This window comes from Trachypithecus francoisi, unplaced genomic scaffold (assembly GCF_009764315.1).
Source record: "Trachypithecus francoisi isolate TF-2019V2 unplaced genomic scaffold, Tfra_2.0 Lachesis_group9, whole genome shotgun sequence".
Lineage (NCBI taxonomy): Eukaryota > Metazoa > Chordata > Mammalia > Primates > Cercopithecidae > Trachypithecus > Trachypithecus francoisi.
Genome location: NW_022681474.1, coordinates 59,217,126 through 59,278,457, shown reverse-complemented (window position 1 = coordinate 59,278,457; position 61,332 = coordinate 59,217,126). Strand labels below are relative to the sequence as shown.

At 40.5% G+C, this 61,332-nt stretch overlaps 1 protein-coding gene and 1 long non-coding RNA gene across 4 annotated transcripts; both read left to right on the top strand.

Annotated features, from left to right (window-relative positions):
* Positions 1–1,453: 1,453 nt before the first annotated feature.
* Positions 1,454–30,393, top strand: LOC117082387. Of its 3 annotated transcripts, none has more exons than XR_004436589.1 (3): positions 1,454–1,881; positions 4,068–4,126; positions 30,071–30,393. It is a non-coding gene; the product is annotated as an uncharacterized LOC117082387 (long non-coding RNA). The 3 variants fall into 3 exon arrangements; XR_004436590.1 differs by lacking the exon at positions 30,071–30,393 and adding an exon at positions 23,364–24,505; XR_004436588.1 differs by lacking the exon at positions 30,071–30,393 and adding an exon at positions 12,289–12,344.
* Positions 30,394–32,625: 2,232 nt separating this feature from the next.
* Positions 32,626–35,710, top strand: LOC117082456 (zinc finger protein 2 homolog; the record flags this gene model as incomplete). The annotated part of the gene is given in 2 exon segments (XM_033209163.1): positions 32,626–32,911; positions 32,967–35,710. Coding segments are annotated over 2 exon segments (870 nt in total), but the record flags the coding sequence as incomplete, so codon positions are not given.
* Between the last annotated feature and the right edge of the window lie 25,622 nt (positions 35,711–61,332).

Genomic DNA, 61,332 nt, shown 5'->3' with positions numbered 1-61,332 from the left:
AGTTTGGATCTGTGTCCCCACCAAAGCTGCTGTTGAATTGTAACCCCGAATGTTGGAAGTGGGGCCTTTGGGAGTTGATTGGATCATGAGGTGAGTTTTTCATAAATGGTTTAGCAATCTACCCCCATACTGTTCTTGTGATAGTGAGTTCTTGTGAGATCTGATCATTTAAAAGTGTGTGGCACCTGCCCTTCTCTCTCTTGCTCCTATTCCAGCCATGTAAAGTGCTTGCTCCCTGTTTGCCTTCTGCCATGATTGGAAGTTTCCTGAGGTCTCTCCAGAGGCTGAGCCAGATGCCAGCATCATGCTTCCTGTACAGCCTGTGGAATCATGAGCTAGTTAAACCTCTTTTCTTTAAAATTACCCAGTCTCAGGGATTTCTTTTTTTTTTTTTGAGATGGAGTCTCGCTCTGTGGCCCAGGGCCCAGGCTGGAGTGCAGTGGCGAGATCTCAGCTCCCTGCAAGCTCCGCCTCCCGGGTTTATGCCATTCTCCTGCCTCAGCCTCCTGAGTAGCTGGGACTGCAGGCGCCCGCCAGCGCGCCCGGCTAGTTTTTTTTTTTTTTTTTTGTATTTTTTAGTAGAGAGGGAGTTTCACCGGGTTAGCCAGGATGGTCTCGATCTCCTGACCTCGTGATCTGCCCCTCTCGGCCTCCCAAAGTGCTGGGATTACAGGCTTGAGCCACCGCGCCCGGCCTAGGGATTTCTTTATAGCAATGTGAGAACAGACTAATACAATTGGGTTGTTTCCTAATTGTTGAGTTTTTAAAATTTTTTCTGTGGTAAGGACATTTAACATGAAATCTACTCTTAGCAATTTATCTGTGTACAATACATTGTTGTTGAATGCAGGTATTATGTTGTATAGCAAATCTTTAGGGCTTATTAATCTTGCTTCACTGACACTTTATGCTTGTTGATTAGTAACTCCCCATGTTTCCCACTCCCTTGACCCTGGCAACCACCATTTAGCTCTTTGTTTCTATGAATTTGACTACTTTAGATACATCATAGATACATCATATAAATGAAATCATGCAATATTTGCCTTTCTATGATTAGCTTATTTCACTTATAATACATCATAATGGCCTTATAATTCATCCATTTGTCACATATTGCAGAATTTCCTTTTTTCTTTTTCTTTTTGAAACAGGGTCTCACTCTCTCCCAGACTAACGTGCAGTGACGTGATCATAGCTCACTGCAGTCTCCAGCTCCTGAGCTCAAGAGATTCTCCCCTCTCTGCCTTCCAAAGTGCTGGGGTTACAAGCATGAGCCACCGCAACAAGGGGCAATAGACTTTTCAAAGAGTTTCTTCTTACCTACCTCTGGATTTATTTTTATTTGATATTTGAAGCGCCAACTTGCTTACATTTTTCACTACTGAGAGACACGCTATGATTTTTCCTTTTATGTTGTTTTTGTTTTTCAATATTTATTTTTCTATTCAGGGGTACATGTGCAAGTTTGTTACACAAATATGTTGCGAACTGGTGGGGTTTGGGCTTCTAGTGTACCCATTACCCAAATAATTTCTCTTTTATTGTTTACTTTTTAACACTTTTTATTTTATTACTAGTATTTTAATTTTCTAGTCTTCAAATTAACTTTCTCATTCTTATTCGTAATTCACACTGATGTACATCTTCGCTTCCTTCCGCACACTGGCTGGGAAGGTTCCGACTTTCCCTAAGGTCGTGGACCAGCAGGCTTCTGGGAAACGCAGTCGCAAGTTCTTGGGCTCAGCGCGCATGCTCATGGGACAGGTCTCTGAGGCTCCTTCTGTGCAGGTGCAAACGGCGTAGGCGTTCCTTCTGGGAAGATTCTTCGGCCTCAAGTGGAAGACAGACCCCAAACCTCCAAGTCTATCCGCTGCTCAGGTACGGCTTGGATTGGGAGCGGCGGGCGAGCCCGCGGGATGGGAAGCGCTGCGCGGCTTGGGCAGCGGGTGGCAGGGCGGGCAGGAGGCGGTGGGCGCCCGGCGGTGGGAACACCAGCGCCTGCGCGTGAGCCCGGGAGGAACGGCGGGGTGGGGGCGGCATGGTGGAGGGAGGGGTCAGAGGTCAGGCGTGGGGAACGGGGCGGGGGCGCGGGAACCCGGGGATGCGGGAGGCCGCGGGGTCCCAGTGTCCGACTCCTGGCGGAGCGGGCAGTGTGGACCAGGCGGCCCGGGAGGGGTCGGGGGAGCCTTGGTGCCAGGCGGCACCGGGTGTGAAAGAACTGTCCAGTGAGAGAGATGGGTGAAATCAAGGTGAGACTTGATTTCCTCACGTGTGAAACCGCGGAATTAATACCTCCTTAGGGGGTTGTGCTGAGGATTCGGGAACGTGGTGGTTGTGCCCGCAGTCAGTTACAGCGGCTGCTGTTAATGGAAACATGTTTGTTAGTAGTTTATGCTCATAACCTCGTTCTCAGGTCAGTATAACTCCTGCTCTAACAAATAAGGAAAGGAGACCGAGAGGAAAGTGTTATGCCTAGAGTCACACAGCTAGGTAGCAGGTAAACACGCTAGAGGATGAACTCAGACGTTTCTTTCTCCAGATGCCGTGGTCTGATTTACTATCCTGCTTATAAAAGCCAGCATTGCATCCTTCGCAGCAGTTAGCAGAAATAATTTGAAGGGCTGACTCTTACCATGTAGCAGTTCTGTTTTTCGGATTTCCAGATGTGTCTTCGGAGCCCTTGGGACAGACAGCGTATTCCCGAGTTGGATCTGCGCAGTCCAGACTGGTCTATGTTTTCAGTAACTCTGTTTTGTGTTTATTGAAGGTCTGATCTGAGAGTCTATGGAACAGGAAAATTCAGAGTTAAACTGTGGCCTTGAGTGAGGATTTAAGTTAAAATGAATTTGTCCTTTAGTTGCATTTCTTTTCTTCCTTGGAGCAAAGCACCTCTTGTGAAATAAGACATCTTGAGGAACAAGATCCACGTGGAAAAGAACCACTCCAAATCGGAGTTTCTGAGCAGAGGCAATAGCTCCCAGAAAGGAGCAGATACTAGATTTGCATACAATGCTCAGAATAAGTAAGATTTGGATGATGTTGCCACATCAGAAGCCACACCACAGAGAAAGTCTGCACCAGATTTCAAAAGAGAATAGGAAAGTGGACTGAGAGGAATGAAGGAGGGGTTAGGCCATGCAGGAAATATAGCTTCACTGGAAGGGTTTGGGAGATATGCTGTGGGTAAAGTGGTTTTAGAGCTAGAGCTGAGTAAATTCCATCTTCACCAATCCCAGTGTAGCCTCCACTGTTATTTCACTCCCTCTTCCCAGATCCCAAGATCTTTGCACTCCATGAATCTGGCATCAAAACATATGCTGATGAATTCCTTTCTTCTGATATTGTACGACAGTAATACTAGAAAGGTTTTCTGTTTGTCTTGTTCGAGATTGGGAAAAATTGACCCTGAGAGTGTAAGTGAATTTCCCTGGCTTTGTGTTAGTGGCAGAGCTGAGAGTAGACGTTGAGTCTCCTGACACCCAGGCCGGTGCTAATCACATTATCACTGTTAAAACAGACATCTTTAAAAGGCAGCCTTTTGAGAAACTACATATACTGTAGAAAAACAGCTTAAGTGACCTTATCTTAAAAGTGCCTCCAATCCTTTTTTCATAGCTTTGGGTGAGTTCTTTTAACTTAAGGAGTAAAATGAGGAAAAAGAAATCCATGTTCGATGAAACTTCTGATGAAGGCTGACATAGCTGTACTTCATTTAGTGTGTTGTGATTTGTTTAATCATTTTTGTTATAATTGTTTTATTTCTTTAAGAACACAAAGTGGTACATATGTTTTAAAAAAACAGTTATATCCACTCAGTAAAAAAAAAAAGGACACATCCAAGCTCCATGTGATCATATAACTGTCACCAATAGACACACATGGATGCGTCTTCATGGGTTTCTTCCTGCCTCTTCTCCAGGTTGAAAGGGATATTCTCCCACAGAGAGACGTTTTACCGCCCCCCCCCAACCCCCTGCCCGGTGATGCTTGCAGTTTTTTAAGTAGACAGATCCAAAACATTTCATATTTCTAGTGACTTGCTTCATTTTTTTTTTTAATCCCAGGTAAATCTTCAGAGATTTCTACATTTTTCCAGGATCAGCAGAAAATGAAGAAATCCTATGTGAGTTGATGAAGTAATTCTGTACTTTGTTTTACAGTGGATCTTAGCAGGTTGACTCTTACACTTAAATTGGAAAAGTCGAAATAGATACAATGAACTTCAAAGAAACAGGGTTAACACAATGATTCTCAAACTTTAGTGTGCATAAAAGTAACCTGGAAAGTTTGTTAAAACAGAACAGGGCCTGAGAATTTTCATTTTTAACAATATTGCAGGCGATGATGGTAGGGTTCAGGTCTATAGGCCAATAAATAGCACTGGAATAGCAGATCAGAAGGGCAAAGTTGGCTTATATATGTCACATATATGTGTATGTATATGTGTATATATACACATATCTGTATGTATATATGTGTATATATACATGTATCTGTATGTATTTGTGTATATATACGCAATGTATGTACACATACAGAGGTATTGATATCTGTATATATGTGTATATATTGATGTATATACACATACACATGTCATGTGGAGTTAGTTATCAGATTTGAGTTGCAAATATTTCTGACCTTTCTGGTAACTATGGCAAAGAGAGATGATCTGTTAATGGCTTTCATTGCTGATGAGAATCAAGCTACCTGGTTCCTTTTGGTACACATGTGAAGCCTGATACTGAAAGCTGAAAAAAAAATTTTTTTTTGCTCTTTTTTTTTTTCCTGTTTTTTGAGACAGCGTCTCACTCTGTCACCCAGGCTGGAGTGCAGTGGCGCGATCATGGCTCGCTGCAACCTCCGCCTCCGGGGTTCAAGCGATTCTCCTGCCTCAGCCTCCTGAGTAGCTGGGACTACAGGTGAGTGCCACAATGCCTGGCTAATTTTTTGTATTTTTAGTAGAGATGGGGTTTTACTATGTTGGCCAGGCTGGTCTTGAGCTCCTGACCTCGTGATCCGTTCACCTCAGCCTCCCAAAGTGCTGGGATTACAGGCATGAGCCACTGTGCCGCCTTTTTTTTTTGCTTTTTATGCAGTGATGGACAGCCTTCTGGTGGCAACCATGAAGTAAATACCTGTAATTATTCTTTAGTGAATGCAAAAAACAAGGTACTGAGCAGCACTGAGTTAATGAAGTTTTTTAGGGACCACATTACTGGAGCCCATGTAAATAGCTTTCAGATAGGCTTGTTTTTTGTTTTTTTGTGGATAAAACTTAAAACATATAGAGAATAAATTGACTGTATGTCTTTAAAATAACTTTCCAAAAATCTTAGTCTTGCTTTATCTGTAGAATATTCAGTTAAGAGATTATTTTCTGGCAAATGTTTCTGCACTTAATCAAATTTTCAACCCATGCTTCATGCAGAATGGATTATTTCCTACCATTTGTTGGAATTTGATCTGTGAACATCACTAATGATATATTTGTTTATTGTGGTAGAATATACATAACATAAAATTAACAATTTAAAGTGCACAATTCAGTGGCATTTAGCATAGTCCCAATGTTATGCAACCATCATCACTATTTAGTTTCAGAGCATTTCATCATTCCAAAAGGAAACCCATACGCCTTAGAGTCGCTTTCCATTCACCCCTGAGTGCACTCCCTTGCAACCACTAATATACTTTCTGTCTCTATGGACTTGCCTATTCTGTATATTTTATATAAAGGTAATCATACACTATGGGTTTTTTTTTTTTTTTTTAATAGAGACAGGGCAGACTGGAGTGCAGTGGCTCAATCATTGCTCTCTGTAACCTTGAACTCCTGGGCTCAAACAGTCCTCCCACCTTCGCCTCCCAAAGTGGTGGGATTACGGGAATGAGCCACTGTGCCTAGCCAATATATCTGTCTTTCACCTAGTATAATGTTTTCAAAGTTCATCTGTGTTGTGGCATGTATCTGACCTCATTCCTTTTTATTGCTGAATAATCTCTTACGTTGATGCACCTCATTTTGTTTGTTCATCATTTGATGGATTTTTGGGTTGTTTATACCTAATGGCTATTGTGAATAGTACATTTATGAATATATGTGTATAACTTTTTGTTTGAACACCTCCCTTTTCAGTTTTCTGGATATATACCTAGAATTAGAATTGCTGGATCATATATTTTGTCTTTTACTGAGGAATCACCAAACTTTTTCACAGCACTGCATAATTTTACATTTCCACCAACAATGTTTGAGGATGACAGTTTCTGCACATCCTTGACAACACATGTTATTGCTTATTTTTTAAATTATAGCCATTCTAGTGTTTGTAAAGTGGTATCTCATTGTGGCTTTGATTCGCTTTTTCCTAGTGACTAATGCATTTGAGCACCTTTTCATGTGCTTCTTGGCCATTTGTATATCTCTTGCAGAAGTGTCTATTCAAGTCCTTTGTCCATTTTTAAATTGGGTTTATTGTAAGAGTATTTTCGTGTACTAGACCCTTATTAGATATATGATTTTCAAATATTTCATTCTATGAGTTTTCATTTTCTTGATAGTATCCTTTAATTCATAAAAGGTTTTAATTTTGATGAAGTTAATCTATATTTTCTTTTGTTGCACACTTTTGATGTCATATCTAAGGATCCATTGCCAAACCTAAGGTCATGAGGTTTATTTTATTTATATTTTCTCCTAAGAGTGTTATGGTTTTAGCACTTACATTTAGGACTTTGACCTATTTTGAATTAATTTTTGTTTATAGTGTGAGAAAGTGGTCCAACTTCACATTTATTTGCCTGTGGATATCCAGTTATCCCAACACCAATTTTGAAAAAAACTATTCTTTCTCCCATTGTATTGTCTTGGCACCTCTGTTGAGAATCAGTTGACCATAGATGTATGCGTTTCTTTTTGGACTCTTAATTCCATTCAGTTGATCTGTATGTCTGTTTTTGTGCCAGTTCCATACTGTTTTGTTTACTGTAGCTTTGTAGCAGTCTTGAAGCCAGAAAGTGTGAGTCCTGATTTGTTTATCTTTGTCAAGATTGTTTTGGCTCTTCAGGGTCTCTTGCAGTTCCATGAGTTTGACGGTCATGTCCGTTTTTGCAAGAAAGGTTATTTGATTTTGTATCGAATCTGTAGAACACTTTGGGAAGTATTGCTTTCTTAACCATATTAAGTATTCTATTCATGAACAAGGACTATCTTTCCCTTTATTTAGGTCTTTAATTTCTTTCAGCAAAAGTTTTATGGTTTTTAGTATGTAAGTCTTAGAACTCCTTGGTTAAATCTATTCCTAAGTATTCTTTTGATGCTATTGTAATTAGAACTATTATTTTTAAATTATAAATTTTTTAAAAAATTTACTTCTTGGATTGTTAATTGCATAGAAAAACAGCTAATTTTTCAGTGTTAATCTTGGTCTTACAGCTTATTGAATTTCTTTTTTTTCTTTTTTCTTTTTTTTTTTTTTTTTTGAAATAGACTCTTGCTCTTTAGCCAGGCTGGAGTGCAGTGGCGCAATCTCGGCTCGCTGCAACTTCCAGCTCTTGGGTTCAAGCGATTCTCCTGCCTTAGCCTCTGGAGTTACTGATGTGCACCACCACTCCCAGCTAATTTTTGTATTTTTAGTAGACACTAAATGCCTTCTAATCTGTAGTCAGATGTCCCACATGTGATTACATTTATGGCCCACTTGGATAATCCAGGACAGTCTCCACTTTTCAAGTGTCATAATCACATCTGCAAAGTCCTTTTTGCCATTTACGGTCATAATCACAGGTTCCAGGGATTAGGACGTGGATATCTGTGGGGCTGTTGTTCAGCCCACCACATCTGGGTTTTGATCCGTAACTCCCTGTTCCATCCTATTTACATACATGCATTGGCTTCTTACTCTCTTTGTGTAAGTACATGGAGATGTATATTTATATCATGGAAGAGTATACATTTTTGTTTATATGATTTTTAGAATTATATAGCCCATCTCAATTGGTATATATGTTACTGCAGCTATTAAAAAAATTAATATTGCACTGAAGATCTATCCAAGTTGATTAGTTTATTCCTTTTTATTCCATATATTCTGAGACCATACTGCATTTTATCCATTTTTTTCATTGAAAGGCATTTAGGTCATTTCCATTTTTCCTTATTGTGTGTAATACTTCAGTAAACATCCTTTACTTTGTCTGCATAAAGGGAAAGGATTTCCAGACTGGGTACAGTGGCTCACACCTGTAATCCCAGCACTTTGAGAGGCCAAAGTGGGAGGATTGCTTGAGCCCAGGAGTTTTTGAGCAGCCTGGGTAACATAGGGAGACCCTATCTCTACAAAAAAAATTTTTTAATTACCTGGGCATGGTGGTGCATGCTTCTAGTCCCAGCTAATCAGGAGTCTGAGGCAAGAGGACTGCTTGAGCCCAGGAGTTCAAGCTTGCGGTGAGTTGTGATCAAGCCACTGCACTCTAGCCTGGGCAACAGAGCGAGAAAGGATTTCCAGAGTTACTTGGTGCTACCAGTTTGTCTACCAAGTTACCATACCACAGCCGTTTATGAGAGTGCCATTTTCTTTATCTTCTTCCTAGCAATCGATATAGTCATATTTTAAAATTATGGCCAATCTGGTAGATAAAGAAAACCTCATTGTTTTGATTTGAATTTCTCTGATTGTAGGGTTGAGCCTTTCAGTTTTCTTTTGTTCATATCCCTTACATACTTTTCTATTGATTTGGTTCTGTGTTTCTTACTAATTTATAAATTTGAAATTCTGTATAGTAATCTTTGTGTTATTTTTCTTTTTTTTTTGGGAAAGAGTTTCGCTCTTATTGCCCAGACTGGAGTGCAATCGCACAATCTCTGCTCACTGCAACCTCCGCCTCCCTGGTTCAAGCGATTCTCCTGCCTCAGCCTCCCGAGTAGCTGGGATTACAGGCATGTGCCACCATGCCCGGCTAATTTTGTATTTTTAGTAGAGATGGGGTTTCTCCATGTTGGTGAGGCCGGTCTCAAACTGCCGACCTCAGGTGATCTGCCTGCCTCAGTCTCCGAAAGTGCTAGGATTACAGGCGTGAGCCACTGTGCCCGGCTTATTATTATTATTATTACTGAGGTGGAGTCTCACTCTGTCACCCAGCCTGGAGTGCAGTGGTGCCATCTTGGCTCACAGCAACCTCCGCCTCCTGGGTTCAAGCAATTCTGCTGCCTCAGCCTCCTGAGTAGCTGGGATTACAGGCGCCCACCACCACGCCCTGCTACTTTTTTTTCCCCCAAGACGGAGTTTCGCTCTTGTTGCCCAGACTTGAGTACAATGGTACTATCTTGGCTCACTGCAACCTCTGCCTCCTGAGTTCAGGCGATTGTCCTGCCTCAGCTTCCCAAGTAGCTGGGATTACAGGTGCCCACCACCACACCTGACTAATTTTTTTTTTTTCTTTTTTTGAAGTAGAGATGGGGTTTCACCATGTTAGCCAGGCTGGTTTCAAACTCCTGACCTCAAGTGATGCTCCTGCCTCGGCCTCCCAAAGTGCTAGTATTACAGCCAATTTTTGTATTTTCAGAGGAGAGGGGTTTCACCATATTGGCCAGGCTGGTCTGCAACTCCTGACCTCAGGTGATCCACCTGCCTTGGCCTTCCAAAGTGCCAGGGTTACAGTTGTGAGCCACTATACCTGGCCTTTTTTCTTAATTTGAAAATCTGTATTCCAAAGGGCATTAACATGATTATTTGCTTTATCCTGTAAAACATGATAAACCAAAATACCAATACCAATATTATTGTTAACAAAATATTTTTGAAACCAGTTTAAGATTTATTTTGCAGTTCTTTTGTCCTTAGGGCACAGCCCCATTGTGACATACAATTAGATTCCTTTGTTTTAAATTTAGCAGAAATAATTCTCTGAGTGGTATGGCATCAACTTTAGATATAATTATATTTATTTGTTTCATTGCTGTTTGTTTTTAGGGTTTTATTTTGAGAATCATTTTTTATAATTATGAAAAATATTTAAATGTTTACAAAGACAGATCTGTAAAGCAAGGTATATTCAGAGATCAGTCTGGGAGTCATCCCTTTCCCTCCGTCTGGTTCCTTGTTCCTTTCCTCACCTTACGAAGAATGATTCATTTTGTTTTATGACTCATCTTTTTATTGTTATTTTTAATATAAGTAGATCTGTATGTAGATACACATATTTTCCTTTTGTATATAAAAGCCGCCACATTATACTTGATTTTCTCAGACTTCCTGTGATCATATAATAGAACCTGGAGTTCACTCTGCAGTGGGATATGCAGGTCTTCCTTATGTCTTATTTCAGTCGCTTAGCACTCTGTAATGTGAGTGTACAACATACGTTCAACCAATTGTTTGCTAATCAACATTTGGGTTGTTTCCAGTCTTTCGCAAATATAAATACTGCTGTAGCTTTGTGCCTACATCTTTTCAATTTTTTTTTTTTTTTTTGGGTGGGGGATGGATTCTCGCTCTGTTGCCCAGGCAAGAGTGCAATGGCATGATCTCGGCTCCCTGTAACCTCCACCTCCTGGGTTCAAGAGATTCTCCCTATCTCAGGCCCCCAAGTAGCTGGCATTACAGGTGCCCACCACTGTGCCTGGGTAACTTTTTTTTGTATTTTTAGTAGAGATGGGGTTTCACCATGTTAGCCAGGCTGGTTTCAAACTCCTGACCTCAAGTGATGCTCCTGCCTCGGCCTCCCAAAGTGCTAGTATTACAGCCAATTTTTGTATTTTCAGAGGAGAGGGGTTTCACCATATTGGCCAGGCTGGTCTGCAACTCCTGACCTCAGGTGATCCACCTGCCTTGGCCTTCCAAAGTGCCAGGGTTACAGTTGTGAGCCACTATACCTGGCCTTTTTTCTTAATTTGAAAATCTGTATTCCAAAGGGCATTAACATGATTATTTGCTTTATCCTGTAAAACATGATAAACCAAAATACCAATACCAATATTATTGTTAACAAAATATTTTTGAAACCAGTTTAAGATTTATTTTGCAGTTCTTTTGTCCTTAGGGCACAGCCCCATTGTGACATACAATTAGATTCCTTTGTTTTAAATTTAGCAGAAATAATTCTCTGAGTGGTATGGCATCAACTTTAGATATAATTATATTTATTTGTTTCATTGCTGTTTGTTTTTAGGGTTTTATTTTGAGAATCATTTTTTATAATTATGAAAAATATTTAAATGTTTACAAAGACAGATCTGTAAAGCAAGGTATATTCAGAGATCAGTCTGGGAGTCATCCCTTTCCCTCCGTCTGGTTCCTTGTTCCTTTCCTCACCTTACGAAGAATGATTCATTTTGTTTTATGACTCATCTTTTTATTGTTATTTTTAATATAAGTAGATCTGTATGTAGATACACATATTTTCCTTTTGTATATAAAAGCCGCCACATTATACTTGATTTTCTCAGACTTCCTGTGATCATATAATAGAACCTGGAGTTCACTCTGCAGTGGGATATGCAGGTCTTCCTTATGTCTTATTTCAGTCGCTTAGCACTCTGTAATGTGAGTGTACAACATACGTTCAACCAATTGTTTGCTAATCAACATTTGGGTTGTTTCCAGTCTTTCGCAAATATAAATACTGCTGTAGCTTTGTGCCTACATCTTTTCAATTTTTTTTTTTTTTTTTGGGTGGGGGATGGATTCTCGCTCTGTTGCCCAGGCAAGAGTGCAATGGCATGATCTCGGCTCCCTGTAACCTCCACCTCCTGGGTTCAAGAGATTCTCCCTATCTCAGGCCCCCAAGTAGCTGGCATTACAGGTGCCCACCACTGTGCCTGGGTAACTTTTTTTTGTATTTTTAGTAGAGATGGGGTTTCACCATATTGGTTAGGCTGGTCTTGAACTCCTGACCTCAGGTGATCCGCCCGCCTTGGCCTCCCAAAGTGCTAGGATTACAGGTGTGAGCCGCCACGCCCGGCCCCATCTTTTCAATTTTTGGCTACTGTGTCTTTGTGGTAGATTCTTAGAGGTGGGATTTCTAGGTCCACTGGTAAATTCATATACATATAATGTAACTGAATACTACCATATTTCACTTCACAGTGGCTGCTTATTTTGTATTCTCACGAGCAGGATATGAGTATGCTTTTATGCCTATAGCAAACCAAACTAAGTGTATGTGTTATTCTTTTGGGTTTCTGCCAGTCTGATAGGAGTGAATGGTTCAATGCAATTTTTACTTACATTTTATTTTTATTTTATTGTTTTACTTTAAAGGGTAATCTTTTTTTTTTTTTTTTAGATGGAGTCTTGTTCTATCGCCCAGACTGGAGTGCGGTGGCGCGATCTTGGCTCACTGCAATCTCTGCCTCCCGGGTTCAAGTGATTCTTCTGCCTCAGCCTCCTGAGTAGCTGGGACTACAGGCGCCTGTCACCACGCCCGACTAATTTTTTTTGTATTTTTAGTCGAGACGGGATTTCACTATGTTGGCCAGGATGGTGTTGAACTCCTGACCTCATGATCCGCCCTCCTCAGCCTCCCAAAGTGCTGGGATTACAAGTGCGTGCCACCGTGCCCAGCCAATTTTTGTATGTTTAGTGGAGACACGGGTTCGCCATGTTGACCAGGCTGGTCTTGAACTCTTGACCTCAGGTGATCCGCCTGTCTGGGCCTCCCAAAGCGCTGGTATTACAGGTGTGAGCCACCGCACCCGGCCTTTCCTTCTGTATTTTTAGGAACGCTTTGCCTTTTCTTTGTCATGTAAGTTACAGGTACTTATTCCCAGTTTGTCCTTTTTTTTTTTTTTGAGATTCTGTCTCAAAAAAAAAGAAAAAAAAATAAGTACAATAAACACCAGTTTACCTAGATTCAACAGTTTTAAGTATTCTTCCACATTTTCTCTCTCTCTATGTAATTTTTCCAGGCCAGACAAAGTGGTTCATGCCTATAATCCCAACACTTTATGGGGCAAAGGTGGGAGGATTGCTTGAGCCCAGGAGTACAAGACCACCCTGAGTAACATAATGGGACCCCATGTTACAAAAAATTTTTAAAAATTAGCTGGACATGGCTGTGTGCACCTTTAGTCTCAGCTACTCGAGAAGCTGAGGCAGAAGGATCACTTGAACCTGGGAGGTCAAGGCTGCAGTGAGCTATGATCGTGCCACTGCACTCCAGCCTGAGTGACAGAGTGAGCTACCATCTCAAAAAACAAAACAAAATTTCCATTTTCCCCAAAAATGTCCTCTGTAGCTTTGCTGGGCCCAAGAGCCAATCAAAGATGATGTTTTTTTATTCCTTCATAATAATGAACATTTAAAATATGTCCTGGTCAGGAGTCTTGTGGAACAGTTATTCTTGAATATAACTGCTTTTCAGAATCATTTGGAGCTCTTTAAATATTCGTATACCCAGGTGATATGCAACTATGCTTAGAAGCACTGTTGTAGACTGCCTGCACATCTGTATTTGACTGATTTATTTTTCCTCACAATCAGATTCAGATTATACTTTTTTTTTTCTTTTTTTCTCAAGAATGAGTCTAGCTCTGTCGCCCAGGCTGGAGTGCAGTGGCACAATCTCGGCTCACTGCAAACTCCACCTCCCGGGTTCAAGTGATTCTCGTGCCTCAGCCTCCCAAATAGCTGAGGTCACCATGCCCAGCTAATTTTTGTATTTTTAGTAGAGATAGGGTTTCACTGTGTTGGCCAGGCTGGCCTCAAACTCCTTACCTTGTGATCCACCTGCCTCGGCCTCCCAAAGTGCTAGGATTATAAGCGTGAGCCACCGTGCCTGGCATATACATTTATCTTATGCCAGTTTATTATATACTTTTTATATGGTCTGTTTGTACCACTATTTGTAATGGTACCATTGAAAAGTAGACTTTCTTTTCCTTTTTGTAAACTAATAATCTTTGGGTGGAATACGGAGACTATGTGAACATCCTCTTCCCAATAATCTTTGCCAATGGTTGACTAGGGTGAGCGCTTCTCAGCATGTTTATTGGCCATGTTAGTGTTGTCTTTTGTGAAATGATTGTTCAGATATTTTCCCCCATTTTTCTATTAGGTTGTCTTGCTTGTATTGATGCTAGAAGTATTTTATATATTCTGGGTATAGTCCCTTTAAAAGTTTGATATGTTGTCAATATTTTCTTCTCCCTGATTTGCATTTTTTTTTGCATTAATGGTGTCTTTTGATTAATCAACATTCTTAATGTGGTCCAGTTTATTTCAGTCTTCTTCTTTATGGTTAGTGCTTTTGTATCTTGCTTTAAAAAAACCTTTGCTTGGGAATATAGTTTCATGTTATCTTCTTGAAGTTCTGTTGTTTTTACTCATCACATTTTAACCTACAATTCATCTGGAATTGATTCTCACATATCGTGTGGGATTGAAGTCAAGTTTTCCCCAATCAGCATAGCTTATTGAGACTGTCCTTTTCCTCACTGCTCGGCTGTGAAACTTTTAAAAATAAATCAGGTATCCATGTTTGTAGGTCTGTTTCTAGACCATAATAATTTTTTTCTATTGGTCTTTCAATGTATTCTGTCACCAATACCACACTGTCTTAAATTACTCTATAATAAATTCTTATATGCACTAGTGTGTTAGTTTTCTAATGCTTCATTATAAGTTACCACAAAGTTTGCCACAAAACAACACAAATTTATTACCTCAGATTCTATGGATCAGGAGTCTGGGAATGGGTTAGTTAGGTCCTGTGCTGAGTCATAAGGCCGCAACGAAGATATTGCCTGAGACACTTAATCTTAATGGAGGCTCAGAGTCCACCATACACATGTGGCAGAATTCATTTCCCATAAATGAGAACCCATAATGGTTTGCTTCTTAGAGGCCAGTAGGAACTTTTCTCTGATACTTCACCTTTTTTTGAGAGAGAATCTCACTCTGTCACCCAGGCTGAGGTGCAGTGGCACGATCTCTGCTCACTGCAACCTCCGCCTCGCAGGTTCAAGCGATTCCCGTGCCTCAGCCTCCTGAGTAGCTGGGATTACAGGCATGTGCCACTATGCCCAGCTAATTTTTGTATTTTTAGTAGAGACGGGATTTCACCGTGTTGGTCAGGCTAGTCTTGAACCTCTGACCTCGTGATCCGCCTGCCTCGGCCTCCCAAAGTGCTGGGATTACAGGTGTGAGCCACTGCACCCGGCCAGTTTACCTTCTTTGTAAGGACTCGCCTGATTGGGTAAGGCCCACCAAGACAATCTTTCTTTTGATCAACTCAAAATAAACTGATTAAGGTATCTTAATTATAGCTGCAAAATCCATTTGCCATATAATGTAATATAATCTTTACTGGAGCCACAAGATCTCTCCCACACTAACAGGAGGAGATTATATAAAGATGTAAGTCATTGAGGCTCATCTTAGAATTCTGCCAACCACAATTAGTGTGAGTTCACACATTTTTTTGTTCTTCTCTAAGACTGCCTTGGCCATTCTTGGTGGTTTAAAAAAAATTTTTTTTTAGTTTAAAAAATATTGCCTCCATTTTTATTTATTTATTTATTTTTTTGAGATGGAGTCTAGCTCTGTTGCCCAGGCTGGAATGCAGTGGTGCAGCCTTGGCTCACTGCAACCTCCAACTCCTGGGTTCAAGTGATTCTCCTGCCCCGGCCTCCAAAAGTGCTGGGATTGACAGGCATAAGCCACCACTCCAGGCCTTTTGCCTTCATTTTATGATGATGAGAACATTCTTGGTACTTTGAAATTTTTTTTCTTTTTGAGACCTGTTGCCAGGTTGGAGTGCAGTGCATGATCTCGGCTCACTGCCGCCTCTGCCTCCTGGGTTCAAGCGATTCTGCCTTAGCCTACTGAGTAGCTGGGACTACAGGCATGCACCACCATGCCCAGCTAATTTTTGTATTTTTGGTAGAGATGGGGTTTCACCGTGTTGGCCGGGCTGATCTCGAACTCCTGACCTTGTGATCCACCCACCTTGGCCTCCCAAAGTGCTGGGATTGCTGGCGTGAGCCACCGCACCCATCCGGTTCTTTGAATTTCTATATAAGCTTCAGAATCAACTTGTCAGTTTCCACAAAAATATTTGCTAAGCTTTTGATTGGGATTACCTTGAATTTATAGGCCAATTTAGGGAGAACTGAGAACTTTGTAATATTGAGTTGTCCAATCCATGTATATAATTAGTTCTTTTATTTTTAAAGATATTCTATTTTTTATTTTTTATATTTTATTTTTTATTATTATACTTCAAGTTCTAGGGTACATGTGCATAACGTGCAGGTTTGTTACATATGTATACTTGTGCCATGTTGGTGTGCTGCACCCATCAACTCGTCAGCACCCATCAACTCGCCATTTACATCAGGTATAACTCCCAGTGCAATCCCTCCCCCCTCCCGCCTCCCCATGATAGGCCCCGGTGTGTGATGTTCCCCTTCCCGAGTCCAAATGATCTCATTGTTCAGTTCCCACCTATGAGTGAGAACATGTGGTGTTTGGTTTTCTGTTCTTGCCATAGTTTGCTGAGAATAATGGTTTCCAGCTGCATCCATGTCCCTACAAAGGACACAAACTCATCCTTTTTTATGGCAGCATAGTATTCCATGGTGTATATGTGCCACATTTTCTGAATCCAGTCTGTCACTGATGGACATTTGGGTTGATTCCAAGTCTTTCCTATTGTGAATAGTGCCACAATAAACATACGTGTGCATGTGTCTTTATAGCAGCATGATTTATAATCCTTTGGGTATACCCAGGAATGGGATGGCTGGGTCATATGGGACTTCTAGTTCTAGATCCTTGATGGATCGCCATACTGTTTTCCATAATGGTTGAACTAGTTTACAATCCCACCAACAGTGTAAAAGTGTTCCTATTTCTCCACATCCTCTCCAGCACCTGCTGTTTCCTGACTTTTTAATGATTGCCATTCTAACTGATGTGAGATGGTATCTCATTGTGGTTTTGATTTGCATTTCTCTGATGGTGAGTGATGATGAGCATTTTTTCATGTGTCTGTTGGCTGTATGAATGTCTTCTTTTGCTGTGCAGAAGCTCTTTAGTTTAATTAGATCCCATTTGTCAATTTTAGCTTTTGGTGATGTTGCTTTTGGTGTTTTAGACATGAAGTCCTTGCCCACGCCTATGTCCTGAATGGTATTACCTAGGTTTTCTTCTAGGGTTTTTATGGTATTAGGTCTAACATTTAAGTCTCTAATCCATCCTGAATTAATTTTCATATGAAGAGTAAGGAAAGGATCCAGTTTCAGCTTTCTACTTACGGCTAGTCAATTTTCCCAGCACCATTTATTAAATAGGGAATCCTTTCCCCATTTCTTGTTTTTGTCAGGTTTGTCAAAGATCAGATGGCTATAGATGTGTGGTATTATTTCTGAGGGCTCTGTTCCATTCCGTTGGTCTATATCTCTGTTTTGGTACCAGTACCATCCTGTTTTGGTTACTGTAGCCTTGTAGTATAGTTTGAAGTCAGGTAGCGTGATGCCTCCAGCTTTGTTCTTTTGACTTAGGATTTTCTTGGCAATGCGGGCTCTTTTTTGGTTCCATATGAACTTTAAAGCAATTTTTTCCAATTCTGTGAAGAAAGTCATTGGTAGCTTGATGGGGATGGCATTGAATCTATAAATAACCTTGGGCAGTATGGCCATTTTCATGATATTGATTCTTCCTATCCATGAGCATGGTATGTTCTTCCATTTGTTTGTGGCCTCTTTTATTTCACTGAGCAGTGGTTTGTAGTTCTCCTTGAAGAGGTCCTTTACATCCCTTGTAAGTTGGATTCCTAGGTATTTTATTCTCTTTGAAGCAATTGTGAATGGAAGTTCATTCATGATTTGGCTCTCTGTTTGTCTGTTACTGGTGTATAAGAATGCTTGTGATTTTTGCACATTAATTTTGTATCCTGAGACTTTGCTGAAGTTTCTTATCAGCTTAAGGAGATTTTGGGCTGAGACGATGGGGTTTTCTAAATATACAATCATGTCATCTGCAAACAGGGACAATTTGACTTCTTTTCCTACCTGAATACCCTTGATTTCTTTCTCTTGCCTGATTGCCCCAGCCAGAACTTCCAACACTATGTTGAATAGGAGTGGTGAGAGAGGGCATCCCTGTCTTGTGCCAGTTTTCAAAGGGAATTTTTCCAGTTTTTGCCCATTCAGTATGATATTGGCTGGGGGTTTCTCATAAATAGCTCTTATTATTCTGAGATACGTTCCATCAATACCAAATTTATGGAGCGTTTTTAGCATGAGGGGCTGTTGAATTCTGTCAAAGGCCTTTTCTCCATCTATTGAGATAATCATGTGGTTTTTGTCTTTGGTTCTGTTTGTATGCTGGATTACGTTTACTGATTTGCATACATTGAACCAGTCTTGCATCCCAGGGATGAAGCCCACTTGATCATGGTGGATAAGCTTTTTGATGTACTGCTGGATTTGGTTTGCCAGTATTTTATTGAGGATTTTTGCATCGATGTTCATCAGGGATATTGGTCTAAAATTCTCTTTTTTTGTTGTGTTTCTGCCAGGCTTTGGTATCAGGATGATGTTGACCTCATAAAATGAGTTAGGGAGGATTCCCTCTTTTTCTGTTGATCGGAATAGTTTCAGAAGGAATGGTACCAGCTCCTCCTTGTACCTCTGGTAGAATTCAGCTGTGAATCCATCTGGTCCTGGACTTTTTTTGGTTGGTAGGCTATTAATTATTGCCTCAATTTCAGAGCCTGCTATTGGTCTATTCAGGGATTCAGCTTCTTCCTGGTTTAGTCTTGTGAGAGTGTAAGTGTTCAGGAAATTATCCATTTCTTCTAGATTTTCTAGTTGATTTGCGTAGAGGTGTTTATAGTATTCTCTGATGGTAGTTTGTATTTCTGTGGGGTCGGTGGTGATATCCCCTTTATCATTTTTTATTGTGTCTATTTGATTCTTCTCTCTTTTCTTCTTTATTAATCTTGCCAGCGGTCTATCAATTTTGTTGATCTTTTCAAAAAACCAACTCCTGGATTCATTGATTTTTCGGAGGGTTTTATGTGTCTCTATCTCCTTCAGTTCTGCTCTGATCTTAGTTATTTCTTGCCTTCTGCTAGCTTTTGAATGTATTTGCTCTTGCTTCTCTAGTTCTTTTAATTGTAATGTTAGAGTGTCAATTTTAGATCTTTCCAGCTTTGTCTTGTGGGCATTTAGTGCTATAAATTTCCCTCTAAATTTCACACTGCTTTAAATGTGTCCCAGAGATTCTGGTATGTTGTATCTTTGTTCTCATTTCGTTATGTACCCAGTAGTCATTCAGGAGCAGGTTATTCAGTTTCCATGTAGTTGAGTGGTTTTGATTGAGTTTCTTAGTCCTCAGTTCTAGTTTGATTGCACTGTGGTCTGAGAGACAGTTTGTTATAATTTCTGTTCTTTTACATTTGCTGAGGAGTGCTTTACTTCCATTTATGTGGTCAATTTTGGAATAAGTGTGATGTGGTGCTGAGAAGAATGTATATTCTGTTGTTTTGGGGTGGAGAGTTCTGTAGATGTCTATTAGGTCTGCTTGGTGTAGAGTTGAGTTCAATTCCTGGATATCCTTGTCAACTTTCTGTCTCGTTGATCTGTCTAATGTTGACAGTGGGGTGTTGAAGTCTCCCATTATTATTGTATGGGAGTCTAAGTCTCTTTGTAAGTCTCTAAGGAATTGCTTTATGAATCTGGGTGCTCCTGTATTGGGTGCATATATATTTAGGATAGTTAGCTCTTCCTGTTGAATTGATCCCTTTACTGTTAATGGCCTTCTTTGTCTCTTTTGATCTTTGATGGTTTAAAGTCTGTTTTATCAGAGACTAGTATTGCAACCCCTGCTTTTTTTTGTTCTCCATTTGCTTGATAGATCTTCCTCCATCCCTTTATTTTGAGCCTATGTGTGTCTCTGCATGTGAGATGGGTCTCCTGAATACAGCAGACTGATGGGTCTTGACTCTTTATCCAGTTTGCCAGTCTGTGTCTTTTAATTGGACCATTTAGTCCATTTACATTTAAGCTTAATATTGTTATGTGTGAACTTGATCCTGCCATTATATTAACTGGTTATTTTGCTCATTAGTTGATGCAGTTTCTTCCTAGCCTCGATGGTCTTTACATTTTGGCATGTTTTTGCAATGGCTGGTACCGGTTGTTCCTTTCCATGTTTAGGGCTTCCTGCAGGGTCTCTTGTAAGGTAGGCCTGGTGGTGACAAAATCTCTAAACATTTGCTTATCTGTAAAGGATTTTATTTCTCCTTCACTTATGAAACTTAGTTGGCTGGATATGAAATTCTGGGTTTAAAATTCTTTTCTTGAAGAATGTTGAATATTGGCCCCCACTCTCTTCTGGCTTGTAGAGTTTCTGCCGAGAGATCTGCTGTTACTCTGATGGGCTTCCCTCTGTGGGTTACCCGACCTTTCTCTCTGGCTGCCCTTAAGATTTTTTCCTTCATTTCAACTTTGTTGAATTCTAGCAATTATGTGTCTTGGAGTTGCTCTTCTCGAGGTGTATCTTTGTGGTGTTCTCTGTATTTCCTGAATTTGAATGTTGGCCTGCCCTACTATGTTGGGGAAGTTCTCCTGGATGCTATCCTGAAGAGTGTTTTCCAACTTGGTTCCATTTTCCCCCTCGCTTTCAGGCACCCCAATCAGATGCAGATTTGGTCTTTTTACATAATCCCATACTTCTTGCAGGCTTTGTTCATTTCTTTTTCTTCTTTTTTCTTTAGATTTCTCTTCTCGCTTCATTTCATTCATTTGATCCTCAATCGCTGATACTCTTTCTTCCAGTTGATCGAGTCGGTTACTGAAGCTTGTGCATTTGTCTCGTATTTCTCGTGTCATGGTTTTTATCTCTGTCATTTCCTTTATGGCTTTCTCTGCATTAATTACTCTAGTTATCAATTCTTCCACTCTTTTTTCAAGATTTTTAGTTTCTTTGCGCTGGTTACGTAATTCCTCCTTTAGCTCTGAGAAGTTTGATGGACTGAAACCTTCTTCTCTCATCTCGTAAAAGTCATTCTCCGTCCAGCTTTGATCCGTTGCTGGCAATGAGCTGTGTTCCTTTGGAGGGGGAGATGCGCTCTTATTTTTTGAATTTCCAGCTTTTCTGCCCTGCTTTTTCCCCATCTTTGTGGTTTTATCTTCCTCTGGTCATTGATGATGGTGACGTACTGATGGGGTTTTGGTGTGGGTGTCCTTGCTGTTTGTTAGTTTTCCTTCTAACAGTCAGGACCCTCAGCTGTAGGTCTGTTGGAGATTGCTTGAGGTCCACTCCAGACCCTCTTTGCCTGGGTGTCAGCAGCAGAGGCTGCAGAAGACAGAATATTGCTGCACAGCGAGTGTACCTGTCTGATTCTTGCTTTGGAAGCTTCCTCTCAGGGGTGTACTCCACCGTGTGAGGTGTGGGGTGTCAGTCTACCCCTAGTGGGGGATGTCTCCCAGTTAGGCTACTAAGGGGTCAGGGACCCACTTGAGTAGGCAGTCTGTCTGTTCTCAGATCTCAACCTCCGTGTTGGGAGATCCACTGCACTCTTCAAAGCTGTCAGACAGAGTCGTTTGCGTTTGCAGAGGTTTCTGCTTTTTGTTGTTGTTGTTGTTGTTGTTTAGCTGTGCCCTGTCCCCAGAGGTGGAGTCTACAGAGACAGGCAGGGCTCCCTGAGCTGCTGTGAGCTCCACCCACTTCGAGCTTCCCAGAGGCTTTGTTTACCTACTTAAGCCTCAGCAATGGCGGGGACCCCTCCCCCAGCCTCGCCTGCTGCCTTGTTGTTAGATCGCATTCCTACTATGTGTCACTCAAGTTTTAGGTGCTGGAAATAGAGTAGTGAACTGAATTTTATCCATGACCTTATGGAGCTTACATTCTGATTGGGAGAAAAAGATAAGGAACAAAAATGACAACACTACCACACATGCACAGATATGCCAAGTGGTCATGTAAAATAGTAAGGAAATTAAAGAAGGTTAAGAATGATGGAGTGTTAAACTTTAGAAAGGTGGATCAGGAAGGGCTTTTGGATGCTGTGAAATTGAATGATATGAGGGTGGGAGTTGGGGGTAGTCCTGATAGCAGGCAAAGAATCAAGTGCAGGGCACTGATGCAGGAGTGCGCATGTGGTCTTTGAGGACACACAAATATAAGTGTGGACTGAAAATAATGAGTGAGGCAAGAGTGGTATGAGTTGATGTTGGAGAGGTAATGGGAGCCCAGATTATCTAGGGCCATATGGGCCATGATAAGGACTATGATTTTATTTTGAGTAAAATGAGAAGCTATTGGTATGATTTGACCCAATAAGGAATATTTGCTGATTTGTCTTTTAAATGGATATCTCTGGCTGCTAAGCAAAGAAAATAGTATTGGGGACAGAGGGATGAAAGCAGGAATATGAGTCAGGAGAGTATTTCAGTCTGCAAAAAGGCAATAGTAGCTTACACTTTGGAATGGTGGTGATTATTAAAAGTGACTGGCTTTTGGCCAGGCACAGTGGCTCACGCCTGTAATCCCAGCACTTTGGGAGGCCAAGGCAGGCAGATCACCTGAGGTCAGGAGTTCAAGACCAGCCTGGCCAACATGGTGAAACCCCGTCTCTACTAAAAATACAAAAATTAGCCAGGTGTGGTGGCATGTGCCTGTAATCCCAGCCACCCAGGAGGCTGAGGCAGGAGAATCGCTGGAACCTGGGGGAGCAGAGGCTGAGGTGAGTCGAGATTGCACCACTGCACTCCAGCTTAGGTGACAGAAAAAGACTCCATCTCAAAAAAAAAAATTAAGAAGTGGTTGGCTTTTCAATATGTTCTGAATGTGGGACCTGTAACATTTGCTATTGAGTGGGATATGGAATATATAAAAAAGAAAGGAGTCAAGAGTGACTCCAAACATTTCACCCAGAGCAGTTGGATAAGTGAGTACCAGTTGGGGGATATTGAGGATAAACAGTTTTGGAGGGATTGTTATGCATTTAGTTTGCACATATAAAGTTTCAGGTGATTATAAAATATCCAGGTTTACATGGTGAATAAGCGTTTGGGCATTTAAACAGGTAGTTTGGTGCAAGTCCAAGTGGAAGATATTTATTTGGAAATTATCAGCTTATGGGAGTAGTTAACAGTTTTGAAGTTTAGTATTTAAAGCTGAGGGATTAGATAACCTCTTGGGGTAGGACTGGAGGCTATCCCCTGGGTCATTAGCTTTCAGAAGTCTTGAAAGTGAGGAGACTGAGCAAAGAAGAAAGAAAAAGCAGTTTGGGGATGAGTGGAAAACAATGTAGTATCCTGCAGCCAAGGAAGACAGTGTTTCAAGGAGAAAGTGAGCTTTCTGAAATGGGATGTGTAAAGTCAGCATTTTCTCTGTCTCTGTCTACAGATCATCCAGAAACAATAAGGAAAAAGAACAACACAAAGTTTATCTCATGACAATAGAGGATATCTGAAACCCCAAATCAATACAAGTGGAAATGCTGCCAGAATCACTGAAAAATTAAGGAGGGCCATATGTACCAGCAGATGAAAAGAAACAAAAACATTTCTGGTGCTTGAAGGAACTGGTAAAATACTTTAGAGAGACAACGTACATACTCTGAGGTGCAAAGCTTAAATCTCTCTTGGAATAACATCAGTGCTGTGCACAGGACAGCTGGAGCTCCTTTGAATGCAGTTTGGTTCTGTGAAGCTGATGTAGGGGTTAAGTATGGAAACAGACACACAAGTCATGTTTTTCAGTGACACTCTGTGACAATGCAAGAAATGAGACTTTCCATTTCAGAAAAAAATGTTACAGACACCTCTGTGAGGGGAAATAAACTTGCATGCTATCTTACCTTGTATTGTAAACAATTTGAAGTAAAAACTTGTCAGGATGGGCAGACCTACTACAGAAGTGAGGAAATGGGGAGTAAGGCTGGTTAGGACGAAGAGAAAGTACAAGAGGGTAATAACAGAGTAAGCCATTACTAAGGCTACTCTGGCAAGAAAGGAGCGACAATCTGGGTTGATGCATAAACTGAGTTTGGTATATGTGCAAAACACTTTTTCATAAGAAGCTCTCTCATTAGATTAAGACATGCCTCTGCTCCCTTTACCTAGTAAAACTGATGCAGTGTAAAAGCCCATGTCCTTTGAAGCTGAGTAATCCAAAAGGAACCAGCATAAAATGCCCCACAAAACTACTGCAAGAATAAAGGGTTGAAAAAGATTAGAAAAAAAAAAAGTAGGTGATAAAATATCACCTGATCAAAGTGGACATAAAGTAGATAAATAATTGGGCCAAATAATAAACCACGAATTTCAAAAAGGACTAATTGAATTGATTGCCTGCATGATATGAGAGTTCAAGAAGGATGTTAAGGCAACAGTATAATGTTTTAATTCATTTAATAAAATGCATTCTGGGATGTCAGACTGAGAAAAGAATTGTAAGAGAAAATAAGAATCACAGTAAAGAAAGCAAATTGGGGCCAGGCACAGTGGCTCACATCTGTAATCCCCATACTTTGGGAGGCCAAGGCCAGTGGATCACTTGAGGTCAGGAGTTTGAGACCAGCCTGGCCAACATAGTGAAACCCCATCCTACTAAAAATACAAAAAATTAGCCGGGAATGGTGGCACACCTGTAATCCCAGTTACTTAGGAGGCTGAGGCAGGAGAATAGCTTGAACCCAGCAGGCAGAGGCTGCAGTGAGTCAAGATCACACCACTGCACTCCAGCCTGGGCAACAGAATGAAACTCCATCTCAAAAAAAAAAAAAAAAAGAAAATTGGAGAATTCCCAAAGAAGAATAGTCATTGCTGAAATGTAGATTAGAAATAAATGTAGAAGGCCTTTCAAGCAAGAAGAAACTGAAGAAAATAAAAGGTGAATATTGCATAAAGAAGATAGTATAAAAGATATTTCACATATATACTATACATATAGTTCATTCCCCAAAGTAGAAAATCAAATAAATATAACCAATATTGAAAATACTCCAATAACATTTTTTGGGGAAAAGAAGATATGATTGAATCTACATAAAAAGATAAACCATCCCTAAGGAAGGCAGACCAAAAATGATCAACGTCATGCTATATTCCTAATAGCATTACTAGATTTCAAAGATAAAGAATCATTTTGACAGCCAGTCAATATAAGAAAAAAGTCCAGCTGATCTCAACCTTTTCCATAACAAAATTTGCTAAACCTGCTAAAAGTCTGTAGAGCAATTGCTACAAAATCCTTAGGGAGGGTCAAATTAAGAACTTTATACTAGGTTAAAGAGTGATTCTTTAACAAAAAAGAGGAAACCTTTTTTTGAATAGGCAAGAATTCTGGGTCCTTTGTCCCTAAGACCTTTTATTAGAGGATGAATATCAGATAACCAAGAAGTGACACAAAAAGCATGGTAAAAATACTGGTAATAGCCTCTGAATTTAATTGAGGAACTAATTCTAAAGCAAATGTGAGAGTGTGTTGTTGAAAACCTGGGCATTATTGACTGTATTTAATTTGATTAAGTGGAGACTAAAAACAAGTGGGAAGAATGACGGTATTCTAATAAAGTGAATTCTGTTAAAATGCAGTGTATACATTCCTAAGAATCACTGCTCTATGCAAATGAGTACAATAAAAATCATAGGACTAATGGGAAAATGAGGTCAAGGTCTAACACTCAAAAACTTTCTCACTGTGTCAGTGATACACAACAGTGAAGTCTTCAGTTGCAATTTTGGATTTAATTTCTCCTTTTGAGTCTTTTGGTTTTTGCTTTATGAATTTTGGAGCATTACTAAGTGTATATATATTAGGATCCTTATGTCCACTTCATGAATTAACCGCTTAATAATTATGTAATGTCTCTCTTTATACCTAGTAATACTCTTTGTTCTAAATGCTACTTTGATATTAATTTAGTTCTTCCCTTTGTCTTTTAATTTTATTTACCTTTTTCCATACTTTTAATCTCTTTATATTTAAAGTGAATTTCCTTTTTTTTTTTTTCTTGAGATGGAGTCTTGCTCTGTCGCCCAGGCTGGAGTGCAATGGCGCAATCTCGGCTCACTGCAACCTCTGCCTCCTGGGTTCAAGTGATTCTCCTGCCTCAGCCTCTCGAGTAGCTGGGATTATGGGTGCATGCCACCATACCTGGCTAATTTTTTGTATTTTTAGTAGAGACGAGGTTTCACCATGTTGGCCAGGCTGGTCTTGAAATCCTGACCTTGTGATCCGCCTGCTTCGGCTTCCCAGAGTGCTGGGATTACAGGCATGAGCCACTGTGCCCCGCCGTGAATTTCTTAAAATAGCATGTGGTTGGGTATTGCTTTTATAACTTGTGTGAAAACTTCTACTTTTTTTTTGGGCGGGGGGACGGCATCTCACTCTGTTGCCTGGACTGGAATGCAGTAGCACGATCTCAGCTCACTGCAACTTCTGCCTCCCAGGTTCAAGCCATTTCCAGCTAAATTTTGTACTTTTAGTAGAGACAGGATTTCACCATGTTGACCAGGCTGGTTTCGAGCTCCTGACCTCAAGTGATCGGCCTGCCTCGGCCTTCCAAAGTGCTAGGATTACAGGTGTGAGCCACAGCACCTGGTCTTACTTCAACTTCTTAATTGTGACGTTTCAACCGCTTATATTTAATATAATTTGTCAATGTTTGGATTCACATAATTTTGCTGAGTGTTTCCTCCTTGCTCATTTTGTTCTTTTTCCTTTTTTCCCTCGTTTTCTCTCATTTGGATTGGTAATTTTTATTTTGTTTTATCTCTGCTGAATTCTTATTAGTATTACAGGTTGAACATCCCTAATCTGAAAATTTGATATCTGAAATGCTCGAAAACCCAGAACTTTTTGAGTGCCAACAGGACACCACAAGTGGAAAGTTCCACACCTTATGTGATGGGGCACAGTCAAAGTGTAGGGACACAGCACATAGTTTATTCAGTGTCCCTAAGGGAAAAAAGACTCTCCCAACCCCCTTTAGCTGTGATATATCTTTGTTTGCATGCATAGTATATTAGTCCTTGCATTGCTATATGCGTTCTTGCATTGCTATAAAGAACTACCTGAGACTGGGTAATTTATAAAGAGAAGAGGTTTCATTGGCTCACAGTTCTGCAGGCTGTATAGGAAACATGACTGGAAGGACTCAGGAAACTTATAGTCATGGTGGAAGGTGAAGGGCAAACAGGCACATCTTATGTGGCCGGAGCAGGAAGAAGAGAGAGAGGTGGGAGGTGCCACACACATTTAAATAACTATATTTCTTGAGACCTCTGTCACGAGAACAGCACCAAAGTGGGGAAATCCGCTCCCATGATCCAATCACCTCCCACCAGGCCCACCTCCAGCATTGGAGATTACAATCCGACATGAGATTTGGGCAGGGACATGAATCTAAACCATATCACCTAGATTCACTCAAGTACTCCCTCAAAGGACAATATAAACATATTCCAAAATCTGAAAAAAAATCCAAAAACACCAGGAATCAAAAACACTTCTGGTCCCAAGCATTTCAGGTAAGGGATACTCAGTCTGTACTTCTTTCTTAAATTTTGTTTTAAGTGGTTGCCCCGTGACATACAATAAGCATTATCAGTTTATCACAGTCTCCTTTCAAGTGATATGATACTATTTCACATATAACCTTAGAATCTTACAACAATATAAGATTTAAGATTTGATATAGCTCCATTCTGTCCTCCCTTTTTTTTTTTTGATACAGTTTTGCTCCGTCGCCCAGGCTAAAATGCAGTCATACAATCATGGCTCAACTTCCTGGGCTCAGGTGATCCTCCCACCTCAGCCTCCTGAGTACTTTGAACTACAGGACGTACCACCATGTCTGTCTAGTTGTTTTGTTTTTTAGTAGTGATGAGCTCTCACCATGTTGCGCAGGCTGGTTTTGAGTTCCTGGGCTAAAGCCTTCCTTCCTTTCTATGTGATATTATAGCCATATGTTTTTACTTAGAGACCCCACAATGTATCTATAGTATTTTTGCTCTGTAAAGCCAGTCATCTTTTATAACGATTTAAAAGTCTTTTATGTTTGCCCCCCATTTAAAAAACATTTTAGACATTCTTAATATCTTTGTATCTTTGTGTATCTTCCTCCTTTTGTGTAAATAACTCCCTTTAGTATTTCTTAAAGCAAAGCTCTGTTGGCAGTGAATTTTCTCAGCTTTTGTTTGTCCAAAAAAGACTATCTTTATTTGTAAGATTTTTTTTCCTCTGGGTATAGAATTCTAGATTGACATTTTTTTCTCCATACATTAAATATTTCATTCTGTTGTCTTCCGACTTAGATATTATTTCCTGCTGTAATTTAAAAAGCTTTGTTTCTCTGCATTTAATATCCTGTTTTCTCTGGCTGCCTTTAAGATTTTCTTTTTATCCTTGGTTTTTAGTTGTTTGGCTATGATATTTATAGCCAAATATCTGTGTGTGTGTGGTATTTTTCTTTCTTGCTGTTCTCTCACTTGTGGTTTGATGTTTTTCATCTTTTTTTCCCTGGATCTTCAGTTGCTTGTATATGTTTGTTATCCTATAGTTTTTAGATATTTTGCATTAAGAGAATTTTCCCTATGCTTCTCTGTGTCGGCTGTTAGCTATCCCTCTTAAGCCTGTGTCTCCCTGCTCTTGCCCCTCTGTCAGCAATAGGCTGCTGCTCCCTGTTACTCTATGTCATGCTTGTGGTGGGAGCAGGGGTGTTCTCTGTTGTTCTAACACAGCCTTAGTCATAGGCAGGCCCTGTGTGCTTGCGCCTCAGCATGGAGCTTTCACCGAGTACAGTCAGCCCTCCGTATCTGCAGGTGTGTCAGGGCTAACTGCAACTTGATCATCTGTGGATTTTGGTATCTGAGGCAAGTTCTGGAAACAATCCCCTGCAGATCCTGAGGGACAGCTGTACCTGCTTCTCCCTCAGTGTTATGAGACCTCTATTTTTCTGTCAGTAAAGGATCCTGGGCCCAATATAGTTCTGCACTCCTGCTGTAGTAATAGAGGGCTTTCTTGTACCCTTATTCTCCTATACTCCCACACTAGAGGATCCAGACTCTAGGCCGTCACCTCGGATTGGTAGCTTGCTTTAAGGAAAGGAAAATAATTCCTCTCAAGGATAAGCATCCCCAATATTCTCACTTACAGTTAAACAAAATATGAGCTTAAAACCAAAACCTGAGGAAATAAATCATTTGTGAGAGTAAACAAATAACGGAAAATATGTTTTCAAACACCCATTAATTAATACCATGGATGTATTAGTAAGTATGAAACAACCATGTAAGACACATTCAGAGTAGTAAAAGAGGAAATAAAAGGAGTAAGGAAGAAGGAATGTCTGTCATTGCAGATTACTGAACACTACATTTAACTTTTAAAAAAATTAAAATTAGATCGATACTGCAATAAATTATAAAAGCCATACCTTTTGCATAATTTTTTTAGTAAAATTCTAATAGCAAATATAGGAAGAGAGAAAATGAACCCTAAAAGAATGCTTGAGATGAGAGTATTGGTAAATAAGTGATAGGAAATTAGGAAACATAGATAAATTTAAATTATGTTTGTATAAAATAATAATGATAATTTGTAGTGCTAAAAAATACAATTATATAATAAATAATAATTACATATAAATGAGGTGGGGATAATCGAATTGTGTTTCAAAATCCTTCTGTAATTTAGAAAAGAGGTTTACGATATTAACTCAGTTTGATATGTAGCATATAATAGATATTGTATCATTACTTAACTAACTCTGAATCTTGATGAATGAGAGCTTGGTAAAATTTAATGGGTAGCCAACCATTGAGAAACTGGTATAGCATAACTTCCAAAGATGTAAAGAAGAAAAAATGGGAAAATATCAAAAAAACAAAGTACAAAAAGAAGAAAGGTGCAGTAGATGTCATAGTAAAACTCTGACAAATACAAGATACCAACTAACATTTAGGAGACAACTTGATATGTTTTCAGTAATCACCATAAATTACCTGTTGAAAAACAATAAAATTGAATCTTCAAAAAATAATAAGCTCTTGCTATATCCATGATACAAAGTTTTGGTCTGACGACCTTCCCCTTTCTATTTCCAGTGCCTTTGGCCATTCATGCAGTGTTTTACCTGCAGTCGGGAGTCTGGAAGGATGTTCTGATCCCTGCAAATTGGCAAGAACTGAAACTAAAATCATTACTGACAAATCATAAGTCTTCCTCACTTATCTTTTTTGTTACGTTCTATAAGCCTGCTGCTCTCACAGATGACCCTCATAATGTTATTTTATTTTTGTCTTTCTGTCATCCTTTTTTAGTGATGTTAAGTAACTGTCTGTTATTGGGATGGGTGCGGTGGCTCACACCTGTAGTCCAGCACTTTGGGAGGCCGAGGTGGGTGGATCATTTGAGGTCAGGAATTTGAGACCAGCCTGACCAACATGGTGAAACCCCATGTCTACCAAAAATATAAAAAATTAGCCGGGTGTGGTAGCACATGCCTGTAATCCCAGCTAATCAGGAGGCTGATGCAGGAGAATCACTTGAACTGGGGAGATGGAGATTGCAGTGAGCTGAGATCATGCCACTGCACTCCAGTCTGGGTGACAGAGCGAAACTCCATCTCAAAAAAAAGGGCTGGGCACAGTGGCTCACACCTGTAATCTCAGCACTTTTGGAGGCTGAGGGGGGTGGATCATCTGAGGTCAGGAGTTCAAGACCCATCTGGCCAACATGGTGAAACCCTATCTCTAATAAAATACAAAAATTAGCTGGGCACAGTGGCGGGTGCTTGTAATCCCAGCTACTCAGGAGGCTGAGGCAGGATAATTGCTTGAACCCAGGAGGCAGAGGTTGCAGTGTGCTAAGATCGTGCCACTGCACTCTAGCATGGGTGACAGAACCAGACTCCATCTCAAAAAAAAAAAAAAATATATATATATATATATTACTGTTTTACTTTTGTAAACCGTCTTCTAAATATTTTTGTATTTTATGTTTTCACTTTCTACTCATACCACCTGAAACACTAACCACTACAACCCCTGCCTTGTGGGTTCAAGTGATAGAAGAACGCTATTAAAGCTTGATATGTTTCATTCAAATAAACCATTCCTCTGACATTTTTCTTCTCTTTTTTCTTTTTCTTTTTTTTTCTTTTTGAGACAGAGTCGTTCTTGTTGCCCAGGCTGGAGTGCAGTGGCGTGATCTCAGCTCACTGCACCCTCTGCCTCCCAGGTTCAAGCGATTCTCCTGTCCAGCCTCCCTAGTAGCTGGGATTACAGGCATGTGCCACCATGCCCAGCTAATTTTAGTAGAGACGAGGTTTCTTCATGTTGGTCAGGATGGTCTGGAACACCCAACCTTAGGTGATCCTCCCTCCTTGTCCTCCCATAGTGCTGAGATTACAGGTGTGAGCCACCATGCCCAGCCTCCTCTGATATTTTTCTAGAAGCACTCTTAACTACTAGTTTTCCTTGCCCCTCTCATTCTCTGCATGTCCCATTTCTAGATTAGCCATTTTTATATTTATATTATTTATTTTATATCTTTAGTATCATTTTTATATCTAATGTTTTATGTCATTATTTGTGTCTATTCTGTATTCACTGTGCTTTATGGTTATTTGTAACCTCTGTGTTGTTTCAAAGTACGTATTTATAAATTGCTCATTGTGTGTTCTAAATTTCCACCCTACTTTCAACATTATAAGGTTTCTTGTTTATTTTCTTCTAGCCAAAGGGCTAGAGGAGATTAACACTTTTTGGATTACTTTATTCCAGGAAACTAAGTCAACTATATATAAAAGCACATTTGTATGTAAGTGTAAGTTCACCATAAATATCACAAGACTTATAAGTTACGGTTATTTTTTCTTATTTCTAGAAGTCTGCAAAGTTGATGACCAACTTGAGCGCTGTCAGGAAATCCAGGACAGACATATCTGGCAAGCTCCATATATCAACAACCAAACACTGACTATAGAGAGAGAGAACATATTAGGAAAAGTGTTTGATTTCAGCATAGACCCACTTCCTTCCATAAAAATACCTTGTAAATGTGACTTATGTGGTATGAGTTTAAAATACATTTCAGATTTATTTAGTAGTAAGAAAAACTATTTAAGAAAGATGCCTCATGACCTCAGTGCATATAGAAAACTATTCCTCAATAGTAACCATGAAAAAACTCATATGGAAGAGAAACGTTATGAGTTTATTCAAATTGGAAAATGCTTCAGTCATAAGGAGGACTTCATTTCATATCTGAAAATTCAAAATTTAGAGCAATCTTGAATATAAGGAATGTGAGAAAGATTTGTATGGAAAGGCAGTTTTCATTACATATAAGCCAGCTTACACAGGAGAGAGTCCTTGTGTACATAATGAATGTAATAAAGTGTTCTGTAATAATCCAACTCTCACGGTTCATAAAATGTCAGAAAAAAAGAGAAAACTTTTATGAGTTTAATGAATATGAAAAAAACCTTTGAGAAGTCCACTTTCTTGAAACATAGAGTTCATTTGGAGGTGAAACATTATAAATATATTGAAAGTGTAGGTAATTTTAACAGATCAAGCTTTCCTAACACGAGAGAAAACATTTGAAAGTAACAAATCAGGGGAACCTTTGTATGGGAAGTCAGTACTTAATGTAACTCAGAGATCACAGAGGAGAAGAAGTCTATGGATGTGAGCAATGTGGAAAACCATTCTATGAAAAGTCAAAGCTAACCAAACATCAAAGAATCCATACAGGGGAGAAACCCTATGAATGTAATGAATGTGAAAAATGTTTTTCTAGGAAATCTCCCCTCACTTTACATCAGAGAGTCCACACAGGAGAGAAACCCTATAAATGTAAGGAATGTGGGAAATGCTTTTCTAGGAATTCACACCTCATATTACATCACAGAACTCACACAGGAGAGAAACTCTATAAATGTAAGGAATGTAGAAAAAGTTTCTATCATAAGTCATATCTTACAGTACATCAGAGAATTCACATGGGAGAAACCCTATGAATGTAATCAATGTGGAAAAACCTTCATAAGCAACTCTGTCCTCACAATACATCATAAAACACACACAGGTGAGAAACCCTGTGAATGTAATGAATGTGGGAAATCTTTCTCTAGGAGTTCATATCATATAATACGTCAGAGAACTCACACAGACGAGAAACCCTATGAATGTAAGATATGTGGCAAAACCTTTTGCCACAAGTCTGATGTCACTAAACATCAGAAGACTCAAATAGGGGGAAAACTCTCTGAATGTATTCAGTGTGGGAAAACTTTTAGTTGTAACTCAGGCCTAAAAGTACATCAGAGAACACATACAAAGGAGAAACCCTATGAATGTACTGAGTGTGGGAAATCCTTCTCTGAGAAATCAGTCCTCACAGTACATCAGAGAATACACACAGGAGAAAAACCTTATAAATGTAATGAATGTGGAAAAACCTTCTACAATAAATCAGACCTAACTAAACATCAGAGAACACACGTAGGTAAGAAGCCCTATAAATGTAAGGAATGTGGGAAATTCTTCTCTAGGAATTCATACCTTACAATACACTAGAGGGTGCATACAGGAGACAAACCCTATGTGTGTAAAAAATGTGGGAAAAGCTTCTACCATAAGGCAGACTATACAGTACATAAGAGAACACACAGAGGGGAGAAATCTTATTACTGTAATGAATGTGGGAAAACCTTTATTTGCAACTCAGTCCTCAACTCCCATCAGAGAAAACACACGAGGGAGAAGCCCTATGGGTGTAATGAGTGTGGGAAGTCCTTCTCTGAGAAATCAGTCCTTACTGTACATCAGAGAATACACACAGGGGAAAAACCTTATAAATGTAATGAATGTGGGAAGTCCTATCATAAGTCAGATCTCACTAAACATCAGAGAACACACACAAGGGAGAAACCCTATGAATGTAGTCAGTATGGGAAAAGCTTCAGTTGCAGCTTAGGTCTCAAAGTACATCAGAAAAGACACACAAGGGAGAAACCCTATGGATGTAAGCAGTGTGGGGAAACCCTCTGAGAAATAAACTCTCATAGCACATCCAAGGATACACATGGGAAAAAGCTTATAAATGTAGAAATGAGAGAAATCTTTCTCAAGCAATTCATACCTCAAAATACTTAGGAGAAATCAAATAGGACATGACCCCTGTGAATGTAAAGAACTTGGCAAACCTTTTGCCATAAGTCATCTTCCAAAGTAAATAAGAGAATAAGCATAGGGGAAATTCCTAATAATGTAATGAATGTTTGAAAATCTGCTGTAAGAGACAACTACAAAGTTACTGAATACATGTAGAAGAAACACTACTAATCCATGTAGGGAATATGGGGAAATATTTTGCTATAATTTGGAATTTATTAAACAAAGAACTTCCATAGGAAGTAATCTAATGACTCACATGGATATATGAAAATGTTCTTCCAGAGAATGACCATTAATAAAAATAAGATAAACCACATCTAGAAAAAACTGTCAACATTCTGTGGGTTTTTTTTTCTTTTGACAACTTTATGCACAAGTTTTACTCATTGTATATTAAAGAAATAATAGGGAAGATATTCAAAGAATGCAGCAAATGTAGTTGAGTCTATATCAAGAAATGTCATTTTACTAAGCAAGATAATTCATATTGAGTTAAAGTCATAACAGATATTTTGAATGTGAAGACATTAACAACTATTCAGACTTTATTATGTCTGAAGATTGTGTTAAAGGAAATGTGTCAGTTTAGGAAATAATGAATAGAAATTTTCTTCTAGATACAATATTATCCTGAAAGTCATGTTTTAAAAAAATCAGTCATGTTTTGTTCTGACCCCAAATTTTTAAATAGAAATGTAACTGTAAACAGAATTCTATACAAATAATAACTGTAGAGTATGAAGATTTTTTTAAAGCACAAATAATTTGAATAACCTTTTCAGTCTCTGAGTCCACTTTTGGGGAAAGAGTGTTACCCCATGGCCCTTTCTATCATGAGCATCTCCTGTCCTTGATTAGTCTGCCCTCCAACTATACTGTTGCCTCTGCATTTTCTGCCTAATGGACCTACCCTTAGGGGAGCTCAGGATGGACCACCCTCTTACCAGAACGTACATTGGGGCCAACCAGAGGCAGTGGGATATAGGTTGTCCTTGAGGCTGCATCTGCCCCTCTTCCTAGGTGCAGAGACTGGAAGCCACATTAAGTGTGTGTACAAAGCTAGAGGACCACCTAGAACCTCTAGCCCATGTGAGTTTGGTCTCCAATTCAGAGCCACAGGAAGCTCAGTATAGCTTACTTTTTTTAATCCAAGCCTATTGACTCAATTTTAGTGAACCCTTTTAGGTGGGCTGGTGTAGTTGTAGTGAAATATTTCATAACATAACCATCAGTGTACTTATTGCAGCTTGGAAGTAAAGTATTGCAAAAGTAGTTGAAGTATCTGCATGTCATCCCCAAATTTCTTTAACTTCCTATAACCTTTACCACCTTTAAGCCTTATTTTAAACTTGGTTTTTATTGATACCATGTCTCATTACTTTCATTCTTTATTTCCATATATACACATGTACTATTGTGGATGTACAATAACATATTTTGTTGTTTTGCAAGTATTTGCAAAAGTTAAAGTTATTCAGCTTTTGTCTTCAAATGCATGGTTTTGACCTTTTTACCTGCTGATATGTTTAGCTTTACTTATTTTAATAAAGTATAATAAATAACTTTGTGTAACTATAAAACACTATTTTCCTGTTTATGAAATTTCAAAATTTTGTTTCACTATTAAAACAATGTATGATAATTTTTATAAATCAACTTAAGTATAATTTAAACATGGTAAAAGATATCCTGTTTTGCCAATTTTATGAGTGATGTGGTTTGGGGCTCTGTGTCCCTACCCAAATCTCATCTTGAATTGTAATCCCCATGTATTGAAGGAAGGACCTGATAAGAGGTGATTGCATCATGGGAGTGGTTTCCCCCGTGCTGTTCTCATGATAGTGAGGGAGTTCTCAAAAGATCTGATATTTTCAAAAACATCAGTTTCCCCTGCACTCACTTGCTGTCTCCTGCCATCTTGTTAAAAAGGTGCCTGCTTTCACCTTCCACCATGATTGTAAGTCTCCTGAGGCCTCCCCAGTCACTCTGAACTGTGAGTAATTAAACTTCTTTTGTGTATAAATTACCTAGTCTCAAGTAGTATCTTTATAGCAGTGAGAACACACTAATACAATGAGTTTTTACAACAGTATACCCTCATGTAGTAACTACCACACTTAAGATACAGAGCAGAATCTACAAAGAACTTAAATTTACAAGAAAAAAACAACCCATCAAAAAATGGGCAAAGGATATGAACAGACACTTCTCAAAAGAAGACATTTATGCAGCCAACAGACACATCAAAAAATGCTTATCATCACTGGTCATCAGAGAAATGCAAATCAAAACCACAATGAGATACTATCTCACACCAGTTAGAATGACGATCATTAAAAAGTCAGGAAACAACAGATGCTGGAGAGGATGTGGAGAAATAGGAATGCGTTTACACTGTTGATGGGAATGTAAACTAGCTCAACTACTGTGGAAGACAGTGTGGCAATCCTTAAGGATCTAGTACTGGAAATACCATTTGACCCAGTGATCCCATTTCTGGGTATATACCCAAAGGATTATAAATCATGCTACTATAAAGACACATGCACACGTATGTTTATTGCGGCACTATTCCCAATATCAAAGATTTGGAACCGACCCAAATGTTCATCAATGAACCCCACAGGCAGTCTAAAGCCTCCTGCATTCCTAAAGCTTTGGGTTTCTTCTTGATGGACTTTCCATCAGGTGTTTTTGCAGTTTTGGAAATCCTAAAGATTCCTACAATCTTATTTTTTTAACAAAATATTTTCTCTATTTTGTTCCTTAACTGGAACACTTTCCAGAAGAAGACATACTTGTGGCCAAAAAGCATGTGAAAAAATGCTCAATATCACTAATCATTAGAAAAAACAAATCAGAACCACAATGAAATACCATCTCACAATAGTCTAAATGGCTGTTATTAAAAGTCAAAAGCTAACATGCCAGTAAGGTTGTGGAGAAAAGGGAACACCTATATACTGCTGATGGGAATGTAAATTAGTTCAATTATTGTGGAAAACAGTGTGGCAATTTCTAAAAAAAATTAAAACAGAATTACCATTTGATCCAGTAATCCCATTATTGGATGTCTACCCAAAGGAATAGAAATCATTCTACCTTAAGGACACAGGCTGTCACCCCTGTTATTAAATATAGTATTGGAAGTTCTAGCGAGGGCAATCAGAAAAGAGAAAGATATAAAGGGCCTCTAACTTGGAAAGGAAGAAATCAAATTATCCTTGTTTGCAGGTGATATGATCTTATATTTGGAAAAACCTAAGGACTCCACCAAAAAACTGACAGGACTAAAAAATTCAGTAAAGTTGCTGGATAGAAAATCAGTAGCATTTCTATATGCCAACAGTGAACAATCTGCAAAAGAAATTTAAAAGGTAATCCAATTTACAATAGCCACAGATAAAATTAAGTACCTAGGAATTATCAAAGGAAGTGAAGAATCTCTGTAATGAAAACTATAAAACACTGATGAAGTTGAAGAGGACACCAAAAATTGGAAAAATTTCCCATGTTCATGGATTAGAAGAATCAATATTGTTAAAATGTCCATACTACTTAAAGCAATCTACAGATTCAGTGCAATTCCTATCAAAATACCAATTACCTTCTTCGTAGAAATAGGAAAAACAGCCAGGCGCGGTGGCTCATGCCTGTAATCCCAGCACTTTGGGAGGCCAAGGTGGGTGGATCACCTGAGGTCAGGAGTTTGAGACCAGCCTGGCCAGTATGGTGAAACCCCGACTCTATTAAAAATATAAAAATTAGCTGGGTGTGATGGTGGGCCCCTGTAATCCCAGCTACTGGGGAGGATGAGGCAGGAGAATCACTTGAACCCAGGAGGCAGAGGTTGCAGTGAGCCGAGATCACACCACTGCACTCCAGCCTGGGAGACAGGGTGAGACTGTCTCAAGAAAAAAAAAATAAGAAAAGAAAAAATAATCTTTAAATTTATATGGAACCACAAAAGACCCGGAACAGCCAAAGCTACTCTAAGCAAAAAGAACAAAACCAGAGGAATCACATTACTTAACTTCAAATTATATTACAGAGGTATAGCAACTGAAACAACATGGTACTGGCATTAAAACACTTAAGCCAGTAAAACAGAATAGAGAACCCAGAAGCAAATCCACACATCTACAGTGAACTCATTTTTGACAAAGATGCCAAGAATGTATACTGGGGGAAAGACAGTCTCTTCACAAATAGTGCTGGGTAAACTGGATATTCATATGCAAATAATGAAACCAGACCCTTATCTCTCATCACGTACAAAAACAGATCAAAGTGGATAAAAAACTTAAATCTAACACCTCAAACTGTGAAACTACTACAAGAAAACATTGGGGAAAATCTCCATGATGTTAATCTGGGCAAAGACTTCTTAAGCAATACCCCACAAGCACAGGCAACCAAACCAAACATGGACAAATGGGACCACATCAAGTTTAAAAGCTTCTGCATAGCAAAACATACAATCAACAAAGTGAAAAAGACAACCCACAGAATTATAGACAATATTTGCAAACTACCCCTCTGACACAGGATTAATAACCAGAAAATAGGCCCAGTGTGGTGGCTTATGCCTGTAATCCCAGCACTTTGGGAGGCCGATGCAGGCGGATCACAAGGTCAGGAGTTCGAGACCAGTCTGGCCAATATAGTGAAACCCTGTCTCTACTAAAAATGCAAAAATTAGCCTGACGTGGTGGTGGATGCCTGTAGTCCCAGCTACTCGGGAGGCTAAGGCAGGAGAATTGCTTGAACCCAGGAGGCAGAGGTTGCAGTGAGCTGAGATCATGCACTGTACTCTAGCCTGGACCAGAAAGCAAGACTCTGTCTGAAAAAACAAAAAACAAAAAACAAAAAAACAGAAAATATATGGATCTCAACTCTATAAGAAAAAAAAATCTAATAATCCAATCAAAAATGGGCAAATGAGTTGAATAGACATTTATCAAAAGAAGACATACAAATGGCAAACAGGCTTACAAAAAGGTGCTCAACATCATCATCAAATAAATGCAAATCAAAACTACAATGAGATATCTCACCCCAGTTAAAATGGCTTATATCCAAAAGTCAGGCAATAACAGATGCCGGCAACACTGTGGAGAACTCTCATACACTCTTGGTGGGAATGTAAATTAGTACCACTATGGAGAACAGTCTGGATGTTCCTTAAAAAACTAAAAATGGACCTACCATATGATCCAGCAATTGCACTTCTGGATATATACTCAAAAGAAAGGAAATTAGTATGTCAAAGAGATATCTGCACCCCTGTGTTTGTTGCAGCACTGTTCACAGTAACCAAGATTTGGAAGCAACCTAAGTGTCCCTCAACAGATGAATGGATAAAGAAAGTGTGTTACATATATACCCAATGAAGTACTATTTATCCATTAAAAAAATGAGGCCCAGTCATTTGCAACAACGTGGATGTAACTGGAGATCATTATGTTAAGTGAAATAAGCCATGCACAGAAAGACAATCATCACATGTTCTCACTTATTTGTGGGCTCTAAAAGTCAAAACGATTGATCTCATGGAGATAGAGAGTAGAAGGATGCTTACCAGAGGCTTGGAAGGGCAGTGGCGGGGGACTGGGGGGTAAGGGAGGTGGGGATAGTTAATGGGCCCAAAAAATAGAATGAGGCCAGGCCTGGTGGCTCACGCCTGTAATCCCAGCACTTTGGGAGGCTGAGGTGGGCAGATCACGAGGTCAGGAGTTCGAGACCAGCCTGGCCAATATAGCGAAATCCCATCTCTACTAAAAATATAAAAATTAGCGGGGAGTGGGGCACGCGCCTATAGTCCCAGCTACTCAGGAGGCTGAGGCAGAAGAATCGCTTGAACCTGGTAGGCGGAGGTTGCAGTGAGCCGAGATCAGGCCACTGCACTCCAGCCTGTGCAACAGAGTAAGACTCTGTCTCAAAAAAAAAAAAAAAAAAAAAAATGAATAAGCCCTACTATTTGATAGTGCAATTGAGTGACTATAGTCAATAATAAATTGTACATTTTAAAATAACTTAGAGTGTATTGGATTGTATGCAACTCAACAGATAAATGCTTGAGGGGATAGATCCCTCATTTCCCCAGATGTCCTTATTTCACATTGCATGCCTGTATCAAAACATCTCATGTACACCATAAGTATACACACCTACTATGCACCCACAAAAATTAAAGAAATTTTTTAAAACTTAAAAAATATACATGCATGCATATGTTCATTGCAGCACTATTCACAATAGCAAAGATGTGGAATCAAACTCCCATGTATGGTAGACTGGATAAAGAAAATGTGGCAATATACACTATGGAATATTACACAACCACAAAGAAGAAAAAGATCATATCCTTTGTAGCAACATGGATGGAACTGAAGGCCATTATTTTAAGCAAACTAATGCAGAAACAGAAAAGCAAATACCACATGCTCTGATAAGTGGGAGCTAAACATTGAGTACATATGGACACAAAAGGTAAGTATCGGCACCAGGGACTACTTGAGGGTGGAGGATGCGATGAGGGTGAGGGTAGAAAAACTACCTATAGCCTGGCGCAGTGGCTCACACCTATAATCCCAGCACTTTGGGAGGCTGAGGCAGGCGAATCACTTGAAGTCAGGAGCCGGAGATCAGCCTGGCCAATATGGTGAAACCCCATCTCTAGTAAAAATACAAAACTTAGCCTGGTGTGGTGGCACATGCCTGTAATCCCATCTACTCGGGAGGCTGAGGCCTGAGAATCACTTGAACTGGGAGGTGGAGGTTGCAGTGAGTGAAGATTGTGCCACTGCATTCCAGTCTGGGGTGACAGAGTAAGACTCCATCTCAAAAAAAAAAAGAAAGAAAAACTACCTGTGAAGTACTTATTACCTGGGTGAGAAAATAATCTGTACAGCAAACCCCTGCAACATGAAATTTACCTATGTAACAAACCTGTACATGTACCTCTGAACCTAAAATAAAAGGTTAAGAAAGAAACGTGGTATATATTAATCCAATTATATCAATAATCACTTTAAATGTGAATCGTCTAAATACAGCAATTTAAGGAACTATCAGAGTGGATCATAAAACAATTATAAGAAGCCCACATTATATAGGAAGACAGATAAATTGAAAGTAAAGAGACGGAGCAAGATATACCATGCCAATATTAATCATAAGAAAGCTAGAGTAAGTATATTAATTTCAGTCAGAGTAGACTTTAGAACAAGGAAAACTATCAGGGATAAATGAGGGGCATTACACAATGATAAAGGGTTCAACTGTCCAAGAAGACATAACAATCTTGAATGTGTATGCACCTAACAAGAGAGTGTCAAAATACATGAGGCAAAAACTTTTAAGAACTGCAAGGAGAAAGACAAATTCACTATTATAATTGGAGACTTCAGCACTCTTTCATCAGTAATTGATCCAGGAGACAGAAAAACAGTAAATGTAGTTGAACTAACCAATTTACATTTACAGGATATTTCATGTAACAACAGCAAAATACACATTCTTCTCAAGCTCACATGGCATATTCACCAGGATAGATCACATTCTCGACCGTAAAATATACAACAAACTTAAAAGGATAAACATCCAAATATGGTTTCACAACACAATGGAATTAAACTAAAAATCAATAGCAAAAAGATAGGAAATCCTAAAGTATTTGGTGATTAAGTAAGACACTTCTGGTCAGTATCACTAATCATCAAAGAAGTACAAATTGAAACCATAATTAGATATTGTCTCATACCTTTTAGGATTACTAAGATTAAAAAAAGGTAGCATGTTTTGGCAAGGATGTGGAGAAACTGTAACTGTTTTTCACTGTTGGTGGGACTGTAAAATGGTGCAGCTACCATGGAAAACAATATGGAGGTTACTAAAACAATTTAAAATAGAACTACTATATGATTCAGCAGTTCCACTTCTGGGTATGTATCCTAAAAATTGAAATTAAGATCTCAAAGAGATATTTGCACTCCCATGTTCATTGCAGCATTATTCACAATAGCCAAGATGTAGAATCAGCCAAAATGTCCATTGACAGATAAATTTTTAAAATATGGTATATACATAAAATGGAATGCTATTGAGCCTTAAATAAAGGTATTCTGCCATATACAACAACATGGATGAATTGTAAGGACTTTACACTAAGTGAAATAAGCCAGTTACAGAAGGACAAATAGGGCATGATTTCAGTTATATTGAGGTACAGGAAGTCTTCCCTTAACATCATTGACAGGTACTTGGAAAATGTAACATTAAGCTAAAGGGCATATAACAAAGCCAGTTTTTCCCCCCCATCAACATTGTAGGGGAACAACTATTCAAGAACCTTCTGTACCTCGGTTCACTTAAAGTCACAGTTCCAAGAACCTATCAATGATGTTGAAGACTTACTGTATCTGAAATAGTCAAATTCATAGAATCAAAGAGTTGAATGTTTTTTGTCAGGGTTTGGGGATACAGAGGAATGAGGAGATGCTATGCAGCAGGTTCCAGGTATGCAAGACGATTAAATCCTAGAGCTCTCCTGTGCAACATTGTGTCTACAGTTAGCAATACTATATTGTACACTTAAAAAACCGTTGGCTGGGTGCGGCGGCTCACACCTGTAATCCCAGCACTTTGGGAGGCCGAGGTGGGCAGATCATGAGGTCAGGAGTTCGAAACCAGACTGACCAACATGGTGAATCCCCGTCTCTACTAAAACTACAAAAATTACTCAGGCATGGTGGTGCTTGCCTATAATCCTAGCTACTCGTGAGGCTGAGACAGAAGAATCGCTTGAACCCAGGAGGTGGAGGTTGCAGTGAGCCTAGATCACGCCACTGCACTCCAGCCTGGGTGACTGAGCAAGACTTCATCTCAAAAAAAAAAAAAGTTAACAGGGTATAGATCATGTTAAATGTTCTTACCACAATAAAAATGTGTGTAAAAGAAATATACTTTACATTCTCTTACATATATCTTACAATAACTAAGTTCATATATGCCACTGAAATTAAAATTTCAGCTGGACACAGTGGTTCATGCCTGTAACTCCAGCACTTTGGGAGGCTGAGACAGGTGGATCACCTGAGGTCTGAAGTTCGAGACCAGCCTGGCCAACATGATGAAACCCCGTCTCTATTAAAAATACAAAAAATTAGCCAGGTGTGGTGGCAGGCACCTGTAATTCCAGCTACTCAGGAGGCCGAGGCAGGAGAATCCCTCGAACCCAGGAGGCAGAGGTTGCAGTGAGCTGAGACTGTGCCATTGCTCTCCAGCCTGGGCAACAAGAACAAAACTCCATCTCAAAAAAAGGAATAATTCATGAAGTAAAAAATAATAAAAATAAGAACAACAGACTTCTAAATAATATATGGATTAAAGAATGTCTTATGAGAAATTCAAAACTATATTGAATTAAGTGAAAATACAACCTATCAAAATGTGTGGAGTAACCAAAGATAATGTTATATTCTTTGCTTTAAAGTCGTATACATCTTAAATAAATCGAGAAAAAAAAAACCTTTCATATTTATCCAAACATGTACTGTTTCTGATGCTCTTTGTTAATATCATTTCTTTTCAGCTATAAGAACTTTCTTTAGTGTTTTGTATAGTGAAGATCTGCTGGATATAAATTTTCTGTTTTCCTTTATCTGAAACGTCTGTTTTTAGTCTTCATTCTTTAGGGATACTTTTATTGGCTATATAATTCTAGATCAACCTTTTATTCTTTTAGAACTAAAAATACGTTTTTCCACTGTCTTCTACCTACAATTTAAATGTCCCCCCCCCTTTTTTTCAGTTTAACTCTCATATTTTTAGTTTTGAGTTTCTTCATATTCATTCATCTTGTTTGGGATTAAATATTATTTTTGTACAATTTTTTCTCTCCTCTTCTAGAACTCTAATTCCGTATAAATTTAGACCTTTTGATTGGTTCCAGAGTTAAATGTTCTATTTTTTAATTGTTTCTTTCTATCTCTTCTTTACATTGGGCATTTTCTGTTGATTGTGCTTCAAATTTACTTACTCTTTGCTTTGCCATTTCTATTATAGTATTAAATTTATTAAGTGAATTTTATATTTTATATTTTTCTGTTCTAAAATTTCCAAATGGGACCACAAAACTCATCCCAAGAAGTAGATTTTCTAGAATTGTCTTCTAAGTCCCAGCCTAGGATGACTGTGCCATTTTTACTGGGACTAAAAGCTTTTCCAAGACTCAGGACTTTCAGTGCTAAAACTGGGGAAGCTTTGACAAACTGGGCAGAGTTGAGTACCCTAAGTATGACACACATATGACTATCTTGCCCACCTATTTAAAGTGTGATATTCAGTGGCTTTTAGGGTATTTACAGAGTTGTGCAACCAAGCCATTATCTAATTCCAGAACATTTTCACCTCCCAAAAAAGAAACCCCTACCTATTAACAGTTACTCCTCATTCCCTCTGCCTCCGGACCCTGGCAACCACTAATCGATTATACTTTCTGTCTCTATGGATTTGCCTACTCTGAGTATTTCATATAAATGAATCATACAGTATGTGGGCCTTTATGTCTGGCTTCTTCACTAGCTTAATGTCCTCAGGGCTTATCCATGTTGTAGCACGTGTCAGTACTTCATTACGTGTTACTGCTGAATGATATTCTATTGTATGAATATGCCACATTTTCTTTATCCACTCAACAGCTGATGAATGTTTGGATTGGCCTCAGTTTTTTACCATAATCAATAATGCTGCTAATAACATTGGATCTATTTATTTATTTATTTATTTATTTATTTATTTATTGAGACAGAATCTCGCTCTGTCACTGGAGTGCAGTGGTGTGATCTCAGCTCACTGCAAGTTCCACCTCCCAGGTTCATGCCATTCTCCTGCCTCAGCCTCGCAAGTACCTGGGACTACAGGCGCCCGCCACCACACTCAGCTAATTTTTTGTATTTTTAGTAGAGACGGGGTTTCACCATGTTAGCCAGGATGGTCTCAATCTCCTGACCTCATGATCCACCCGCCTCGGCCTCCCAAAGTGCTGGGATTACAGGCATGAGCTACTGCACCCAGCCAGATCTGTTTACTTTTAATTCATCAGACTCTGTTTTTGCCCTAAAGAGGTTACTGTGAACTCCCATATGTCTATAACAAATTTCCAGAAACAAAGAAAGCTACTGCCACTGCCAGGTGCTCAGCCTGACAGCAAAATACACAGTCACTGACACTCGATATGATACCAGCCCTCTGCCTCTCAGGAATGAAGCTCTAGGTTATTATAATAAGCAAGCTACCTAGATCAGTTGATATGCTAGAAAATGGCAAGCCGAATCTAGAAAGGTTAGCCTGGGCCTCTCCAGCAAGACCCCATCTCTACAAAAAATTTTTAAAAAATTAGCCAGGAGCTGTGGTGTGTTCCTGTAGTCCCACATACTTGGGAGGCTGAGGAAGGAGGATCTCTTGAGCTCAAGGAGTTGAAGGTTGCAGAGGTTAAATGTGTATACTGCATCCTGAAGGAGCGCACACAGACCCTGCAGGATATCATCTCCTGCTGATGAGCATCTTAGTCATCTCAGGCTGCTATAGCAAGTTACCATAGACTGGGTGGCTTAAACAACAATTTATTTCCCACAGATCTGGAGGCTGGGAAGTCCAAGAGCAAGGTGTTGGTAGATCAGATGTCTGCTGAGAGTCCACTGCCTTCATAGGTGGCCTTCTTGCTGTGACCTCATATGGTAGAAGGGGCAAGGGAGCTCTCTGGAGCCTCTGTTATAAAAGCACTAATCCCATTTGTGAAGGCTACATCTTGCCTTCCAAAGACTCCATCTCTAAATACCATCAATTGGGGATTAGTAACTTGGCCAGGGTTTGAAGAAGTCTTTCCAATCATCTATTATGAAAGCATCTTTTGGATGATGGAGCCATGGGCTCAATGTTGTCCTTCTTTTGCTTTGAAATGGGTCCAGTGGTTAAGAAAATATAAATGGCAAGAGGGAGGTTCCAAGATGGCTGTATAGGAACACATCCAGCCTCCAGCTCCCAGTGTGAGTGACACAGAAGACAGGTGATTTCTGCATTTCCAACTGAGATACCAGGTTCATGTCACTGGGGCATGTCGGACAGTGGGGGCAGGACAGTTGTGTGCATCCCACCAAAGCAAGGCGAGGCATCACCTGACCTGGGAAGCACAAGGATGAAGGGAATTCCCTTTCTTAGCCAAGGAAAAATCAAGTCACTCCCACACTAATACTGTGCTTTTCCAAGGGTCTTAGCAAATGGCACACCAGGAGATTATATCCCACACCTGGCTCAGAGAGTCCCACACCCACAGAGCATCCCTCATTGCTAGCACAGCAGTCTGAGATCTAACTGCAAGGCTGCAGTGAGGCTGGGGGAGGGTCACCCACCATTGCTGAGGCTTCAGTAGGTAAACAAAGCAGCAGGGAAGATTGAACTGGGTGAAGCCCAGTGCAGCTCAAGGAGGCCTGCCTGCCTCTGTAGACTCCACCTCTGGGGACAGGGCATAGCCAAACAAAAGGCAGCAGAAACCTCTGCAGATTTAAATGTCCCTGTCTGACAGCTTTGAAGAGAGTAGTGATTCTCCCAGCATGGAGTTTGAGATGTGGGAACGGACAGACTACCTGCTCAAGCGGGTCCCAGAACCCTGAGTAGCCTAACTGGGAGATACCCCCAACTAGGGGCAGACTGACACCTCACACCTCATACAGCTGCGTACCCCTCTGAGACGAAGCTTCCGGAGGAACCATCAGGCAGCAACAACTGCTGTTCAGCAATATTCACACTTCTGCAGCCTCCGCTGCTGATACCCAGGCAAACAGGGTCTAGAGTGGACCTCAAGCAAACTCCAACAGACGTGCAGCTGAGGGTCCTGACTGTTAGAAGGAAAACTAACAAACAGAAAGGACATCCACACCAAAACCCCATCTGTACATCACCACCATCAAAGACCAAAGGTAAATAAAACCACAAAGATGGGGAAAAGACAGTGCAGAAAAGCTGAAAATTCTAAAAATCAGAGCACCTCTCCCCCTCAAAAGGAACGCAGGTCCTCACCAGCAACAGAACAAAGTTGGATGGAGAATGACTTTGATGAGTTGAGAGAAGAATGCTTCAGACATTCAAACTTCTCTGAGCTAAAGGAGGAAGTTCGAACCCATTGCAAAGAAGCTAAAAACCTTGAAAAAAGATTTGATGAATGGCTAACTAGAATAAACGATGTAGAGAAGTCCATAAATGGCCTGACAGAGCTGAAAGACATGACATGAGAACTATGTGACAAATGCACAAGCTTCAGTAACCGACTCGATCAACTGGAAGAAAGGGTATCAGTGATTGAATATCAAATGAATGAAATGAAGTGAGAAGAGAAGTTTAGAGAAAAAAGTAATATGAAATGAACAAAGCCTCCAAGAAATATGGGATTATGTGAAAAGACCAAATCTATGTCTGATTGGTGTACCTGAAAGTGACGGGGAGAATGGAACCAAGTAGGAAAACACTCTGCAGGATATTATGCAGGAGAACTTCTCTAACCTAGCAAGGCAGACCAACATTCAAATTCAGGAAATACAGAGAATGCCACAAAGATATTCCTCGAGAAGAACAACTTCAAGACGTAATTGTCAGATTCACCAAAGTTGAAATGAAGGGAAAAATGTTAAGGGCAGCCAGAGAGAAAGGTCAGGTTACCCATAAAGGGAAGCCCATCAGAGTAACAGCAGATCTCTCAGCAGAAACTCTACAAGCCAGAAGAGAGTGGGGGCCAATATTCAACATTCTTAAAGAAAAGAATTTTCAACACAGAATTTCATATCCAGCCAAACTAAGTTTTGTAAGTGAAGGAGAAATAAAATCCTTTACAGACAAGCAAATGCTGAGAGATTTTGTCACCACCAGGCCTGCCCTACAAGAGATCCTGAAGGAAACACTAAACGTGGAAAGGAACAACTGGTACCAGCCACTGCAAAAACATGCCAAAATGTAAAGACCATTGATGCTAGGAAGAAACTGCATCAACTAACAAGCAAAATAATCAGCTAACATCATAATGACAGGATCAAGTTCACACATAACAATATTAACCTTAAATGTAAATGGCCTAAATGGTTCAATTAAAGGATGCAAACTAGTAAATTGGATAAAGAGTCAAGACCCATCAGTCTGCTGTATTCAGGAGACCCATCCGACATGCAGAGACACACATAGGCTAAAAATAAAGGGATGGAGGAAGATCTACCAAGCAAATGGAAAACAAAAAAAGGCAGGAGATGCAATCCTAATATCTAATAAAACAGACTTAAAACCAACAAAGATAAAAAAAGACAAAGAAGGCTATTATATTATGGTAAAAGGATCAATTCAACAAGATGATCTAACTATACTAAATATATATGCACCCGATACAGGAGCACTCAGATTCATAAAGCAAGTCCTTAGAGACTTACAAAGAGATTTACACTCCCATATAATTATAATGGGAGACTTTAACACCCCATTGTCAACATTAGATAGATCAACGAGACAGAAAGTTAATGAGAATATCTAGGAATTGAACTCAACTCTGCACCAAGCAGACCTAATAGACATCTACAGAACTCTCCACCCCAAATCAACAGAAAATACATTCCTCTCAGCACCACATCACACTTTTTCCAAATTGACCACATACTTGGAAGTAAAGCACTCCTCAACAAATGCAAAAGAACAGAAATTATAACAAACTGTCTCTCAGACCACAATGCAATCAAACTAGAACTCAGGATTAAGAAACTCACTCAAAACCACTCAACTACATGGAAGCTGAACAACCTGTTCCTGAATGACTACTGGATACATAATGAAATAAAAGCAGAAATAAAGATGTTCTTTGAAATCAATGAGAACAAAGATACAACATACCAGAATCTCTGGGACACATTTAAAGTAGTGTGTACAGGGGAATTATAGCACTAAAGGCCCACAAGAGAAAGCAGGAAAGATCTAAAATTGACATCCTAACATCACAATTAAAAGAACTAGAGAAGCAAGAGCAAACACATTCAAAAGCTAGTAGAAGACAAGAAATAACTAAGATCCAAACAGAACTGAAGGAGATAGAGACACAAAATCCCTTCAAAAACTCAATGAATCCAGGAGTTGATTTTTTGAAAAGATCAACAAAATTGATAGACTTCTAGCAAGACTAATACAGAAGAAAAGAGAGAAGAATCAAATAGACATAGTAAAAAATGATAAAGGGGATATTACCACTGACCCCACAGAAATACACACTACCATCAGAGACTACTATAAACACCTGTATGCAAATAAACTAGAAAACTAAAAGATACGGATAAATTCTAGGACACATACACTCTCCCAAGACTAAATCAGGAAGAAGTTGAATCCCTGAATAGACCAATAACATGCTTCGGAAATGAGGCAATAATTAATAGCCTACCAACCAAAAAAAGTCCAGGACCAGATGGATTTACAGCTGAATTCTACCAGAGGTACAAAGAGGAGCTGGTACCATTCCTTCTGAAACTATTCCAATCAATAGAAAAAGAGGGAATCCTCCCTAGTTCATTTTATGAGGCCAACATCATCTTGATACCAAAGCCTGGCAGAAACACAACAAAAAAAGAGAATTTTAGACCAATATCCCTGATGAACATCGATGCAAAAATCCTCATAAAATACTGGCAAACCGTATCCAGCAGCACATCAAAAAGCTTATCCACTATGGTCAAATGGGCTTCATCCCTGGGATGTAAGGCTGGTTCAATACATGCAAATCAATAAATGTAATCCAGCATATAAACAGAACCACAGAAAAAAAATACATGATTATCTCAATAGATGCAGAAAAGGCCTTTGACAAAATTCAACAGCTCTTCATGCTAAAAACTCTCAATAAATTCGGTATTAATGGAAAACAACTCAAAATAATGAGTTATTTATGACCAACCCACAGACAATATCATACTGAATGGGCAAAACCTGAAAGCATTCCCCTAGAAAACTGGCACAAGACAGGGATGCCCTCTCCCACCACTCCTATTCAACATAGTGTTGGAAGTTCTGGCCAGGGCAATCAGGTAAGAGAAAGAAATAAAGGGTATTCATTTAGGAAAAGAGGAAGTCAAATTGTCCCTGTTTGCAGATGACATGGTTGTCTATTTAGAAAACCCCATCATTGGCCAGGCGTGATGGCTCATGCCTGTAATCCCAGCACTTTGGGAGGCCGAGGCGGGCAGATCACAAGGTCAGGAGATCTAGACCACGGTGAAACCCCGTCTCTACTAAAAATACAAAAAATTAGCCAGGCACGGTGGCGGGTGCCTGTAGTCCCAGCTACTCAGGAGGCTGAGGCAGGAGAATGGCATGAACCCGTGAGGCGGAGCTTGCAGTTAGCCGAGATCGCACCACTGCACTCCAGCCTGGGTGACAGAACGAGACTCTGTCTCAAAAAAAAAAAAAGAAAAGAAAAGAAAAGAAAACTCCATCATCTCAGCCCAAAATCTCCTTAGCTGATAAGCCAATTCAGCAAAGTCTCAGGATACAAAATCAATGTGCAAAAATCACAAGCATTCCTATACACCAATAACAGACAAACAGAGAGCCAAATCATGAGTGAACTCCCATTCACAATAGCTTCAAAGAGAATAAAATACATAGGAATCCAACTTATAAGGGATGTGAGGGACCTCTTCAAGGAGAACTACAAACCACTGCTCAATGAACTAAAAGAAGATGCAAAGAAATGGAAGAACATTCCATGATCATGGATAGGAAGAATCAACATCATGAAAATGGCCATACTGCCCAAGGTAATTTAGAGATTCAATGCCATCCCCATTAAGCTACCAATGACTTTCTTCACAGAATTGGAAAAAACTACTTTAAAGTTCATATAGAACCAAAAAAGAGCCTGCATTGCCAAGACAATCCTAAGTCAAAAGAACAAAGTGGGAGTCATCACGCTACCTTACTTAAAACTATACTACAAGGCTACAGTAACCAAAACAGCATGGTACTGGTACCAAAACAGACATAAAGACCAAGGGAACAGAACAGAGCCCTCAGAAATAATACCACACATCTGCAACCATCTGATCTTTGACAAACCTGACAAAAACAAGAAATGGGGAAAGGATTCGCTGTTTAATAAATGGTGCTGGGAAAACTGGCTAGCCACAAGTAGAAAACTGAAACTGGATCCCTTCCTTAAAACTTATACAAAAATTAATTCAAGATGGATTAAAGACTTAAATGTTCTATCTAAAACCATAAAAACCCTAGAAGAAAACCTAGGAAATACCATTCAGGACATAGGCATGGGCAAGGACTTCATGTCTAAAACACCAAAAGCAATGGCAATAAAAGTCAAAATTGACAAATGGGATCTAATTAAACTAAAGAGTTTCTGCACAGCAAAATAAATTACTGTCAGAGTGAAAAGGCAACCTACAGAATGGGAGTACTCATCTGACAAAGGGCTAGTATCCAGAACCTACAAAGAACTCAAACAAATTTACAAGAAAAAAAAACCCCATCAAAAAGTGGGCAAAAGATAGGAACAGACATTTCTCAAAAGAAGACATTTATGCAGCCAACAGACACATGAAAAAATGCTCATCATCACTGGCCATCAGAGAAATGCAAATCAAGATATCATCTCACACCAGTTAGAATGGCAATCATTAAAAAGTCAGGAAACAACAGGTGCTGGAGAGGATGTGGAGAAATAGGAACGCTTTTACACTGTTGGTGGGACTGTAAACTAGTTCAACCATTGTGGAAGACAGTGTGGTGATTCCTCAAGGATCTAGAACTAGAAATACCATGTGACCCAGCCATCCCATTACTTTGTATATACCCAAAGGATTATAAATCATGCTACTATAAAGATACATGCACATATATGTTTATTACGGCACTCTTCACAATAGCAAAGCCTTGGAACCAACCCAAATGTCCATCAATGACAAACTGGATTAAGAAAATGTGGCACATATACACCATGGAATACTATGCAGCCATAAAAAAGGATGAGTTCATGTCCTTTTTAGGGACATGGATGAAGCTGGAAACCATCCTTCTCAGCAAACTATTGCAAGAACAGAAAACCAAACACCACATGTTCTCACTCATAGGTGGGAATTGAACAATGAGAACACTTGGTCACAGGAAGGGGAACATCACACACCATGGCCTGTTGTGGACTGGGAAGATGGGGGAGGGATAGCATTAGGAGATATACCTAATGTAAATGACAAGTTAATGGGTGCAACACAGCAACATGGCACATGTTTACATATGCAACAAACATGCACATTGTGCACATGTACCCTAAAACATGAAGTATAATTAAAAAGAAAAAAGAAAATATAAATGGGATCCCAGGTCAGTCTATGAGGTACTTTGTGAGCCCTGCAATAGGGGTACCAGTAAAGGAACTGCAAATAGAAAAGGAAGCTGATACCTCAAATACTTGTCAGTCCCAAGGATGATGAATTACTGTAGGATGGAAGGGGTCTGTTGTAATCAGCTTGGTACCCACTGTCTAGCTATTGACTCTTTGGGGTATGGTACTATACTGAGAGCTTGATTTCTGCTGTTAGCTAGGTCAGATATATGGCAGCAGCCATGGCTAGATCAGCCTTGGTGAAGGAGAGTGCAAGTTGTCAGGCCCATGTCCAGCCTCCATTTCTCCTTCTGTAACAGGCTTATTGTGCAAACCGTGGGGTGGCTGATGACACAGCTGGTTAATGCCTACTGGGTGAGCCATTCTGTTGACCTAGTTGTTCAGTGTCTCCTCTCCTGTGAGTGCCTTCTGGTGGCAATAGACATAAGATACAAAGAACCATATACCTGTGCCTACTCCTATGAGTCACCCAGGCTACCCTGTTTCAATTTTCCAGTCTTACTTTTCTTGGCTCTGAGTCAGCAAATAATTCGTGTGTAGTCATACTCCCAGCAATTTTTCCTACACCTAGTGTTGATGACAAAGTTTACTGTTGCAAGATATGCACACTGAGAGGACCTCTCCTCACCACTCTCAGGTGTAGCCCTCCGAGGATTGTAGGATAGCAACAGTTCATTATCTAACCCTCAATATTCCATTGAACACATCCATCCATAAATTAGGCCTGGGTTTTTCCCTTCTCCATCAGCTGTCACAGGAAACCCCTACAGGCCACATGTGTGAGTGTGAGGTAGAGGTGAGGCAGCAGTAGTAGGTAACGTGGACTGGACCACCTCTGCGTAATGCACTCTGTGGACATGGATCAGTTCTGTATCAGTCCATTTTCACACTGCTGATAAAGACATACCCGAGACTGGGCAATTTACAAAAAAAAAAAAACCACACACACACACACACACAAACAAACAAAAAGGTTTAATGGACTCACAGTTTCACGTGGCTAGGGAGGCCTCACAATCATGGCAGAAGGTGAAAGGCATGTCTCATATGGCAGCAGACAAGAGAAGAGAGCTTGTGCAGGGAGTGAGACTTATTCACTCTCATGAGAATAGCATGGGTAAGACCTGCCCCCATGATTCAATTACCTCCCACTGGGTCTCTCTCTCAACACATTGGAATTGTGGGAGTTACAATTCAAGATGAGATTTTGGTGGGGACACAGCCAAAGCATATCAAGTTGTTTTCTGCTTTTGTTTTTAACACTGTTTTTTTGTTTTTTGTTTTTTGTTTTCAAATTATTTATTTGTTTTTGAGACAATCTCACTCTGTGACCCAGAGTAGAGTGCAGTGGTGCCATCTCAGTTCACTGCAACCTCTGCTTCCCACATTCAAGCAATTCTCATGCCTCAGCCTCCCAAGTAGCTGAGATTACAAGCACATACTACTTTGCCTGGCTAAGTTTTGTATTTTTTGTAGAGATGGGATTTCGCCGTGTTGCCCAGGCTTGTCTCTAACTCCTGGCCTCAAGCAGTCCTCCTACCTCAGCCTCCCAAAGTGCTGGGATCACAAGCATGAGCCATGGCACCACCCCACCCTTTTTTTTTTTTTTCTTGAGATGGAATTTCACTCTTCTTGCCCAGGCTGGAGTGCAATGTCATGATTTCGCTAGCTGCAACATTCACCTCCTGGGTTCAAGCAATTCTCCTGCCTCAGCCTCCTGAGTAATGGATTACAGGCATCTGCCACTACACCCAGCTAATTTTTGTACTTTTAGTAGAGATGGGATTTCACCATGTTGGCCAGAGTGGCCTCTAACTCCTGACCTCAGGTGATCCATCTGCCTCAGCATCCCAAAGTGCTGGGATTACAGGCGTGAGCCACTGCACCTGGCACCCCCATCCCTTTTTTTTTTTTTTTTTTGAGATGGAGTTTCGCTCTTGTTGCCCAGGCTGGAGTGCAATGGTGCAATCTCGGCTCACTGCAACCTGCACTTCCCATGTTCAAGTGATTCTCCTGCCTCAGCCTTCGGAGGAGCTGGGATTATAGGTATGCGCCACCATGCCCAGCTAATTTTTTTGTATTTTTAGTAGAGACAGGGTTTCTCCATGTTGGTCAGGCTGGTCTCAAACTCCCAACCCCAGGTGATCTGCCCACCTCAGCCTCCCAAAGTTCTGGGATTACAGGCATGAGGAAACCCACCTGGCCTGCCCCCTCTTTTAATATAGGGTCTCACTCTATTGCCCATGCTGGAGTTTAGTGGTGTGATCATGGCTCCCTGCAAGATTGCCCTCCTGGGCTCCAGTGATCCTCCCACCTCAGCCTCCCAATTAGCTGGAACTACAGGCACGTGCCACCGTGTTTTACTTGTTGTAAAGACACGTTTTCACCATGTTGGCCAGGTTGGTCTCAAACTCCTGACCTCAAGTGATCCACCCACCCACATCAGTCTCCCAAAGTGCTGAGATTACAGATATGAGCTACCATGCCTGGCCACAATTGTATGTATTTATAGTGTACAAAATGATGTTTTGAAACGTGTGTGTGTGTGTATATATATATGTGTGTGTGTATACATATACACTTACATATGTGTGTATATATGTTTATATATGTGCATTTACACCCACACACATTGTAGAATGGCAAAATCAAAATCTAACTTGCATTGCTTCACATAGATATTATTTTGTGGTGAGAACACTTAAAATCTACTCTCTTAGCATTTGTCGAGAAGGCAATATATTATTAATTGTAGTTATTATGTTTTACAATCAATCTCTCTTTTTTTTTTTTTTTTGAGATGAAGTCTCACTTTGTCCCCCAAGCTGGAGTGCAGTGGCGCGATCTTGGCTCACTACAACCTCTGCCTCCCAGGTTCAAGCGATTCTCCTGCCTCAGCCTCCCCAGCTAATTTTTGTATTTTTCGTAGAGACAGGGTTTCACCATATTGGTCAATCTGGTCTCGAACTTCTGATCTCAAGCAATCCACCTGCCTTGGCCTCCCCAAGTGCTGGAAGTACAGGTGTGAGCCACCGCACCCAGCCACAGTCAATCTCTTGAACTTACTCTTCCAAACTAACTGAAACTTTGTACCCTTTGACCAACATCTCCCCAACCACCTTCCAACCCCCACTGCAGCCCCTGGTGACTACTGTTCTATTCCCTACTTTATGAGTTCAACTTTTTAGATTCTGCATGTAAGTAATATCATGTGATATTTGTCTTTTGCTTAATGTAATGTCCTCCAGAATGTACCATTTCCATCATACAATAAATTGCTGCTTCATCTATGAGCCCTATCATAAGGCTGCATGCCTCTCACAATACCCAGTGCATGATGGCAGTGTCATTGCAGAGTGACTTCTTGTCTTGGTCAGATGCTAAAAGTGCCATTAGCACTCCCAGAGCTGCTCTTCAAATGGAGGAGATTTTTCCATTTGAGGAAAGAACTAGCCATAGAAACCTAGGAGTTTGCACTGTGACTGTCCCTATTGTGGTTTCCAGAGATTCTAGACAGCATTCTTACCTAACAAAACCACTGGATCTGTCATCTTCTGTGGCCTGAGTGGTAGGGTGGCTTACAGGACAGCCTGTTCCTTTCTGAAAGAGTCCTCTTCGCCTCATAGCAGGCAGTAAATGGGCTGACACACCATTGCCAAGAGTGGTGCACGCTGCCTCCAAAGTCCAAAGCAGCCTGTCAATCGTCCTACCTCTTTCTTAGTAGTAGACAGTGCAGGTGCAGTGACTTGTCCTTTGCCTTGGATGAATGTCTTAGCAGGTCCCAGAACCCTGTATCTCTGAAAGCTTCACTGATGTGCTAAGCCCCAGACAATATTTAGCATCTCTTCCCCACCTTCTGCTGCTCCTGTTTCTGTCTGCAGCATCTAGAGTACTTGCCGCTTGCTGTATCTCAGGTCAGATTGATATAATGTCATTAGTAGTCGGATCCTGATGCTCTGCAAAATTGCATGATAAGGTCCTTGAAGGATAATTTGTGATGGAGAAAAGGAGAGTTAACATAGTCATGGGACAAGACAATACGTATATATTGCTCTTCACTCAAGTGAAGCATTGTTGATCTTTTTCAGTTACATAAGCAATGTCCTCACTGGCTACTGCCTGTCCCTGTAGTTGCCACTCTGGCCCTGCTGTCCTTTATAGTATTTCTACCCACTTTGCTTTTGACTGTTAGTGCTACCTAACAGAATTTTGTCATCTCCACTGGCATTTGGGAGACCATTCCACAACGCATCTAATGTCACTGTGAATTGTGGCCAATAGAAGACACTCACCGCACTTGTGCACTCCTTATCCCTTTGGTGTCCTCTGGGTCCTGTGGGTAACACATCAGTCAGGAGTTCTCCACCCTTATGTAGTAAAACCATTCTAAAATGTCCACGACTAGAGTCATCTGACTCTCACCTCAATACAGTCCTCAATTTCATTTTTTTAGGATTAATTTAGCCAGTGAATTTATTTTCATCTGAAGGGCCTTTACAATTTAGCTTATTTTATCATTTGTTCTGAAGTAAAAAATAAATAATGGACCACACATTCTGGTAATTTTTAGCCATGGCTTTATTCTTGTAACATATTTATTCATGATTAAGGATGTAAATATAGGAAATGGTCATCTTGTGATATCCCACCTTGTTTTAACCTGATTGTTTCTCTTAGCTGAGAGAGCCCGACAGAGTCCATTTTAGTTCCTTTACTTACAGCCCCCCCTCCCTTAAAGGCATAATGAGTGCAAGCTGACTCCAAGCACATCCAGGAATGCACTTACGGATAAGATATTGAGGCAAGCTGTACCAGCAACTCCTGGGGATGTACTCGGTGGATGGTACCCAAAGCCCCTGCATTATCTCTTTGTGATAGTTTAAGCCCCTGCACCTGGAACTGTTTATTTTTCTGTATATAACTATCTCTGTAACCATTAATTTTTTAACTTTTTGCCTATTCTGCTTCTGTAAAAATTGTTTCAGCTAAACTCCCCTTCCCCTATTTAGACCACGGTATAAAAAGAAATCTAGCCCCTTCTTCGGGGCCGAGAGAATTGTGAGCGCTAGCCATCTCTTGGTCGCCGGCAATAAAGGACCCCTGAATTAGTCTCAGAGTGTGGCGTTTCTCTACAACTCACTCGGTTACAACATTTGGAGGCCCCAGCGAGATGCACCACTGACTGAAGACCAGACTCTTTTTGGGCTCCACCAGACAGATGGCAGGCTTATGGGGGGTGCCCCCTGAAGACGTTCCAGGGCCCTGTAGTCCACTGTCTTCTTGAGGGAAGTGGATCGACTGCTGGTGTGCCCAACCAAATTCAACTCCTGAGTCCTCAGTCTCTGGTCCCAGGAAGGTAAGTCAGATCTGACTCTATTTCTCTGGGAGGGAAACGCCCCTGACAAGGGTCCTCCCTCAGACTCTGTCCACACTCCAGGATGCTGGAGGGCAGAGTCCTGGTTTCTGTCAGGCTTCTCTGTTAAGTCTAGTCTCTCTCTCTCTCTCTTTTTTTCTCTATCTCTTCTCCTCTCTTTCAGGTCTCTAAGAGACCTCTGTTTTAGAATGGGATTAAAAAATATTGTAATAAATTCTGTGTGAGTGAGTGAGTGAATGTGGAGTTCAAGGGCTTGTGCTTGAATTTCCAGTTTGTAGCTCCACGAACAGGGCCCTCACCTGTGGTTCTGTGGCGACCTCATAAGGCTTATGGCAGCATCGGGCATAGCTTGATCTGAGCCAGGGGTTTATACTGGCCTGCCAATGCCAAGAGGAGCCTAAGTCCCCGCAATGGGAGTGGACAGGCTGGCATCTGATTATCCCATCACGGGACCCCCTCCCCTTGCCTATCTGTAAAAATTGGCATAATTGTTTATATACCCTAGCGTCTATTGTCCTGCTATGTGTCTGTCTGAATTTGCCCACGAGGACTGGGGAAGGACTTATTCAAGGTCCTCAGCACAGATTTTCTATCCCAGGAGGTCAAATCTCTCATCAGTCATTTCGGCTGGCCATACCAGTCCTGCCTTTTCTGTCGGAAACAAATCAGGTGTTAGGGGAGGGGTGTGGAAGACATTTGCCTGTTTGGGATTTCTGGCATCATAAAGATTGCTGGCATTTAGATTGCCATACTCCATGTCCCAATGACTAGTCCACCTCCTCCTTAGACCAGTATAGATTCAAAATAGCCACTCTACAGACTTCCTTGCTCACCTTTTCTGTCATCCTGTAACTTTTCCTGTGCCCTTAAATAAGGCACTATGCAGAGAAACCTATGCCCATGCTGCTTTACTCTGTCTAGACTCTTATTCTATGGCCCCATGGCTACTCTCCTACCTTAGGAAAGATCCAAGTGGCCCCTTTCCTCCTCATCCCCATCCTTTACCCCACACATCTCATTTTCCTGTGTCACAGCAAGTCCAGCACCTCCAAGACTTGGCTCTGCTGTCCCTTCTAAAACCCTTAAAAGAAAGGGTCAAGTTTGAACTTTTTGCCTTTGAGTCATGGAGACACCAAAGATATTTGGGCTGTAAGTCAAAAAGGAGGGGGGAATCATGTAGGGCCCACTGGCCTCGGACCCGCCTCTTGTCCTCTGTCTAAATGTCAAAGCTTAAAGAGACAGAACTTATGTGGCAAGAAGTGTTGACTATATTTGTTTTCCTACTTCCTCTGGTTATAATACTTCTGTTCTTCCGTTACTACCACCCCCCAGGCCATGAATATCTCTGTCCATGCTGGGTTTAATATTTCTGCTTAAACCTTGTTAATTGCCTCCAGAATGGGAAACTTCTTCCTGGCCCCGTAGAGATTGGAGTCCTCTCCAGTGTGTTACAGAATTTCCCTCTGTGCTTTCAGAGGATTACAGAGTCCGCCTTAAGAAAGGCAAACTCCAGACACTCTGTGAAGTAGAATGGCCACAGTTTGGAACCGGTGGTCCTCAGAAGGTTATTAAACATCACAACTGTTCAGGCTGTGTGGTGGGTCGTGGTTGGAACTGATCAGTCTCCTTACATTGATCAATGGCTAGATTTGGTCCGGAGCCCTCCTCCATGGCTCTGCTCATGTGTCATTCATGATCCCACCTCCAAGGTACTTTTGAGCCAGACCGCACTTTTGCCCCAACCCTCAGTTCCCTCGGCTCCTCCTGTACTGCCTCCTTCTGAAGAAGAGGAAAGTTCAATTCACCCATTTCCGCCACCCTATAACCCTCCTGCTCCCCAAGAATCTTCCCTTGTCTCCTCAACTACATCCCCTGTGGCCTCTTTGCCTATAGACACCCGATTATGGCATCAGCCTGAGGAGGTGCCCCCCCCCGTCCCCACTGAGAGAGGCCCAAATCCCTCTGGGCAGTGAGTACTCTGTTCCATTTTTAGTTTATGTCCTCTTCTCTACTTCTGACCTGTACAACTGGAAGACCCATAATCCCCCCTTTTCTGAAAAGCCACAGAAATTGCCAAGACCCTGTACACTGCTACTGGAGGGAATGGCCCACTAGTTTGGACTGACAAAGAAGAACAGGCTTTTCAAAATCTAAAGAAGGCGTTAACTGAGGCCCCTGGTCTTGCCCTCCCAAATGTCTCAAAACCATTTCACTTTTTTGTTCATGAAAGCCAGGGAGTCACTAAAGGGATACTCACTCAAAGTTTAGGAACTTGGTGATGCACAGTGGCCTATTTTTCTAAGAGACTGGACCCTGCGGCCTCTGGGTAGCCAAGTTGTCTGTGAGCTGTAGTGGCAAAAGCAAGCCTCATCCACGAGGCTGATAAACTGACTCTGAGCGAGAATTTAACCCTTACGGCTCCTCATGCCATAGAGACTTTGCTATGAAGGGCCTCTGGCAAACAGATGTTGAATGCTCACATCCTGCAGTATTAGTTTACTGTTAGATCAGCCTCGTTTAACTTTCTCTCCCACAAGGTGTTTAAATCCAGCTACCTTGCTCCCTGATCCAGACCTTTCCACACCTGTCCATGACTGCTAAGAACTGTTGGAAACTGTGGAAACTGGCCGACCTGATCTCCAAGATATGCCTCGAAAGGAGGTGGACTCCACCATGTTTACAGATGGTAGCAGCCTCCTTGAACAGGGAATGTGAAAGGGTGGTGCAGCTGTTACTACAGAGACAGATGTACTGTGGGCCTAGGCACTGCTGGCAGGTACCTCAGCACAGAAGGCTGAATTGGTCGCTCTCACTCAGGCTCTCTGATGGGGTAAGGACAAACGTGTTAACATCTACACTGACAGTAGGTATGCTTTTCCTACTGTATATGTACATGGAGCCATCTATCAAGAACGAGGGCTACTCACCTCAGCAGGAAAGACTATTAAAAACAAAGAAGAAATTTCGGCTCTGCTTGAAGCTGTTTGGCTTCCTCAGCAGGTGGCTGTAATTCACTGCAAATATCATCAAAGAGAAAGCACGGCCATTGCCCATGGTAACCAAAGAGCAGACTCGGCAGCTCGAGAGGCAGCTCGGCTCCCAGTCATGCCTTTGACCCTGCTGCCTGCTGTGTCCTTTCCACAACCTGGCCTACCAGACAACCCACAATACTCCCCAGGGGAAGAAAAACAAGCTTCAGATCTTCAGGCCAGTAAATATCAGGAAGCTTGGTGGATTCTTCCTGATTCCAGAATCTTTATGCCCCAAGCCCTCAGGGAAACTTTAATCAATCTTCCATATTCTACCACCCATTTGGGAGGGATAAAACTGGCCCAGCTTCTAAGAAGTCCTTTCAAGATCCTCCACCTTCAG